The following is a 72,089-nucleotide window of genomic DNA, read 5'->3' as shown; positions in this document are numbered from 1 at the left end:
TCTCTTCCTCTTCCTCTTCCCCTCCTCTTCGTCCTTTTTCTTTTTCTTTTTCTTCTTCTTCTTCCTCCTCCTCCTTTTCTTCCTACACTTCCGCTGTCTTCGCCATTTTCCCTGACATTATTTTCCCGTAGTCTTTTATCCCATGTGTCCGCTCTATGTCCGTAAACGTCTTGGTGTGTGTGTGTGTGTGTGTTTGTTTGAGTGTGTGTGTGTGTGTGTGTGTGTGTGTGTGTGTGTGTTTGAGTGTGTGTGTGGGGGGTGGGGGAGGGAAGGGGGTCAGTCATTTTTCTCAGGTTTCCTAAAAGGTAATTCGCGAACTTTGGCACACTTTTGCGATGACATCATTTGGCCAAGATGCACTTCGAAAACAAATTGAACTCCCATCAAAGAAGAAGAAGAAGAAGAAGACAATAATAATTCATCTGGAGGTGGAAGAAAAACAAGTTGACTCTTCTTCTTCTTCATGACTTCCCTTCCGTAAGCCCTCGAGAAACTTTATGCAATAGGCAACATGGGGTTTTTGCTTCTCTTTGTGACTGAGTACACTTCACCGTCACCGCCACCAACGTCTGTAACGAATTTAGAGGTGGCGCTGGGTTGTTTTGCCGGGGATGGCTTCTAGTATGGTGGTTGCTGACGTACGCAAATCGTCAGGCGATTGTCATCATCGTTAAACCTCCGTCCGCCGAGCGTTTATATCCGGAGGTAAAGCTAAAAGTCATGCTTAATCAACAAAACACAGAGTTATACAAAACAGGAAAATGATATAACGGAAGTATACATTGAGAAGAAAACACGGCAGAAATAGTTTATGAAAAATAAACACACTCAACAACAGCAATGACAATTGGATGTTTACTTAAAACTAATGGAAATCATTTAATCAGAAGAGGAATTCATTACTTTGATTCGGAAGCGAAAAACGAAGAGTTAAAACATAATGAATGAACTATTTAGCTCCTATAACCACTTCAAAACAGAAAAAGAGATATGGGGGGGGGGAGAAAGAGTTTGGTCTTTTCTGATTATTGAGAAGAGTTTGAGGTCATTGAATTTATCTTCTGCAAGCAGTAAAAAAAAAGTCCTTCAAGCTGTGTAACTTTTTTGTCTTGTTTTGGTTCTAGTTTTGGTCCTAGGGACCGTGCGTACAAAGAGTTGAATACGAGAGGACTCTATTGGTACCAAGAAACTAAAATACTGTCTTCCGGAAGTTAAACTCTTTCTCCCTCAGAATTTGACACAATCAAGTCAATTGAGTGTCTAATCTTCGCTAACGGTGACTTCATATGGCTTTTAATTTTATTTTTATCATTATTACCCATCAATATTACAATATCATATACTGTTTACTGTCTTGGCATTATCATTTAGCTAGAAAGTTTTGTAAAGTTGCTCTTATCGCCATGCATGCTTGTGTATGTCGCCTTATGGAGCTAGTGGCGCCATGGTCGCCTGGTTTATGGAACTTGTGTGTGTGTTTGTGTGTGTGTGTGTGTGTGTGTGTGTGTGTGTGTGTGTGTGCATTTACCCATGGTGGAAAACGAGGACACACACACGAACTTTACATTTAAACTGAGGACACACTGAGAACAGAGGACGTCCTCGGTTCGCAGACCATTCCAAACGGTCTGCTTTTGCATGTAGGGGTACATGTTTGTAGGTCCTCGATTAGCATTATTGTAATAATTCCTCGGTTGGATGGTAATTTTATTATGCGAATGAGTCCTCGTTTGACAAGATTCTTACTTACACACAGGTCCTCGGTTATGTGGTAAAATTCTTGTGAGTAAAACAGGTCCTCGGTTTTCACCATAGACGCGTATGTGTGTGTGTGTGTGTGTGTGTGTGTGTGTGCTTTATAACTGACGGTTAACCCTTTTCGTGCCAGAGACCTTAGACAGTGTGTACAACAGTACACTATGGGGTATTATGCACCAATCGGCATTCAGGCATACAAAATAATGAGAGCAGTACTCACCTGTGGCTGCGTTTATCATCTCTCCCCTGTTTAAACGGCTTTCAAAAGCCGTTTCCAAAGCCCTTAAGAGCGGCTTCCAAAATAGTTGCGTTTATCAACTCTTCGCGAACACAATAACTGGTCTGTCACTGCACAGCTGCATTGCGCAATTCGACCCGAGGAGAAGAGGTCATAAGGTGTGCATGGTTTGTCACTGCATTACAAAGCCGTTTCAAAACAGCTTTGCGTTTATCTCGCTTCAAAAGGCTTCCAGAAACAGGTTTCTGGAAACCTGTTTAGGAAACCTGTTTCGGAAAGCACAAATTTGCGGCTTTCGAAAAGGCTTTCCGAAAAGGCTTTCAAAACAGCTTTGCGTTTATCAACTCGTAAAAATTCCTTGAAAGCTGTTTGGAAAACCTGTTTCTGCCGAGAAAAAGAGTTGATAAACGCTACCATCTCAAAAAGAGCTTCTGAATTCGAATAATCGCTCCGGATCAAGACGCGGAGAGATGGCGTCTTTCGGTGGAAGCCGCCCTCTTCAATTTTTTACAAGACTGGGAGCAATTAAAAGAAGGATTTCTCGGATAATACCATTCATGTCACCCAGCGCCTAAACTGACATGACCCGTAAGTGTGGTTGTCACATCTGTGTCATAGCGTGACAGTTTCCAAAGTTCCCTTAATCCAGTGTCCTTCGAAAGCAAATGGAAAAACAGGTATGTCGACCAAATATCTTATGGCTGCGTGACTGTTTACGTCACGCGTCATTGGTGGAAAATAAAAAAGAGAAAAAGTGATGTTTTTGCGCGCTTACGTCTTTCATGCCTCTAGACATGGTCAAAATATGTGATACTGTTTTTCAAAGAAGGTAGGATTAACAGTTGTTTTTCATTTGCTAAGCTTTTAATGCATCACAAAAGATGTTCATGAACTTTTGAAGAAGGAAAAGGAATGCAATTACCAAGGTAGTGTTGTTCTGTACACTTTTCCAACTACATTACTCACGAATTTATCAACAAAATGTCTGCAGTGTCTGCTGGTTTGCACGTCATTTAAGTATGTACCTTTATGCGTACTAGGCTTTTACGGAAATTGAAAAGGTCGTGAAGTCAATACACTCGTTTACAAATACCATGCCTGACCTAAGAGAGCATTAACTTTTACTTCATTAAATGTTCATGTATGATTATGATGCTGTGTCAATATGGTCCTTGGACTGTGCACGGTGTATAGCCAATATGTCGTAAACAATGTTCTTTTATAGAAGACCATTTTATTACTTTTATTATCCCAGAGCAACCAGGCGCTTATGTATACTCCTGACGGGGAGTCCATGGATTTCACATCGTAGGCGTTATTCGAACCCAGAATCTCGTGTTTGATAAGTCCAGAACCGTGACCACGCGACCACAGTCCACACGCTGCATTACAGCTCGACTTTATTTTAGGGCAAGAGCTGCATGAAAGAAAGAAGGTTCTTGATGAAAAGATGTGTTCTATATGTTTATATTATGTTTTGTAGAAGAAAACGATAATTTCACTTCCATCTAAAATTAGCATATAGAACGCTCAGAGTATTGGACCACTAGTCTTTCGGAATAATTCCAAATAAATGCATTTTAAGGGCCACAGATCTTGCCCATGCTACCAACAACAGCTGACACATTACTGTCACGGGCCCATCATGAATTTATTTTTGTAAGTTTCTTTTTATGCTTTTCTGTTCACATTGTTCTAGGGCTAAGTATAAGTGAAGGACATTGTAATGGCGTTATATATATAACATTTAAAAAAAATCATAAAGGGTATTTTTTTTAGTTAACTTATGCGCACTATACAAAACTAATACAATTACAGTGGTAGGCTTACAATGTACAGGTAACATGTGAATAAAATTACGTTTTATTCATTCCCGCATATCCATCAAGTATTCCTGAAGGCATGAAAATTTTAAATATATAAAAAGAGGCATAAGAAACAACTATATATCTATAAGTGCATATTTTTTTTGGTGTACAGTTTAAGACACGTTAGAGAAGGAAAAACCACGGACGCCACCACCTATATAGATTAAAGGACAAGTTCACCTTCATAAACATAAGGATTGAGAGAATGTAGCAATATTAGTTGAACACATCATTGAAAGTTTGAGGAAAATCAGACAATCCGTTCAAAAGTTATGAATTTTTGAAGTTTTTGTGCAGTACCCGCTGGATGAGAAGACTACTGCAGTGTATGAATAACTTAGATGTCACATGCGTACAACAATATAAGGAAAACATAAAGAGAATTTCACAAAATTCCATCTTTTGAAAAAAGTACACATTCCCCTGACTTGTTACCGACAAATGTTATGGGTAATATTATTCCCCCTGCCTTTAGAAAGAGGCAAGTCAAGTGCTCTTTTATTATGCGAAAAAAGTGAAAATATGTTGAATTTTCTTTTACATTTTCTTTATACTGTTGTACGCATATGACTCACAAGCTGTAGTAGTCTCCTCATCCAGCGGTTCCAACACAAAAATTAAAAAAATTCATAACTTCTGCATCGATTGTCCAATTTTCCTCAAACTTTCACTGATGTGTTCTACTAATATTGTTGCATTTACTCAATCCTTATGTTTATGAAGGTGAACTTGTCCTTTAAGCTTTAAATTGACAGAGGCTTACATAGGCTTATATTGAGGAGTTGAAAATCTCCATGTCTTGATCTTGCCCCAAGATGTAGAATGAAGAATGAATTGTTGCGTATTGGTCACGATACAATGTAGGCATGAACCTAGCGTTACCTACAAAATACGTGCCTTAGTGTGTTTGTATGTGTATTTGTGTGTGTGTGTGTGTGTGTGTGCGTGTATCAGACACACAAACACATATTTTATGTTCATGTGTCGATGCAATGGTGTGTGCTTGTGTGTGTGTGTGTGTGTGTATGTGTATGTGTTGTGAAAAACAAGGCACTTGAATGGCATGAGCAGAATGGATCACTATTGCCAAGATAGAACATAAAAACATTTGAATATAATTATCATCAACATCAACGGACATCAACGTCAACATCAACATCAACATCAACATCAGGACATCAACGACATCGACCGCAGCCACCGTCTGGGCCTAGCAACAATGGGACGGGATCCAGGCGATCAGCGCAGAAGACCCCCTGGAAGGAAAATGCCCCGCAATATCATCGTGAAATTCACAAATTATCGGATTCGCGAAAAGGTGTACGGTGCCAGGATGAATCTCCGCAAGTTTGCAGACGAAGCCATCTTCATCAACGAGAACCTGACGAAGGAAAGAGCAGATCTGTTTTGGAGAATCAGGAAAGCAAACAAGAAAAAAGATCACAAAATCTGGACACAGGATGGAACAATCGTCGTGAAAACACCGAGAGGCGTCCGCATCAAGGTGACTCGTAAATCAGATCTAACGAAACTAACTGATTTGAACATTTCATGAACTGTTGTATGACAGGTACATCGTCATTTACTCATTTTTTACTTACCTTTGTAACATCAGTGTAAAGACTCAGAGTGTGTTATTTTGATCGCTAGTGTCAATGGTTATTTCATTTCCATGTGTCAGGTGTGATAAAAGTGTCAAAAACAATCAGAGAGCTCTGAAATGTACGCAATGCCACAAATGGGTTCACATTGAATGTATAGACATATCAAAGTCAAAATATGATGATCTCAAAGAAACATTCCTTGACTGGCTATGTACTAAATGTTTGCTGACTCAGCTACCTTTTATGAATGATATTGATTATCCAGAAAGTACGAGAGAGGGGCCTGAATATGAATGTAATCTGTTAAAAGAAGAGAATGTGAAAGCACGGTTTCCAACAGTAAAAGGACTGAAAGTAGCACATTTAAATATAAGGAGTCTTCGAAATAAGACTGCAGATTTGAATATTTTTTTAACGTGTTGTCCGTTTGAAATAATGTCATTTTCAGAAACATGGTTAGATGGTACAATAAGTTCGAATATGGTTCAGCTTTATGGTTACAAACTTGAAAGGAAAGATCGTGATCAATACGGAGGCGGAGTGTGTTGTTTTATTCGTGAAAATATTCCTTACGTGAGAAGGTATGATTTAGAAAAAGTTGATCTTGAACTTTTATGGATAGAAGTGAAGCCCAGAAACGAGGCTAGTCTCTTTGTTGGGATAGCCTATAGAAAACCTAGTTGCCAAACGTCTTTCTTTGATCTGTTAGAAGAAAGCCTCGATCGTGTGTATTCAATCTCGGATAGAATCATCCTATTGGGAGACTTTAATTGTAACATGTCTACGGTAAATCCACTCTCCAAAAGGCTGGCAGAGCTGAGTGGGCTGGTGGGATTATCTCAGTGTATTCAACAACCCACCAGGGTTACTCCCAACAGCAGTACACTTATAGACTTGATTTTTGTGTCGCAGTCATTAGGGGAACTTCATTGCGGTGTACAATCACTCGGATTAAGTGACCACTCCCTAGTGTATGTAGTAACAAAGTCAAAGACACAACAGTCGAAACCTAAGACCTCGTCTTTTCGTTCTTTTCGATCCTTTAATCAGGATGCCTTTCTGAGAGATTTGGCTGCTGTAAATTGGAATAGATTGTTATCACAAAATGCAGATGTTGATGTGAAATGGTGTAAATTCCATGAAGTGTTTTCAGACATGTGCAATAAACATGCACCCTATGTTACAGTTCGTAAAAAGCAAAAGGGATCGCCATGGATAAATGAGCAATACATCAACATAGCAAGGGAACGTGATTTTAATAAGAGAAAACACAGTGAAACTAAGGAAATGGCATTTTGGGAAAAATATAAATATTACAGAAATAAAGCAAATAATTTGAATAAAAAGTTATAAAGGGTGTATTATCGCGATGCATTATCAGACAGTGGTAATGATATGAGGAAAAGATGGAAAGTGCTTAAAGATTTATTGCCAAATAAGAAAGTATCTGATGAGTCAAATGTATGTATTGATGGTGAACCAACTGATGATTTTCATAGGATTGCAACAGAGTTCAATGTCATGTTCAGTAATGTTAGCAAATTATGTTGTAGTAATAATGACAAGAATGATGAAAATCAGCAACGGCAAAAGTGTTTGAATTATGTAAACAGTGCACGATCTTTTTTTTCTTTTGATGAAATAAGTACAGATTTTGTTCAAAGAGAATTACAGAAGTTAGACTGTACAAAATCTGTTGGGTTGGATGAACTTCATCCTAAACTTTTGAAAATAAGCGCTCATCTGATAGCCTCACCTTTAGCGCATATTTTTAATCAATCGTTAGAAACGGGAGTGTTTCCCCACTCATTTAAGCTTGCTAAAGTTATACCTGTACCAAAAAATGAGTTTGTGAGTGACATACGCAATTATCGTCCTATCTCACTCTTATCCACTGTAGCAAAAATCTTCGAAAAAGCAGTCCACTCGCAACTCCTTAGTTACTTGGATGAAGGCGAGCTGTTGACGGAGCGCCAATCGGGTTTTAGACCCAGTCACTCAACCGCAACATGTTTAACAGAGATTAGTGATTTTTTGTCTGATAACCTTGACAAAGGCAATGTGGTTGGGGCAGTCTTTTTAGACCTAAAAAAGGCCTTCGATGTCATACCCCATGACCTGCTTTTACTGAAATTGTCCTACTTCGGCATAGACAAAACTGAACTAAAGTGGTTTAATTCTTACGTAATAGGGAGAGAGCAATGCGTTTCTTTTAAAGGCAAGAGATCCGAATTTCTCCCCGTTCAAACAGGAGTTCCACAGGGTTCAATACTAGGGCCATTGCTCTTTTGTATGTTCATCAATGATGTTCCTAACTTAAACTTAATAGTACTTCGACTAAAGTATCTCTCTATGCAGACGACACGGCAATATTTCACCCAGGACGTGATGCTTATAAAGTACAGGAACAACTCCAAGCAGACACTATACTCCTCAGTAAATGGTTTTTAGACAATGGTATGATTGTTAATTTAGACAAAACGAAGCTATGTTATTCAGACCTCGCCGAGGAAAACAGAGACATTCTCTTCAAATTTGTATGAATGACAGGCCTTTGGAAACTGTCGCGAGAATCAAACACCTTGGGGTAATCTTTGAACAAACTCTTGACTGGTCTCCCCACATCGATGAAGTAGTCACGAAAATGTCTCGTTCTATTGTATGTATACGAAGAATCAAATCGTGTTTGACACGTAAAATCATGAATCAGTTGTATTTTTCTTTCATACTTCCACATATTGATTACTGTTGTGCTGTATGGGGGTCATTAACAAAGACAAATTTAAATAGAGTGCAACGCTGTCAAAACAAGTATGCTCGTGTAGTATTGAATGGAGGTTATTACATGTCAGCGCAAGCTCTTACTCATGCTCTCAAATGGCAGTCAGTTGAACAAAGAATTCAATATCATTACTGTGTCCTGGTGTACAAATTATTACACAATTTAGCCCCAACGTACATAGCCAAACTTGTGACCAAACGCCCTACTACTTATACCACTCGTTATGCCCTTTCTTGCCAATTACATATACCCAAACCTAGAACTGAATATAAGAAATGCTCCTTCACATATGCTGCAAGCAAATTGTTTAATGAGTTACCCATTTTTATTCAAACAGCCTCCTCATTGCAAACATTTAAGAATCGTGTACGCCAACATCAGTCTCTCATTTGATATAAACCCTTTACACTAGCTACGAATTATTCAGATATTTATTTTCTCTGCTCGTTTTATGTTCTTTCTTATGTGTTTTATGTTCTTTCGAACCGATTGTTCTTTAGCTGTATCATATCTATGTTTGTGTTGTTCTTGTTTTTTTTAATTGTGTGCACATGCAATGTAATGTATATCAACGCAGGGCTCCCTTGTAAAGCAGGCCTTTGTGGCACTGAATGGGACTACCCTGCTTTTAAAGAAGACTTAATAAATAAATAAATAAATAAATAAATAAAATCATCTTATACTAGCATAACGAGGTTTGTCCGCCATCGCTAATGGCGGACAAGCCTCGTTGATGTACCTTTAAGTGTCGCTCGTCATAGAAGCACTTGCCGTGCAAGTATGCAGAAGTTATCTCGACGACACGAAAAAAAAAAGTTACATTATACTTGGCGCGAAGAATCGTTCGCTTGCCAGGCGGAGTTGTGGGGGGGGGGGGGAGGGAAGGGAAGCCCATTTCATTCACGATTTACATTAGAGAAATTCCTATATACATCACTCTCTGGAGTGTGCTCTCCTTTGGGTGCAAACGGATTTATTCATGTTATAGGGGAAGAGAGACTCGGAGAGAAAAAGAGGGTAACATGCCGAATAATAATTATGCGCGCCAAACGCTTCTCTCTCTCCACTCTCCCTCTCTCTCTCTGTCTCTCTCTCTCTCTCTGTCTCTCTCTCTCTCTCTCTCTCTCACACACACACACACACGCATACATAAACACTCACTCACTCTCTGTGGGTGTGTATGTGTGCGTGTATGTGTTGATCCTTTTCCTAAATGCACGTTCACTCGCCAGTGCAGATTGGGAAAGATAATTTGGCCTCATAAAAACCATAAGGCATCCTAGACGAGAGGGAAAGCCCCAACGTTCACGTTCCTTGCATGCGACATGAATTTCGAGGTAATCGTTTGCGGTGACAGAAGAAAGAATTATCGGGTTAGTGGTTTTTTTTTTTTTTATCTTTTTTTTCTCCCCAGGCATCGAGTGTCAAACTGTTGCGGGTGCCATGAGGTGAAGCATAAAAGGAAGGTAATAGAAAAGGTATTTTGCGAAGGAAGCCGGATGATCAATTTATGTTGTTGTTGTTGTTGCTACTTTAATCGCCACTTTTTCTGAGTGAAATTAGTTGTTTTTTTTTTATTATTGTTGTTGTTTACTTTGACTGAAGCGCACTTGTCTTTCATCGAGCGTCAGGGCTGATTTGCAAAATGATGTGCGAAATACTGATGCACTAGATTATCGCGAACCCTATTGATTTCCATGGCTTTCTGCATATTCCGCCATTATTCGGGTATCTTATCATCATTATGCTCGTGCAGTTAAAACGGGGTCATCCCACGAGACCAACACCCGCGAGTCATACAGCCCACCAGTTCGGCATTGAAAAAAGGTCCATGAGTCGTCATACAGCCCATGAATTCGACACTGGGAAAATAAGGCCCATGAGTTCGACACATGGTAAAAACAGCCCACGAGTTCAACATTGCAACACGGGGCTTAATGTGTCGGTCTCGTGGACCTTGTTATTTTTTCTAACTCATGGGCTGTATGACTTGTAGGCTGTATGACTCCTGGGTGTCGGTCTCGTGACCTGCATCCCATCACGAACCCTTGTTCCTACGAGGGGGATTCGCTATATCTTCATTTCGTCACCCAAATCTAGACCGAGTTTATGGGCTGGAGAAGGCAGTTTTTAGTGGTTGATAATGTTTTGACTCCGTAAGTGAAATTGAATTTCTTTTTAAACAACGATATCACAGTGGCTTTTACCAACAATAGCAAAGGTATCCTTGGGTATTCAATATCTACTTTGAATCAAAACGTCACAAATTAAACAACAACTACTACACAACAACAACAACAAAATTATTCAAACTCTTGATTTGCTTTTTTTCTCCTCGAAGTACGGATCGCGACCGCCCGGCACTCGGTCTTACTGAGAATGCTAGCACTTCCGCTGGTAGCGTGTAGAATATTCAGATTACTAAGAGTACTGGACCGCTTTGATACTGTTTCCTTATAAACTCAGGAATATTTTCATTGAGACAACGTGATGTCTCATTTCTAGTCATTTCCGAAAGTGTGTGGTGGTGACAGTAGACATTTTGTCCAGATTAAAGGGACTGTACAGTACTGATTGAGGTGGGGATTCATGTTTTGAACATTCAACGTTTATTTGATAAAAATTGGTTTTCAAATGGCTGTGATATCCAAAAAGGTGATAATAATAAAAGGCGACAGGCCACGCCTTTTATTAGGATCTCTTTGTTTCACCTCGTTTTTGGATATCTCAGCCATTTCAAAAACGATTTTCATCAAATAAACTTTTGATTCCCCCTAGAATTGCTTGCTCTTTGACATCTCATATTAGTGGTTTCTGTATATTTCGCAAACCGTTAAAAGCTAAATCTTCACCTCGACCAGAACTGTACACACCCTTTAAAGACTTACACTCACAGATAAATAGGTTCAACTTTGCACCTTTAACAGTGTCATAGTACAGGGAGCACCTTTACGGGTGCAACTTTGCACCTTTCAGACCAGTGTCACAATGGGAGCACCTTCAAAGGTGCAACTTTGCGCCTTTCTGGTCTGAAAGGTGCAAAGTTGCACCCTTTTAAGGTGCTCCCAGTGTGATACCGGTAAAGGTGCACAGTTGAACCTAAGTTTTTCTCTGAGCGCACTCTGGAAATCTGGAATGGGGATGGAGCAACTGTCTTCGTTAATCATGCCAGGATTAACATTAAACAATAGATTGATTGACCGATTGATTGATTAAGTATGTCCCGAAACCCAGAACTTAGTATATGAAAAAAAAAAATCTTTCCAGTATGCTGATTCAACCTTATGGAATGATGTCCCACTTAGTTTTAGAACTGCAGTATCATCTTTATTTAAGATGAAACGCAGCTTATTTCCACCATTGATCAGTTACAACCACTTATTTATTTGATTACATATACTATGTAATTATGTTTTCTCCAACCACATACTCATCTTTTTTATGATTGCGATCCTTAATTATTATAATGATGAATTTTGGTCAAATATCAATCTTTTTATTACCCCTTTTATCTCACTCTTGATCTGTATTCAGTTTCTAATTATGTATTATCACTTTAACAGTATTTTGGTATGAAACTTTTTATGTATTCTGTATTGTTCTTATGCAGGGCCCCTTTGTAAATCAGTTCCCTTACTGAAATGGCTACCCTGTGAAAATAAAGCGGATTAAATTAATTAGATGAATCGATTGTTGGTTGATTTATTACTTGATTGATTCATTATTGCCCCTTCTTCAAAATTGTAAAACAAGGAAACCCGTAGAATCATACGGACACTAGAAGGCTACAGAAATATACATTGAGTGTTATGAATACGCAGGGCTTCTAGATGTGTATTACTTAATCAATGTTGACTGTTGAAAATGATAAACGCTTTTAAGGGATGAGATGAGAGGGAACGCCGAAGAACGGCACAATGATCAAACGCATGATAGACTGTTTATTATGACACTGTGCATGCTTGATATTAAAAACTTAATTCGTGTGGAGACCGGTTAGTATGTTTGACGAGCCAAAATAATCATTGAATCCAATACATTACATAAACTCTTGGACCGGACCAGACGGTCGTAAAACCTTTACTAGCATCGCAGTTCTTAACGTCTTGTCTTGCATAGCTGCATATGAGACAAAGCTGGATCCTAAATGCGCTAATGAGGCATTACATGAGAGGAACACTTTACGAGTACCAATTCACCACGGTTCTTGCATCAGACACATCCGAAAGAGTGCATTTTGTTTTTTGTTTTTTTCTCTCATGATAGACGCTTTATTGCCGGTTGTTTACCTACATGGAGAGGATATTGAAACTGCGAGAGTGGGTGACAGAAACGGGCAAGCGGAAGCCATGACGTTCAGGGGCATTTTCTCGCTCGGAAACATCGACAAGAGAGTCTGGGAAGAACATAAGAGCAGTGTTTCAAAAATAGAGCGGAAAGGTCGCCGGCGAAGAGCAAGGAGTGTGGGTTTAGCGCAAACTACGTCATTGCGCGTCATACACGCGGAAAAAGCGTCCGTGCGGACGACAAGGGATCACGTTAAGTAGCGAAATATTCATTAGTTTGTTGTTACGTCATTTTACGTCACGGCGCCCAACAAACCCTGGTACGGTTCAGCCTTCAGTGAGAAAGCTCGCATTTTGTGAGATGGAGAGAGAGAGAGAGATGGGGAAAAGGGGAAGAGAGAGGGAGAGAAGGGGAATGTGAGGAGAAAAGAGTGCAGCGTAGCGGGGGCTCCAGTGCAGCGCGAATAAGGTGGTCTGGCAAAATGATGTTGGTGATGTAAAACCATGCAAGGTTGACTCTACGCACAAACACCGAATCCTTTTCACCGGTACGTATATAGGCTCGAAAGGCGAGCGGAAAAACATCCACCCTCTAAATGTCAGAATAGGGGTACTTTAATCATTTTCTCCCTTTTGTTGACTGACAAGCACCCCGGATGCGTGATCCCGAAATAGAAAATTAAGTGATATTATTAGCTCAGACAGTAAGTCAAGCTCCCATGGCCAAAGATCAAGATAGGATAATAAAGACTGAAAAGAAAAAGATTAGCGGGAAACCTGTCTTTGGAGGCAGGAGTGAATTTGAACATGTCATGTACGGAAGTGAGTGTAGGGATCCATGGTCTCTTAAATTTCGCTGTTGCCTTTATTATTATTATTATTATTATTATTATTATTATTATTATTATTATATACAATGAATACAATACAATTAATGCTTGATACGCTCTTCCCACAGGCTCAGAGCGCTTACAAAATTACAAAAATAAAACAAAGATTGTTTAACAGAAGAATGGAATATTGAACAACAACAACAAAAAAACACACAAAAAACACAACATTCTGATCAACCTTATATAGATCCATCATTTAAACTGCATAGCATAAGAAAACACAGGCATATACACAATTCATTTACTCATCTATACATATATATGCATACACATACACATACATATACCTGCACTGTGCAAAGGTATAAGATTGGATTTAGAATAGGTACGTTTTCAGAGCTTTTTTGAAGGGGTTTATGGTTACTGATAATCATTATTCAACAGTTTTCAATTATGATCATGATCATGATTATTATAAATATTCTTGTAATAATAATAATAATTATCATTATTATTATTGTTATCATTATTATTATTATTATTAGTAGTAGTAGTAGTATTATCATTATTACTATTATTATCGTCAGCATACATTTTATATACACATGCATATGCAAACGCATATTTTACAATGGATGATTGTTTATAACAGCCTTTGAAATTGGAAATGAACACACAGTCTCTAGCAGGAATAAAATATGGTACATTCGAGTCATGACAAAGTTTGTAGCAAACCTTTAGCCGTCGAGGATCCATCGTAATTTTCCTTCTTATTACATTTCTACAGACCTTTGAATTATATGTATCTACATTTATCTCATTAGGTTTCTATCTATAACATATTATATATCATGTAATCAGTGAGAAAGACATTTTAATGTCTGTTCGATAGCTTTATGCTCGATATTGATTACTTAACTATATATCACAATCCACATACCTAAAACCTTGGCATTGAGTATCTGTATAGCATCATCGTAAATGTCAAGCGATATTTCGTAATGAACTGAACTTTGATCTAAATTCTGGTATCAGTCGTCGGGTAATAGAAGAGATCATGAAATTTGATAAATACATTAATGTGTGTGTGTGTGTGTGTGTGTGTGTGTGTGTGTGTGTGTGTGTGTGTGTGTGTGTGTGTGTGTGTGTGTGTGTGTGCGTGCGTGTGTGTGTGAGAGAGGAGATCATAAACCTTTACCAGCAGTTGCGTCTCTAATCGCTTGACATTTTATGCATTACATTAAAGAAAAAAGATATATATTATCGGGATGGGATGGAAAGCATGAATGGAATCAAAATAATTACAACTTTAAAAGGATCAAGGACCATGTAGGATGATAATCCATTCTCATCTCCTGATGCGACGACGATACAATGTAGAGAAACCACTTTCCACCCAGGAGCAAATATAGGGTCCCCATTATTGCTGTAGGTACGTACCTGAAGAGAAAGTGCCGCAGGCGACATCACGCACGTGCCCCGTATACGCGTTAAGGATTGGCACGCGCTCCGATGTGTGCGCAGAGTAGAAACATGCACCGTGTCCATTGACGGTGAGTTAACGATCGTCACATTCGGTTTAACTCTTCTATTACCACAGTTTCAAAAACACCAGCTATCACACTAGATTGTTTTGCTCTTTGTTGTGCTAGGGTTAACCACAGCCTAGCTAGAGAAAGTATTTCCCTGATTACAAAATGTCTCTACGGGAGACTACTTAGCATTGCACCCAACCAACCAGCTTTCAAGGTTTCCTGATTGGTATAACAAAAAATATCGTTTGTTCGTTAAGGAATGGCATTTGATAGCTGTTAAGGAGAGTTACTGTTCCACATGTAAAGCCTCTTAACGTGATAGGGTAACTCGTATGTAAGGCCTACTTTGGGTATGAGATTTACACTCAACTCCATATCCATATAGATTATCACGAAAGCGATAAATATCTTGACTGAATCCTGGCTAAACTTGGGTAAAGGATCTCTTAAAGTTTATTTCAACTAATGCACGGTGTACTGTACCATTATTATCCTATCACTATTGTACATTACTTGCTTGATGACAATAACCATGATCATAAAGGCGTCTATGAAAGTAAAGGGAAGAGCTTATACTGGAGGGTTGTTCAAAAGGGTGCACGTCACAAAACCAACACCCACGAGTCATACAGCCCATGAGTCATACAGCCCACGAGTCATAAAGCCAATGAATTCTACACTATAAGCAAACAAGACCCGCGAGACAGACACATTAAGCCCCGTGTTGTAATGTCGAAGTCGCGGACTGTTTTTACCTATAGTGTCGAACTCATGGGCTTTATTTGCCTAGTGTCGAACTTATGGGCTGTATGACTCGTGGGCTGTATGACTCAAGGACCTTTTGTCAATGTCGAACTCGTGAGCTGTATAACTCGTGGGTGTCGGTCTCGTGGGATGACCAAGTTCAGAAGACATAATCGTCGTTTACAGACAACTGTTTATGCTGTATGTCGTAGAGGGCTTCCTACTAGACATACCATCGTGAATCCTACCTCTGTTTTTGATAGTAACTGATGAGCCATTAGCAAACAAAAAACAAAAAGTAACGATAAAACAATAAGAACAAAAAGAAAACAAAAAGAAAACAGCAAACAACAACAACAACAAAGAAAAACAAAAATCAGATCAAACAAAGAATATCATAAATCAACACAAGTTAACATCGCATTTGCATTGGATAGATTCTTTTGACAAGTTCTGTCTCGTATTCCCTGGCAAATTATTTTGCATGTCAATGATCGTGTTCAACTCAGGGCTACTTTATGATATCGGACCAGATATTTAAAGCTAGTTTATCATTGGTAATATTTCCCGATAAATAGTATGACGTCACTGGAAGAGATCATCAGTTCGGCCTGTGTGATTCTGACGATTAACAAAAATGAGAGTCATCTCTAGAAGGGGATAGAATGATTTCGTCACCCGAGGGCGCTCGTCTAAGCTGCTGAGATACCGTCCGTGTGTGACTTCGAAATCGTATTTGTTGGCCCCACGGCCTATGCGGGCGAAAATGGTTCCGGTGGTATCTATCGAATCAGGGCAATTAACCCTGCCGGTTAAATACTAGTTAGTGATAAGGTTAAAGTAAAAATAAGGGTTAGAGTTTGGGTTAGGCTTAGGGTCGGGGAAGGGTCCGGGGTAAATATTGTCCAGGGGGTAATTGCTCTAGAACCGAAATCTATAGCCCGCAAGAGCAACTAAGAATGTGATCACATTATTATCTGCAGTGATATGCCTTCCCTCCGACATTTTATTTCGTATCACGATAGCATCGTGGTGAAATGCAGAAACTATAACCTTAAATAGTAAATTTACCCAAACAATAATGGTCGATATGTGGATCAATAACAGTGTTCATAGAGATTATCAAAACACTCGACGAAAGTTTAAGGAAAATTGGACGATATGACTGCACATGAACCAAAAGTACAAAATTAAATGAAAATGGTGACTTTTACAGGAAATGGTCCGATTTTTATTATACTTAGTACTGTCTTTTTGTTTGCATGTGGTGAAAGGACATGTTTGGAACGAAATGTCCCTTTAACAGTCTAGCAATGGCTATTTCGTCGGGCAAATTGAACACAAAATGAAAGAATTATATTATCGTCTTGATATTGAGAAACTAAAGCATACACGATCATGCATTCATTTGGGCTTAAATACGTTTAAAATCAGCTGCGCATCTGGTGACTTCAAGGAGAATAAAACCCAAATAGATCTATGTGTGTGAATAATGAGGGAATGGAGCAATAATATTAGTAGAACACATCATTTTAATCATTTTAAAGTTGTGAATATTGAAAGTTTTGGTGCTGCCATCGATGGATGTGAAGACTACAATATTTTGTAACGTCATTTATTATGTGTAAAACTATTTTTAAAAATATGAAGAAAATAGAACATAATGATATTATATGTTCTATTTATGTTCACTTTTCTCCCACAATGACAGAACACTTGACTAACATCTTTCAGAAAGCAGGGAATATTTTACCCTTAACATACACAATTCGAGGGAAAGTGTAATTTCATTTCAAAAAAATAATTGTTTTTTTTTTTTGGTGGAATTATCTCTATATTTCCTAGATATCGTTTTCCATACGTGACGTCACAAACAGTGGCACTAGTTTCATCCAGCTATCACGGCAGCACGAAAATTCAAAAATTCATAACTTTTCAAAGAATTTTCCTGAAAATTTGCTGACGTGTTCAATTATTATTGCTGCATTCACTCAATCCATATGAATATTGTATTCCATTCCCTTTAAAGGGAAATTTCACTCGAAGAAACTAAAATAGTAATGTTTAAGCACTAGATCAGACAGATTTTGTGAGAAAAAAAGATGAGTAATCATGCTTACGACATTGTGTGGGAGTCATATAAAATGGGGTCGAGATTAAACATCATTAATGGATATGCACTCACACACACACACACACACCCACACACACACACACACACACACAATTAGTTTATTGTCGGCTGTTTTTTTTATCCCCCTCCCCTCTGTCTCTTTTACGGTCACGAAATATGAATTTTGCGTGGGCGCGCATTTTCCTTTATACATTTTTATATGCCCAACCTGTCACAATCACAAGATGCTAAAATTACTCCTCAATTTATTTTTGACAGTCTTTGTGTTCACGTTATTGTTTTATTTTCATCTTTTGTCCGCTATCCATGTTTGTCGTTAAAATAGTCAGGGCTGAGCACTTACTGTTCGGGCAAAAGAAACAAACAAAAAACCTATAAGCGTTTCATTTTATTGAGGATGTTCCTGATTTCCCACAGCAGATCAACAAGGAAACATCGATTTTTGGTTCACTCCAATCTCGCTTACAACTCACGGGCCCACCGGGACGACTAAATATAACAAGGTTTGCCCATAACCTCCGCTTGCGTGGCATGTTATGAGGGAAAGTGCGAAAGAACAGTAGAGGGGAGTGGAGCGGGGGGGGGGGGGGAAGCAACAACTTCAAGATGTTTGTCACCGTCCCATAGTAACACGTGGGAATTCCCTCTGCGAGTTCACTTTAGTTACCGATGTAATTCTGAGAACAACTTTGTGAATTGGTCTCCGCGCACGCGTACGACGGGGTTTGATAATTACCTCGTTAGCGGATATTTTTCATCGCGGAAACCTCGTCCGCCAACGTGAAAAGGTCAAGTTATTTTGATAACCGCGCATCAAGCCGTAGTACCAGCGCACTGCTTCCCCGGTCACGATGATTGAATTAACTGATTAATCCCGACCTTGCCACGGCCAATTTTGAAAGTTCTTGTAACCACAAAACCTCATTCTTGCACATTCCGCATAGATGACTTGCATGAAAATGCGAAGTATTTTGCGTCTTTCCCCCTGGCCAAAAAGTTTGTAAAATGTAGACCCTGCCAAGAAGTACACAATCTAATCTTCGTTGGCCTGTTGGATTACATAAGTTGGGCACACCTGGACCTCCGTATGGGGTCCAGTACCATTCGTGCGGTGAATAGGTCTACTACTCTAGACTGGTCTAACTCTAGACTTCCGTCTTTCTTATTAAAGATGAGATCGTAAAATGTGGAGTTACGTATAGGCATCCATCGGAAACCTTAGAGCAACTTGACTTACGATACGAGTGGACTTGTCAGTGGGCTGTAGCTACTCCCGAATATTTGCTTCGTGATTCTTGTAATGAGTTGGAAAGAGCAGGGAGGTGAGAGGAACTCACCTCCCTGGAAAGAGTAAGTGTCTGTAGGGTAGAGGAAAAGTTAGATAAGATTACTAGTACTCCAACTACGATCTCGTCCCAAACAAACCACTGGCGTGTGTAGTTTCATTTCCCGCCATTCTGAAGCAGACAGCTCCCGCAGAAAAACAAATTAAGTTGTGTGATGGACAAATTTCCCGCTTGTGCAAGATAATTCCAACATGATTATCATGATCGATGATGCAATTGAGTTAGAAATACATGTACTGCTTAGGACTGGATGATATGTACTCGGGCAACATTAATTGAGACATTTTCATTTCATGTTTCAACCAACATGGGGTATGCTGACTTGTGGTTTTGAGAAGTAAAACCCCAAACAATACAATACCTGTTGACTTATTAGGTATGAAATTCTATAAAAAGAAAAACCACACAAACAAACAATCAAAACCAAATAATATCCAATCACCTAGCAAACAATATTATACCAATCACCAAACAAACATAGTTCAACACCGAATCGTGTTACCAACACTTTGTCTGTTGACAAGCAGAAGGCCGTTATTGCTGCAGAGAAGCTCTAATGCCCTTCTTGTCTTCACCAGACAACCCATCTCTTCTTCCTGGCAAGCAACAAGTCACATTTTATGCATTCCACATATTGCATCAACATTCCAATACAACCACCACCCCTGTAACAATCCTTGAACAAAATTCATCATAAATCATGTACAGTTTTGGTTGCAAACCAATACATTTGTTTTTAATAAAAAAAGGAGTGAATTTCAATCAAGAAAAAAAGTTCATTTACAACAAAATTCCTTTCAATAACAAGCCATTTTTTTTTTGTTTCTTTTTTTGATAGAGTGGAAATGATTAACAATTTCTTGGGATCACAACTATTAGACATACATACATACATTGTACAAATATACAACTTAAGGGACTACATATGTACAATGTATCTTTCTTTGCAATTCTACATGTACCAGTTTGCATTCCCCGCAACACAAGATCACACATTTTTCTTGCATTGCCCCCAAGCAATGTACTCGGTATTTCACAAAATTGTAGCAAAAATCAGTAAACAAGCTTCCCCTCCATATTAAAGCTCTTAAAATTCACCAGGGAAATGCACTTCCTGTAACTGTTCATTTAAGTTCCTCAGGGGTGGGGATATGAGTAAACACCCCCCCCCCCCTAACAACAACAGTTCTTTGAGACATCTGTAGAATCACCCTATGTCTGTCCGAGTGTGTACATGTAAAAATCCATATCCAATTGTATCCATTTTGGTTGGTCTATATTCATATTGTGCATTTATAAAGAAGTCTCACTTAGACCTCAATTAGCCAGAAATGAGTTTAGAGACCAGCATATCTACAAGAACATTGCATGCAGTCCCATGTAAACTAATTTTAGGATTATTTCCATGAATGTTTTCCCAAATAAGCTTTGTACGGAGAATCAATATCATCTTCCACGAATGCAATTAATGTTGACCTACATCTATCCAATGTAGGGCGCTACAGCAAGAGCACAGGATCTTTAAGAACTTGAGTCCATGCTACTTCACACTCATTAACATCAAACAAGATTACTGAAAGATGCTTTTAAAAATCCACAATAGCGAGAAAATTGTGAATTAAATTCGTCTAAAGTATTAGGCTTATCCACTGATGCAACATTTTGTCATAGTCTGAGCAGTACAGCGCCATCTAGTGGTTACTTGTGTCTCATTTTATAAAAGATGTTAGGATCATAGCAATTCTTGCTAGAATGGCAACTTCTCCTAGCAACAGCCAATCAGGAAGCTGGATTCTTGTCTGTTACCATGGCACTTGATATTGCATCATTGCATCAAGAGTTGATATCATAGCAACTTTTTTTTGAATGAAATGTAGCTCTGGAGTTTATTGGCTCAATACCAAAGGTGGCAATTTTAACCCCAGTTTCAAAAAGTTGCTGCCAATTTAATGCTGAGTCACTCACATACTTAGAAAGATTGACTTAAAGCAGTTCTTTTTTTCTTAACCACAGAAAAGACAAAGCAAATCTCAAGACTTTCAACTTTTCTTTTCTTGTTAAACCTACTCACTTAAAAAGTCATTTACAGTCCTATTCAGAAATATTAAGTCTTTGTATGATGAACTGTACATATCCATAGCATTTCCATGAAGCATTATCCGATGACAATACACTTTCTTGCCACTTGTGTAGGGGCATCGGGGAACCTAAAGTCTGACTAATTCCCCAATTTCAAAGTATTGTTATTCCATAGGAAAATAATGCTTTCTTTAACAATTTTTAAATCCTAATGTCGAATACATACAAAACCGAACATTGAAAAATTTCATTATATCAGTAATTCGTCAGACTTCAGCTTAGTTCAAAAGGTGCAAATCATTTGACATGTTTTGGATGATTTGGCAGAATTCATGAAACGCTACACTCTCCATGTAATGTGATAAATCCTATATAAACTTTAATGATCTAGAATAGCAAATCCACCACAAAAATAACTTTGTGTGATGCAAATATAACGTCATCTGCTTTACAGTGGATTTCTCCTTTGCTTGTTGATGAAAACTTTGGTGTGTTGATTCTCACTTGCCAACAAAGCAGCCTGCTGTTTAAACACGTGGCCGTAAATGGCCAAAGGAATGGCTGCAAACCCAAGAACCAAACACAAACCTAATCCGGTCCAAGGGTCAGCAAATTTGTCTCTGATTTTGCAGCAATCATAACATGGCATGTTCCGACACTTGATGCACGTGTCCGACACTTCTTTCACTTTCAATAGGTGGTCACTGCTGGACTGCTGCATTTAGTTTTTTCATCTTTTTTGTTTTTTTGGGGGATAAAAATCTAATAGAAATCCTCCTCTGCCATTTTCTTGCTGCCTTGCTGGTTCTTGATCTGGTCTTGACTTCGGTACATAGTTGCCACCTGTGAATGAGTACAGGAAATTTGTGTTGAATGACGGTGAGATGCAGGGCCTGCAAATTTTTTTTCCACTATTCTGGACTGATGTGCATTAAAAGAGAACTACGGATGATTTTCAGACTTTTACATTTGAACAACTATAAATTGGATCTACAGGGTACAGGTTTCAGAATTACAGTGATTGGGATTAGGAATAATTCTTTTTTCTTCAAAATTTATGACAAATCACAATAATCAAGGATGATGACATAGCAGCTTCAATGTAAGAATGAATGAGTGGGGGCTCAAGGAGGCAGAACAAAAGAAGAAAGCACGCATAAATTCTACACAGGCGACCTGGTTAAGCAACAGTATTGTAATGGAATTACAAAGCTACATTTCTGAAATATGTGAGCCTCTTCCTCATGCATTCTTACGATGACGCTGCTATGTCATCATCCTTGTTCAGTGTAATTTGTTTTTTAAGTTTTAATTTCACAAATCTAAACACGGAGCTCTCCATTTATGTACCAAATGATGTGAAATTATGAAAATCGCCTTTATGAATCTTGCCAAAAAAGATTATTTCTTGAACAATGGGAAAGTCATTTGAATTGATTTCCTTATTTACCATCACATACATTTCCCTCCTTGTCCGACCCACCAACTTTGTACATTTGAGAACTACAGGAAATACAGGTAACTTTGCCTATATCGACCTTGCACAAGTCAAAAAATTTGATGTAAGTCCAAGAAAATTTTTTATACCAGATGGATAAAAACATGCGTTAATTCTATTGTGTCAACTGAAATTCAAGTAAGTCGTTCACGGATTTTTCTGATCCCTTTGGATTCAACTTTAGCAATGTTGACTTAGGCTACTGGCAGACAGGAAAAGCTGTTACAAAAAAAAAAAAAAAAAATGATGCCATATGGTATGTTTAAGCCATTGCCCGTGCCGAGTCCATTGAGCTTTACGAGTCTAGCAGGAAATGAGTTAATCTCACCTGTGATGCATTGGTTGCTTCCTCCGGCTTCTTGTCGTCCCGAACTCGAACGAACCTCGGGAATCGCAGCGATATCCCCTTGGCCGGATCAACCTGCAGTTGGCGACAAACACACACAAAAAATTTTATTTTGAAAAATACCTTACGGCTCTTTTGGGAAAGTGGTGTCTGTGTTACGAGGAGAGGACAAGGGGGAAATCACAAGAGGCAAACAAGTAGGCACCACGGCAGAAGCAGAGGGTATGAAATAAAATTTTGCTTACATTTGCTGGCTATTGCATAAAATGATCATGAAAGGGGGAAACATGAAAATATAGAAAAAAACAACCAAACACATCAGTAACAGTGTTGTCTGCTGATGTTGTTGAGTGTTTACTGTAAAGTGCCACTTCCCTGGTGAGTATTGGGAGTCTTATGATGTTGTTTTTTGGTTGTGTGCTTACTACTTCTGTCTCGGCGGATAGATTGATAAGAATGAAAGATGGCTGACGAAAATTTTGATGTCAGCCTTTCTCATATGCACTGTGAGTATCAATGGCAAATGAAGGAAGGCTGTATATTGTGTGTAGGTGAGAGAGCATCAGTGGTTGGCTACTCACGATTCCTATAGCTGCCTTGTGGACGGGTGAGACCGACAAGTCGGCAGCTTTGATCTCCCACACCTGCACAGCATCGAACCAGTGGTCCGGGGCCAGGGTGGAGTCGAAGTTGTAGTACGGGCGGGGCTTCTCCACGACGTGCTCCCGGAAGAACTTGGTGTGCTGCTCCAGTTCCTCTTCCTTGAAACCGGTGCCAATCTGAGGTGAGTAAAGGGTAATGATGGAGATTGATCAGAAGTGGTTCTACCAGCTGGTGAAAACTTGATGCTTTTCTATCATAACATCAGCGACATCCTCCTTGATGTTATCAACTATGATTCTGTGCCGTAGGAATGAGATGGAATGAGATGCTTACAATATTGTTTTTAATCTAAAATGAATCAAACTGATACCATTATTTTTTTTCGAGACAATCTTGTTGGCTTTTACTTTCAGAAATATTTGCCCACACCGATTATTTCACTTTTCCTCTGCTGATGCTGGTAACTCTTGGGTGATGGCCCCTCAACAAAACATCAAATCATCAACTTTAATCATTATTTCATTTCTTTTTGAGCTCCGAGCTATTATTCTTGCATGAGAGTCATTCCTGCCTTGTTGTAACACATACATGACACATACAGGTATACCTTTTTCTTTTTTTTTCCACCAAGCTGTCGTCGTGGTATATAACCTGGGCACCACTTAATCCCCCACCATCATCCCTTCATCCTCCATTTTCTTTGCATCCTCTGTTTTTAACTTCATTCTCTTCTTCCTCCTCATCCTCCTCTTAATCCTCGTATCTTCCTTTTACCTATCCCCCTGTTCCATTGCCTTCTCATCCTCCTCCTTTTCCTCCTTCTAGTCCTTACCCCTCCTCTTTTCTTTTTCCTTCTCCTCCTCCTCTTTCTATTCTTCCTGCTCCCCTCCCCTCCTCCTTTGCCTCCAACTCCATCTTACCTTGCAGATGGACTGAAACTCCTCATTCTCGTCATCATAGCAGGCCAGCAGGAATCCGCCATAGGACCCCGCCCGTTTACCGCGCCCCTGGTAGCCCCCAATGACCACCACATCCAGCGTGTCTCCAACACCCTCCAGGTAGTCCTTCTTCAGCTGTAAATTTCCAGACATTGAAACAATGGATGATTGAAAATGTTACTTTCTTATGATATTACCTGGGAAATGCGCCAAAGCAATACCTGTTTCCAAAGTACAATCGGTACAGAACATGAAACAAAATTGAACTAAAATTGGTGCCAAACTTTTGATCTCAATACAAGATATTAACAGTTTAACACAAATTTCAGTTGAATTTCCAATACAGATGAGCTTCTACTCCAATATGAAACAAAGTTGCTTTGGGGGGAAGATAAAACCGCCATAGAAAATGGCATCAAAATGTTGAGCTTGCACATCCGTAAGGCACAGATCATCTCAAGTATCATGCTTGACTATATACTAATAGAAATAAAAAAATATACATGGGATACTAACCTTGAGCCAGTTGTGAGACCGTCTTGCAATTTCATACGTGGCATCAACATCAAGTGTCTTCACCATCAAGCCTTCGCAGTTACCTGAAAAAGGTGAACAAAAAACAAAACAAAACATGCATTGATCAATGTTAGTACACCTTAAACACGATTACACTTCAGTAAGATACATTTCTGAGATGTGACGACTATGCAAAGGAATCTTAATGACCAATGATCACCATTAATTTTGTATACCTTTAAATGATGACATCTATTTAGTCAAATCCTTTCCTGTGGTGATGAATTACTGACATTCATAGATTGTCAACCATTCACAAGGTGCACACCTTAAAACAAAGATGACAGTATTGAGCAACATACATCCCCACAATTTGTTAAAATTTGTGGCTGCTTCATGCAACAACTTTAAAAATGTGAGCAGTGCACATAAACCTTGCGTACAATCTCCTTCAGAAAATTATCTCTAAATCTTGGCATCATTATTATTATTATTTTTTTTTTTAACCTTTCAATTACAATGCTGAGAAGTATGGGTGGGAGATGTATGAATAGATACACTCTGCTAATTTTCAACCAGAAGGTACAGATGATAATGCCAGCAGTATATATAAATATGGGTTTAAATTAAAAACATGAGATGTGCAGTTTTCTGGCTCAAATGTGCACAGGATTTCATCAAACATATTAAAATGTCCTGATCACAGAGAAAAGACTTAGCAACAATAGACATGCATTTTTAAGCAAAAGAGTTACCTCCATCAGCAAATCTTCTGTTAATTGCTTTATCCAGTGATTTTGTGATTCTGGGATCTTCTGCTTATATATATATATATATATATATATATATATATATATATATATATATATATATATATCAAAGTTTTCATTATATATATATATATATACATATATATATATATATATATATATATATATATATATATATATATATATATATATGTCAAGAAAAATTTCTCCTCTATATGTATATTTAAAAAAATAATTAATTAGCAGTGAAATTCATTTTGTACAAGATGCCAAAAAACCTATATAACATAAAAACTTTTCAATGCACCTTTGACCGACTCATCAAGGAATTCTCCAATATCCTCTGTATTGGATGAGATCATAGACTTGGCAAAGACAAACTCTCCCTCCACCTCCTGGAAGTTTGACCTCAGGAGGTCACGGCGCTCCCTCAAAGGTTTTCTGACCAGCGACTGAAAAACAAATGCACAAACAGATGTGAAAGAAATTAGGCTGCTATTTCAGGAAAAATTTTTGTCAGACATTATCATCTCGTTTCTTTTTCATCTCTTACAGAATCTGGAAGAATTGGCCGCTCTGCATCACTTAATGACTTGAACAGTTGTAAAAGTGGAAATTTTTGCACATTTCATATAACAAGAAACCAGCACGAAAATAGAAACACACAAATATTTTTTTTGTATGTTATATGTTTCTCTGACAAATGACTTGATACCATAGAATTAAAACACACGAAATTCATCTTATTCTGCCAAGCACAAAGAATTACTCGTGCCAAATATGACCACTTTTACAGTAGTAGCATGAGTCTCTTTATCTAGAGATAGAATATGTTTTCTGCAAATTTTCTGCAAAAGCTGGATAAAAATTTGTTTGGCTGGCGAGCTCACCTCTCCGTTGAGGTACAGCAGGTCAAAGGCGAAGACGCAGACCTGGACCTTGATGTCGCCAGCGTCCGCATCCTTCCGCTTCCTGGTGCTAAGGACCTGGAACGGCAGGATCTGGTTCTTCTCCTTGTCCCAGGCCACCGCCTCTGAGTCCAGGATGCAGGATTTCACTCCCTCCTTCAGGGCAGACGGTAATCTGGGGGTGAGGAAATTTTCCGGAGTTTTTGATGATTATTTTTGACATATTTCAGTCATTTCATTTCTTCATCAGCTGTTATTCCACACAAGTCAGTGATATGGTAAAAACATATAGAGTATAACATACAGAATGTTCAAACTTTTAAACAAAACTTTTATACAAGTTGAGATAACAACATATTCAAATTTCTATGACTAAGATTAGGTGACCGTGCAACTTGTCTTCAATAGGCAAATTAAGGACAAAAAAATAACACGCAAAATGCATAAAGTTATTATCACTTACAAGTGAAGGACTTATAAAAGTTAAGGTAATAGCATATTTTATCTCTATGTCTCAATTTAGTGACTCTACAACTTGTCTTAAATAAACTATGCCAAGGGGTCATGATGATAAGTAATGAATCAACTTTGTTTTTAAACACAGTACAAAATACCAAGTTCAGAGACAGCTGTGCACATCTAGTGTTTGCAAGATGACCTAAAAATCAACTGCATTTGTAAACATTATATATAAAATATCACGATCAAAGACAGCATTGTACATTCATTTCTCACAGAATACGCAGCCCCACAGTTCAGCCTGGAAACAGTTACACAACCAAAAGTATCAATTATCAAGACAGCTCTACACAATATCTAGTCAAATGATCATGCCACTCCAACACTCTGTCCCATTTTGCCCTCTTTTCTAACCAGGAAAATAAAAATAAAAAACATTCACCTTGAAATGATGTCTGGATACTTCGATGTGTTGTTCTCCTGGTTGCGGCTGTAGATGTGAATCTTCCCCGACTCTAGGACATGGATCTGGGGAAATGTTTTTGAATGACAAAAAGTAACATTCATAAGAAAGCATATGGCAAAGACAAAAACAAAACAAAAAAAAAACATGCAAACGTGCAAACATAGGACATATTCTTCATAAAATTATATCATGATATCATATGGTATCAAATGGTTGCCCAACTCTGCAGGTCGCACTACTCACTAATGCACAGCAAACGAAAAAAGAAAAAATACAAACCATTTTTTTCTGAAGACACAGAATAGCTCGAAAAAGAAGAAATTGTAATGAGTATGTGGAAATCAATTTTGGAAAAGCACACTTTTCACTCCAAAACCAGGTCCTCATTTAGACAAAAAAAAAATTATATAGGCCTACTACACATGGTAAAAACACAGAAATTGGCAGCACTGCTATCACGCTCAGTGTTCTGCAATAAGCAGACTTCCTCACCGAGTAATCACCACAGGCACGGCTAGGTGTCAAGTTGGGACAGAATTGCTCTTCAAGCTTTCTTTGCAGTCATATGAGAGTTTTAAATCCACCTTACTGTAGTAGTCAGGACATATTGAAATTCACCACTCATCTAACAGGCAGTTCATTAAATTCATGTCAATAAGTAACCCGTTCCATACTGAATTCTTGAATTCCCATAAACTTAAAACAGGCCACAAGGTTCCCATGGGGAACGGGTGAAGTTTTCCCATGACCCCATCAAACATTACCTGGGCCCTCTCGCCATCGTACTTGTACTCGCAGGTGAAGGCCATGTCTTGGAACCGGTCCAGGACCTCCGACACGCCCTTGGTAGGGTGCGCCAGCATGGGCTTGAGGGGGATGGCTGGGGTGAGGCGGCAGTGGTCCGGAAGGGCCTCCACCCCGTGGGAGAGGAGGGCAGGAATGAGTGCATCATAAGTTGGCATCTCGCTGTTAAAGAGGGAAGGAGAAAGCAACATATGGTAGGTAATACAAGAATGACTATATAGGAAAGGGACCTGCTTCTGTAAAGCTTGTTAACAGTCATTGGACGATACAATACTGGAGGTTACTATGGCAGCAGCTAAGTGACAACACATCAGTAATGAGCACTTTGGTTGTCACCATGGTAACTGCAATGATTGTTAACTGACAATACTGTAAAAGTGGAAATTTTCATTTTGTATGACCAGAAACTAGCTACAAAATAAAAGCCTAGTTCTACATAACACTAATGTTTGGATTCCATAGAACAAAAAAAAATAGGTGAATTTCATCTAAAACGGCCAAGCACGAGAAATTACTTGTGTGAAAATGTCCACTTCTACAGTAATTTAAAATTCCTATTTGACTCAAGGCCAAGTTTACTATGTGTTTAAAATCCGTTCAAAGTTCCCTCACCAAAGCTGTCCTTGCCACTCCCTGTGTTGGCCTTAGTTTAAACCTCACAGAGCAAAAACAAGTAAACATATGAGATTTTTTTTTTTTTTTACAACTTGACATTAAATTCTCTGAATTAACTGAAGATTCTTCCCACAAACTCACCAGTAGGCCGTCTTGACCAACATGGCTGCCCTCTCCATCTCCTTCTTAATGCTGTCGGACATTTTGGTCTTCAGGGTAATTCCATCTGAGTAGACAAGGGTCAAGGGGTCAAGGGGTCATAGGGGTGAGGGGAGGAGGGAGGGAGAGGATGCAGATGTGTCATAAAGATTTTAAGAAATTCAAATATTGAGAAAAACTGGACAAGAATCAAGAATGAAAGACAATTAAAATTGCAGTTGGTCGTCTGGAAAGGTGTGCCATGGGAATCTTTGCACAGATGTACTGCTCTCAGGACCAGGATGTATAGGACTTGCGCAGAATTCTGTATTTCTTTTGTACATACACATTTTTAGTGTTTGTAGGAAAGAGACAAATTCCTTTCTTGGGGATAATGTGTTGTCAAATTTTGACATAACGTATTCACGGAGAAAATAGGCCCTCTAGAGAAACTGTGTTATCGAAGAAATTTCAGCACTTCACCAGTAAGAGTGTTTATGCCTGAGTGACGTCAATGGCATTTGATGAAGGCAACTAGACTGAAGTACTGATGTCAATTCTAAATATCTTCCAAATATTCAAGTGGTCACAGCATTCTTCATATCAACTTGATTCTTCTCAATTTTCACAGCTCTCAAACTCCTGTTACAATGCTTCCATGAAATATAATCTTCTTGGACACACATTCTCTTACCCTAACCCCCTTAAAAAAAAAATGAAGTAAAACAAAAACACTTGACCCAATAAACATCCTTACATATTCCACAGGTTTGGGGAAATATTCATGCAGATTATCTATCAATGCTATGTGGTTATGTTTTTCCTTTCATGTTTTCTCAACAAATAAAAACTTTTCTGACAATTCCTCTTTTTTTTTCAGGTGTGCACTTCACCATAAAAAGCAAAATAAAGAATTGAACATGGCAACGCCTGTCAGTATAAATGAACCAATGTGAAGAAATACAATTGAAATATTTTCACCACCAGAGTCCAGTCATAATCTTGAAGCATTAACTTGTGCTGTTGCCATGCTTTTTAATTACATCATACATGGATCTATGATCTAACAACACAGATAATTCATTCTGTACTGATCTGAGGACTGGATTGAAGGGTTTAGTGTGCATGAGAATATATTGGTTTAGAACACGGGCATTACAACAATAATCAGTTTTCAATTTGTATTACCCCAGAGCTACCAAGTCTCACGCATTCTGCTTGAGACTCAAGCATTTAGGGTCCGTCTCACGATCTCACGCATGGCACCCATTTTTCTCACGCATTGGGTGAAATCTGCAACTTGGGCCTATTAATAGTGAGCATAGCTCAAAGGATTAAAGTGATAGTTGCAATTGAAGGTATATTTCCCTTTTGTCTTTCAAAATTTATAAGTAAAAAATACCTGGTAGTCATGTATTATATGCACCTGATCGCACCATTAAGAGCTAAAAATTGAAAAAATTCCCTACTAACCCCTCCCACACCCTCGCTCCGGCGCGTGCATGCGCACACCGAGACGTTGAGTCATGAAAATCTCACTCATAAAAATTTTTTGAACTTGGCATCCCTGTTACCCAGTGCTTCTCAACTGATAATTTGCTAGGGTGCAATACACCTTTATTATTTCAAAACAAACTCTTCAAGTGGCATTTTGGAATTTGTACCTTTCTCTGGCCTGGCCAAGACAGCGGCATGACCAATGGCAACCAGGACAGACTGCTCCGCTAGACCGATGCGAAGTTTCCCTCCAAGTGATCTGCAGAGGGAAAAAAATTAATTCAATTTTTTATTTTTAGTCACCAAACACTCTTTTTCTTCATCCCCTTCTTCCTTCTCCACATTGATTGTTACATTCAAATGAAAATATCCATTAAAAAAAAAAATCATGCATACTTACATCATTTGAGTTGGAAGTTTTCTACAAATATCTGCGCATAAGTTGTCATCTCAATTCTCCTGCACTGTTTTATACTTAATTTGTTTTCACTATCATGCAAGCTATCTACACAAAGGAACATACCACAGATTGAAGTTTGGGGAACTTCCTGAAGTTCCTGTAATCATACTCAATTCACTATTATATATGTTGTCTGGTTTTTTTTAATGATAAAGCCTATACTTTTAGTCATCAAATAAAGTCATATAACATCCACAGAAATCCATGGTGGATCAAAGTGATGATGCATAACAAATCATCACAATACATATGCATATCTATGGCCAAGCAGGACAGAATATCAGATGCTTGATCAGCCACTGAAGGGTCGTGACCTTTGACACACTGACCTTATCAGATATCTTGCTTCACAATGCCTGCATGCCACCAGAAGTCCTTTGATGAGGTCGATCTTACGAGACATACTCTGAAACAAGACAAAGCGGGAAATCACTTATTGCTGGAGAAAACAATTGAGGCAGTACAGAGGAAACCTGCAACTTATACTAAAGTTTCATTTGGATTTAATTCATAGGGCCATCAAGAAGAAATTTGAAACTTGTAAGCAATACAACCATGGGAGTATGCATGGTTCCTCTGAAATATAAATGCTTCAAGTCCCAGTCAAAATACTCAGTAACGGGCTTAGTTCACACTCCTTCCTAACATCATGGGCATGTTTATCAAGGGTCATGTCTTTGATTAAAAATGGCAAGCCTATCAAAGAAAGAGATAAAAATACAGAAAGTACAACTAAACAGTCATGAGGAAGGACGGTGTTAATTTTGTGCCGAGCTACTGGTCTTTTGGCTCTAAGATGATAACGTCACTATTAAGGTACCGCTCCTAAAGCAACCATTGAACAAGGACTATATGTCATCCAGTCCAATGCTGAAGTCATCAAACATACAGTCAACAGACAAGTTTTTTGTTTGTTTGCTTTTTTTTTTTGGGGGGGGGGGGGGGGGTTGCGACTGATTAATCAATTGTCCTTCATCATTGCAAATACACACTGATTTTTTCAGTGTTTTTGAGGAATAGACATGATAAAATATCATGGGCCTATATACTTGAATGGGATTTGAACCCATGTCCAGATTGCTAGACAGGCATCATATCCATCAAACTACACAGCTTGCTTCCATTAGCCAGTAATTGATTCTTATCCCTTATGGCAGCAGATACTCTGTATTTAATCAAATTAATGATTGTTGGATTGTTTTGTTTTTCTTCTTATGTACAACACATTGAGGGGCTCATTGACTCACAGCATTTCCACTCATGTTGGCGATGTCCTTCAGCTTGCCGAAGACCTTGGCGACGGTGAGTTTGGGAGGGGCAAACATGGTGCGCTGGTTACTTCTGCTGTTCTGCAGGAGGCAATGGAGCAAATAGAAAGAAATATGTTAGGTCCTTGTAGCACTGTAATCATTCGCACACTTCATATCATCGTCACATCATCCCTCATTGATGCGATCTTCTCTCGGAAGTTTTACCTTTTTCAAGCACTATTCAATATAAACACCAGAAGATCTGTAAATCACATACTTAATTCACCAGAGCAATTCATCCTTGCGTACTTAAATTCAAAAGTGAATTTGCCTCTAAAAAAAAATAGCGTGATGATTCTATTCGTTGCTTAAATCATAATATCATATTTTTGATGTGTAATGACAATATAGGTTTCTTGAGTAATGGCTCTGCCAATAACATATCTCATGATTTGAGGCATTAAAACTAGGGATTCAAGAACCCAAACAAAGTCTGCCATAGATCGAATCGTAGTGAGAATTTCATGGCATTTTATCGGAAAATAAACAGACAGGATTATAAAGACAGAGAACTTCTGTCACCAACTTCAATTTTACATTTTGTTAAAAGCATTAAAGAAAGAGAAACCATCAATCTGGTGAGGTTTACCTCTGCCACGAGGCCGAGATCCCCTTTGTCAGCTGTGTCAGATTTTATCTTCTCTAAACTCCTTCCTGTATCGGAGAAAGACAAAATATATCATCTTCTGCAATGACAGCACACAGTACAGAGGATGACTCCATGTTCAAGCACTCATGCAGGACAATCTCAAGTGCCACTTTTACTGTGATATCTATGTTTTCAATAATGATCCCCTATCGAACATTTGCTGATGGGGGTGATATTGTTGTTATGTACTCTTGAAATCTAGGTTGTTGAATACATGCAACTCAACTACCCAATTATGAAATTACACTATCAAAAACTAAAGATTCCTACTGGGATATGGCTATGCTCATCATAATTGTCCCGTAAACGCAATGAAATGACTGGATATTTGTTATCTTCAGGGCCCCATTTCATAAAGAGTTATTTGATGACAACTCTTTGCTGGAATGACTATTGTCATGGTAATGACAAGAATACAGCTTCCTGATTGGCTGTTTGCTCTGGAAAGTTGTCATTCCAGCAAGAGTTGTCATCCTAACATCTTTTATGAAATGGGGCCCAGGAAAAGGGGAAAAAAATACCGGCAAATGGTAATGACTTTTTTTAACACAGAAAGAGATCAATCACAAGAGATATGTAACTTTAATGACAGTGGAATAGGTCTTGGCAAAGTCCTTCTATAACATCATCTCTCAATACTTCTTGCACTACCTACCACTATTTGAAGCATTACAAAAATGGGGCAAGTTTCACAAAGAAAAAAACAAAAACAAAAACAAAGTTGGTAAACTGCCAACATCATGTTAAAACATGTATGGACAATTGATAACAAATTGATAAATTATCAAGAGGAAAATAAAGATGCACTCCTTGGGGCTCTCGTACCAGTTGCCTGGGCGATGGCCTTCATCAGCAGCGTCTCCCCGATGCCCAGCTCCTGACCCTCGTAGGCTGGCGCCAGCTTGTTGAGGCAGAGGTAGATGCACATCTTGAGGTCGTCGGGGGTCAGCAGCATCACCGAGGAGAGAAAGTCGGTGAGAATCTCGATGGTCTTCAGCCGGCCACTCGTCTCCTCGATGATGGAGAAGGTGCGGGCAAGCGCCATGTACGGAACCCTGGGGAGGGTCATGGAGAGTGCTTTGAGTACATGTAGCAATAAACAAGGACAGTCTTCCAGTCCTCAATTTTCTCCCCTCCCACCACCTTATATCCGGAGATTTTGTCTGTTGAATTTGCACTTACACACAGGTTTTGAATTGAAATTAAATTCAAATTTTGCATGTACTGCCTGAAGGTTGGGAACCTGGTAATACCATTAACATCTTTGATCAGCAGGCAACTATCCTATCTCTGTCTACTTATCTAATCATTTATCTTTCTTTGGAGGGGGTGCATTTGTAAACCAAAGTGATGTCTGACAAGAAGACTTCTACTGCTTTCCCCTATTTGAATGCATCATCAGCAATTGGCAGTTATTTTGTAATACTTTCTGTAATAGCTGACCAAAAAACAAAATGAAACAATTATCATACTAATTACAAAGAGGGCAGTGACAACGATTACGGAGGGTGATGATGGTGATGATAAGTATGATGATGAGAAAAACAAGATATATTGCTGCTGCCACTGCTGAAGGTAACAGTAAAATCTGATAATGATGATTGTGATATTGATAAAAAAATGATGATGATGATGAAGATGATGATGATGATGATGGTGATGGTGATGATGATGATGATGATTGTGATGATGATGAAGACAACGACGATGATGAAGTGATGATTGATGATGATGATAAAGCAGATGATGATGATAATGCAGATGATGAGGATGATTATGACTAAGATGATGATGATGTTGGTGGAGATGATGATGATGATGATGATGATGATGATCTTGTTGAAGATATATGCTGCTGATGATGGTGATGACTCACTTCTCTCCTTTCTTCCAGCAAGCATCATCGATGGGGTGGTATCTGGTTGCTCCAGGACGATAGGCCAGTTCTCCATCAGTCTTTGAGTCTGACCTACAGAAGGCATCAAATGCAGAAAAAGCTAATGCATATCCAAAGCCATTAAAAAAAATGACTTCCATGCTATTGGATATTTTGCTTAGTTTGGCACTTATATCAATGGATCCATCAAAGAGCAAGACTTATTTGAGAAAAAAAAAATTATTCAGTGAAGCAGTTCTTCAGGTCAAACAGATTTGGGGAAAAAAACAACTAACAAACTTCTTCTCATAGACCAAGTACTACTTAACAAAAATGCAAGCTCTTAGGATCATAATTTCCTCCTTTAAGGTTTGTACTTTCTGTGTTCACTAATATGTCTATTTTCCAAAAAGTCAGAAGTGACATCCTCTACAAAACAAAACAAAAAATTGAGTGGTTTTTAAAAGTTTTCGTACCCTAGAAATGTGATAATTGTAAAATCTCCTCCAGATTGAAAACACTTAAATATTTGTCAATTTTCTACAACCGCATCTGCAAGAATGAGTATTGCAACACAATGTGATTCAATTTGACTACGGATATAAGAAACGCCAAACTTCCTAAAGCTGGTCACAATCTACGTCTGTTGCTAATGTAAGATGAAGGACAGAATGATACGATATCAAATTGTTGGTTAGATAATAACTTCACACTCACTTTTTGCTACCCCACATCAGCATGGTGGTCTTCTTCGCTGGTGTTTTGTCCTCTTGCTTCACGGCAACCTCCTCCTTTTTAACCGGTTTCTCATCCTTCCCATCCTCCCTCGATTTCGTCTCCTCCTCTTTGGGCTCTTCGTCGACCTTCTTTTCTGGTTTCAAGACTTGCTTTGGTGATTTTGTGCTCTTGCTCCCCTTTGCTGACTTCTTTGTTGATTTTGGTGTCTGCTTGTTTTTTCTCTGCGAAGGCGACTTCTTTTCCTTGTGTGTCGATGACTTTTTGGCGACTGAAGAATCTTCTCTTGGAGGGGACTTTGCTTCCTAACCAACAAGGAAAACAGCACCAACAAACTTACCTAGCAACATCATGCAGTCATAATGCTTTGAAATTGACCGTAGAAATTACTTGCGAATAATGACTAAGATTGCTCAAATCAAAATCATATTGCATGTTGGGCAACTTGTACCACAGAAATTATGCAATTCATTCAACATCTATCTTATCATACAATGTCCTGGTGGTTAACTTTTTCAGTCCATTATCATATCATCTCATACACTTAGCAATCAATTGTTGCTGTTGTTTTTTGTTTTAGTTTTCGTAGGATACAAGATGGCATTCAGCTTGCCAAATCTACAGTTAGTCTAGCAATCAATCTCCTATGGAATAAATACAAGGCATTATTCCATTGCTCAAGTCTGTCATAATCATACATTAAAAGTTTCACGATCCCACAGATATCATTGTTGTTAAAACTATAATACTGCCATACCTTTCAAATGGGATAGAATTCAAGATTCTAAGTGAAGTTTGGAAACAAGTCAACTACCATCATATAACTATGCCCAGTTATCATTCAAGCCACATGTGCTATTCATCTTTACAGACGACTTTATCTATTTTGGAAAGAGCCATTATAAAAATTAAAGAGGACATTGCCATTTCTTCATCATTGTCTAAAAAACAAGAATATTTCTAAAAGTTATTGGATAGCCCCCAAACAGAATCATCAGATATCCTATTCTCCTCAGCTTCTAATAAGATGGCAGGTTGTTTGAAACACGAGATGGAATAATATTGTGCAAATGTAGGATCAGCCTAAGCAGGCATCCTTTGTATAATTGCATCTATGATAACAATGTAACTGCTTTGATAGGCATGTCACCCCTCTGCTTCCTACCTTTTTCTCCTTGGATACCGCCGGCTCCACAACTTCCATTCTATCTTCCTCTTCCTCCTTCTCTTCTTTCACTTTGTTGGTTTCATCTTTCACCACCACCTCTTCCTCCATTTTCTCCTCCTCCTCCTCATCTTTCTTGTCACTCCTCTTCTCTTGCTTCGTCTCTGTCTTTTCTTCCATCTTCTTTTCCGTTGGGTCGGTCTCCTCTTTCTTGACAGAAACAGGCGAGGTCGCCAAGGGTTGCCTTCTCCTCATGTGCTTACGAGCTGAATGAATAAAGAAGCAAAATAGAAAAAAAAATCTCTCATAAATTCTATGAACAAATAAATAAATCTTCAAATAATCTGTGGATCAAGTGCTCATATCATAGCAGTTTATTGATGATCAGGTATCATAGCCTTCATATCTAAAACCTAAAAGCCATCGTGAATGAACTCAGCAGACAATCTAGAATAATGGTCTAGCATTGCAAGAAGTACCAAAGGCAATTCCTTTTGAGCTTATTGGAGGACTCATACATACTTTTTTGATTTGATAGATTTTTGTCCTAAACATGTCATGATTTGATGACATCAGTTTCTTTCTGCACATTTTTGTTTCGTAACATGTAGCGTACAAATAATATCTCATTTGTGACACTAATGAGTTTGAAAATAATTTGCTGAGGTTGTTCAATCTGCATATCATTTTTCAGCCTTGCCTACAGCTTTATAGCAAAGCTAGTGAAATATATACAAGTGATTACAATTGCTTAGCAATATGCACTTAGCCTGGAATAACATTATATGTAATTCATTATTTATTTTCAAATTCATTATTCATTATTTAAATTCTTATTTCTAAATTTATAGACAATAAAAAGTGATGCCTGTCAACATGAGTAAGAAACAATGACTAAACCCTCTGACTACCAATGGAATGCATTTCCAGAGTTAAGCTATCAGACAATGAGGATTGGAGGAAGCAATGGGTTAAACTTCACAGCTGTATCGACTCACCAGTCTTCCTCAGGGGCATTCCATTCTTGGAGACGGGAGACACCTCTGTCTCAGAATTCTCTGTCTGGCTGGTCTGTGGTGACGAAGGTTCCTCCTTGACCTTTGAACTTTCGATCTTCGGCTGCAGATGGTGTTATTAAATGCACATCATTGTATAAACAGAAAACTCATGATTGTGCTTCTGCTTACCGATACCATGAGAAAACAAATTCACACAACACTACAAGAATCAGAAATGATGAAACAATTGTCTTTCTGTATGAATGTAAAAATGGATATTATTTTCACAAAGAGAGATGTTATCAATAATCAAAAAGTTATTCTGCTTTTCATCTTTATTTGAGACTGAAATATGAAAATGTAAAGACAAACTACAACAAGACTGTGAATCTGATCTGCAGGAGTGAGCAAAGCAAGATGCCAAGCTTATCACTTTCTCTTGAGCCATCGCGAGAGAACAATTGTGGGCCGAATACGCAAAGCTAAAACAGCATTGTGGCACATTCACTGATCTGGCTCGAACTCACATCATTCTATCATTTCACCTTGTTAAGCCTAGAAATCATCTGGAGGTATCCTATAAACTTGTATCTGTTGATACTGATATCATATTCTAACCAAATGTAAGACAATTATGTCATGTAACCTATATAACACTCCCTGTAAGAGGTGTATACAGAAACAGCACCTCACAAAATAGAAACCCACACCAAGTTCCTACGCCCTGGGAAATCTTAATGAAACTAAAATCTTTTAATAGCACACTTAAGCCATAAGTTTTATTCAAAAACTGTGACTAAAAAAAGTGGAAAAGAAGTAAGTTGGGTTTTGGTTTTGTCTTTCTGACCTGCAGCTGGTCACATCATTCCTATTTCTTTGATATGGTACACCTTTGTGAATACCTCCTTAAAGGGGAAGGCTAGTAACTGATCAGTGGGAATCAGTGGAAATGCTGGGAGATGATTGTTCCAATCCTTATGGGATTCATTCAAGAGTTCATTGTATATCTATTGTTGTGTGAAAATGATTTGCTTCAGAACGGTCTCATATTCAAGTAATGTGCAGATTAATGCTCCGTCACTGACCAGGGACGCTAACCTGGAAGCATTACTTGAATATGAGACCATTCTGAAGCAAATCATTTTCACAAAACAATAGATATACAATGAACTCTTGAATGAATCCCATAAGGATTGGAACAATCATCTCCCAGCATTTCCACTGATTCCCACTGATCAGTTACTAGCATTCCCCTTTAATATACCATTGACTTTGTGTGCAAATAGATTGCTAATAGACTTAGACGGGTAAAATACCTCAGGGACGACTTTCTCGTCCGATGGAATTTTTCCATTGGTTTCGACCGTAGTCTTCTTCGACGAGGGAGAGGTGGAAGGGGCGGCGTCGTTCTCGTCCTCGCTGTCGCTGTCCAGAATCCGCCTGGCTTTCTTCCTCACTGGCTCTCCTCCGTCAGCATCAGACGGCGGCGACCCATTCCTGGCCTGCAGCGGGGGCCGCGAACTCTCTAACTTACTGCTGACCACATCATAGAAATTAAAGGAGAAATAACAAATGAAAGCAAGGGAGCAAGGGAACTCAAGTCACTCTACACTTCACCAGAACAAATCAAAATTCATTCTTATCAGAGTCTTTGCAAATGATGTTACTAGCCATTGTAATTTTCAATATTTTCAGTCTATAGAATACAGAGCACAAAATCAACATGGTAATACAAAAATAATGCAATCAATAATATTTATGATATGACAATTTATACATGACATTATTAACAACTGCACAACGACATTTATTCAAACAATTAAGGTATGTTTAAATATCATAAGGAAAGACAAGAAATAAGCGCACAGATGTAATCCAGCATTAATCCGTCAGAGGATGCCATAGCAGAGGTGAACAGACTTTCACAATATCGTAGCCATACCTTGGTGAAGTTTTAGTCACGATCTTTTCAGCAGCCGGGGGCTTTGGCTTTGGTGAAGTGAAAAAAGAGCTGCAAAAGGAGAGAATTTAAGAAACAATTTGATTTTGAAGAAAACAGAAGCTTTAAAGTTAAGTTAATAAGTAAATTGAGTAAAATAAGCCAAGAGTTACGGACATGGTGTACTGTCTGGTCTACATACAATGTAGTGTCACTGTAGTGTAGGGTCTGTAGGGTAGGGTCACCTGTATTCTGTTACCGGTACTGTACCTAAAGCAATGATCAAAATTAACTTAACAAAATTGACTTAACAGTTAGCAATCACTGTATAAAGACTAATAATATTAATAGATATTGAAGTCTGTCAGTGTCGTGTCTGTAGAGTGAGAAACTTAAAAAAAAAAATTAAGAATACCGCAAAGGAGTGTAGATCTACACCAGATGACAGACATACAGGCAGGTCTAGATCTGTTACCATGACTGATGAGGGATCACACGATTATTAAGTCCATAAGAAGTAGAATCTAGCTTTGTGTTATCAATTTATTAAGTAGTGTCTAACTTAACCTTATTTAGAAATCTTCTAAAAATCTGCAGCCAGCAGGGTAAGTAGGTTCTACTACCTGGTACACGTTTTATTTGACGTAGACTAGATGTACAGTAGATGATTACCAGTTAAGCAATCTGTATAAAAACAAGCACAACTTAACTGAACAGCATCTAACTTACCCCTAACTCTTGTTATAGCGTTCTAACTGATTCACATATATATGCACCAGCTATTACTGTTGTACAAAAACATGAAATTGATAGGTCTATGCCTTATTGATGCAGCAGATCTATTTTAGAACTATAAATTGGCATACACTCACCAGACTTCTATGCTGTAATCATGACTTCAAGTAAAATGACAGCAGCAACAGCAGAGAATTATTTAGGCTATCACTAGATATCAATTAATCATGACTAACCAGTTAGACTCTATGCCATGATACGCCATATAGTCTAACTTTAGACACATATATGCACATCTAGGGGTGCGTTCGAGCGCTCTAAAGCGAACCAAAGCGAACTGAACCAAAGCATACCGTACCGAACTGTGCCAGTTTTGGAGCGTTCGAGCGCTCTGTGGAGAAAGCGTACCTCACGAGTTTATGTTTAGAAAGGTCACGCTTGCTTGTTGTAGCAAGAATGTCATTCACCTGGTGCTTGAACTACTTACAGCTGTCCCAAACAAAGATAATGATGTCTTTGCATTGTGACGTATGTGCATGATACACGCATGCTTTACAACGAACTTTTGGTATGCTTTGGTACGCTTTTGGAGCACATCAAGAAGTGGTCCACTTTTGGCTCGGTACAGTACGGTACGGTATACTTTAGGAGCGTTCGAACGCTCCTCTGGCGCGGGTACGGTACGGTATCGTTCGCTTTAGGCTGCGTTCACATAGAAGTATTCGGTATTCGGGCACCGAGTACACCATCACCCGCACCGTCAACTCACCATCCCATGCAGTGAGGATTTCTCCCTCCTACATCCCAGCAAATCTTATTCTTATTAACAATTTCTAAACTGCATCAGAATGTCAGTCTACATGCTTATTTTTGCTAAAGGGCAAATCCAGACCAAAATTGTCATTATTTCATAAACGAGAGACGGTATACGCTGCAAGAAAATCGAACAAGCTCGATTCCCACTTTGCTATACCGGTACTATTCGCAGCTATTCGGTACTTTCGAATATGTTCTAGTGCCCTCTTATGTGAACCGGTGTGAGGAAATCCTATCGTTCGATTCAAGCTATTCCCGTGCCCTCGAAAACGAGCCCCAAATACCCGAATAGTATACTTCTATGTGAACGCAGCCTAAGGAGAGCGCTTGAACGCATCCTAAGGGTTAGGAGTCTAACTGTATAAAGCCTGGGTCTGTAACGTTAGTAGGCCTGGGCCTTGACCAAAAAATCGGTCTGTATCTGTCCGTCAGGGAATGTTCCGCGGAGACTACGTCTGGCTTCACGGATCCCCTCCGTATACAGACCGAAGTCAATGATTGCGGCTCCTGTGTGGAGCAGTCGCGCACAGATCAAACGTTACGATAAACCAAATTTCAGACAGCTTTTTTACATTCAAACAAGTTTGACATGACATGACACATTATGCAGCAATATTTGGGATAAATTTCTCACATTGTGCAATCGAAATACTCACATAAACTCGGTTATAACGCAGGAATTTTATCGATATCGGAACATCGCAGTTCGCAAGCTGTAAGTCGCCATTTTGAATCTGTAAGCCAATCACATGCGAGGTACCATGGTACGTGTTTTAGTAAAACAAACACGTAGAAACTACCTCGCATGTGATTGGCTAATAGATTCATAGTGTATGTTTCTGCAGTTTGAACATGACGACCCGACAGGCTGTGTTTTACGTTGCAAATTCTACTAAAATGTTGGATTATTCATTAATCTGGTGAGTGTAATGTATTCTTAAAAAGCTAATTTCACTATACAAGCTTAAATCTGCCGACCTAGGGCCGTGAATTAGACGCAATCGAGAAGGGCGAGGTACCTCACCCAATTTTCCATGGAGACAGTGGTTAAGAACATCCACACAGCAATGGGTACTGCAACCTTCCAGCTGTCTACGGAGGACAGCGTTAATGGCAAAATATAAAAAGAGTCCTCCGGACAGACGGATCTTTCTGTCTTCTTCTTCTGTAATCTTCAAAGGGCTATGAAATGCAGCCTATCACGAAGATGAATACAACTTGTGTGCACGATGAGAGGAGGGGTGTGGGCTTAGTCACAGGATGTGATTTTGAGGTGGGTCATTAAGAGCTCCTTGAACTGCTCAGGTGAGACTGCACAAACTACAGAGCTTGGAAGTTTGTTCCACTCAGGTATGGATCTCTGGGCAAATGCAAATTTGTCAGTGTTGCCCCTGTCTAGCCCGGGCCCTGTTTTATCAAAAGATAAAATCGATTTTAAATTTCCTTAACACACAGGCTGCCATAGACTTATGATAGAAACCAACTTTATAATCAATTTTAACTCTTCATAAAACAGAGCCCAGGTCTACTACTAAAATTTACTAGCTGTAAATTTACGGTCTGTACCAGTGTACGCTGTAGCGTAGATGATCTACCGATAAACTTTACGTAACTTACGTGATAGATCGCTGCCCAGGCATGTTTAGATATGGTGGGAAATCAGTAACCGGATAGACAATGTTCAGACAAGTAAGGCACTCCCGTTGATGTCAGACAGTCATAACGTAGATCTACACTCGGAAATGACGAGAATATGCACAATGGAATACTGGGTTACCGAGGTTATCAATACAGTTTTACTAAAAAAAAAAAAAGCTAGTAATAGTAGTATTGACGTTCTTGTACACAGTGCCAGTGGAGTGCACTCATAATCGTGCACACACAAAACAATCTCGGCGGCGCGCCGATTTCCTATTTTCCCGCGATAAATTCGCTGCTTCCTTGAGAGAGCGGGTGTACGTAGGTGCTGTTCTCGCTGAAGTTGGTTTTGCGAAAAGCTGGTGGCGCTGGACTATTAGTACTGAAGGGCTCACACCCATAAATATTTCCCCATAGGGATGTGTGTTAAAAATCAAATTTCAAAAAATTCTGTAAAATAGCTGGGAGAAATGAGGTGTTTCAGCTTCACTAACCTGGATAAGTTAGATGTACCCTTTCATCCATCAAATTCTCAGGGTGGATAATTCAGTTCCAATTCTGTCCAGGGGTCCGAAAAGCCAGACTACGAGTTCTTGTCACTCAAAAAATCACCCATTTTCCGTACACGTACCCAAGGAAATATAGTCCCCTCAAATTCCACCAGAAAAGCTTTCATCTTCTAACCAAAATGCAATTTGTAGAGGAATTCATACTCAATATCTACAGCTATTCAGTTTTTTTTGCCAAACTACATAATTGATTTTTAATTAATTTTTTTCTTCATTTATTTTGGTATCTTTGGTACGAATTTGTGAAGGGGTCTCGGACATGCCATTGTATTTACGGGTGTGAGCCCTGAAGGCTCTGTTATCTGAAAATTGTAGTGAAATTTTAGTTTAAACAAGAGCGAGCTATAAGGTATGAAAAGATCTTTCAGATCGTGGAAAACCCGGGCATCAATCCTGGTACATCTCTCATGCAAAACGAGCGCTCTACCATCTGAGATTTGAGCTACTCTTTTAGCTCCCCTAAAGGCTGGTCGCCATTGTTATTGTTGACTTGCTTTCTTCAACTTATTGCATTATTATTTTTTTTTTTTTGTCGAAAAAAGAAGAAGAAACAAACGTGGTCACGGGAAACTGGAGCGTTATGGCAACACATGAAAACGTCTAAAGTAGAGCCTGTTTGTATGGTCATCTTGACGGATTAGATGCCAGTTGATATACATGGTTATATGGAATTAGAATCCGTGAATACAATTCACGTGGTATATACCTACTGACATCACATAAATACATTAAATGATGATCTAAAGAGACCCCAAGCTGGCTATTCATGTGATAAGACCAGACGAGGAGATGATCAATACAGCTTCTTGAGCATAGTATATCATAGTGACCTTCAAACCCGTTGCATTTCTTGGTGTAATACAAAATTCGCTGCATCTGATGGCAACAAAGCAAACGTTTATGTGTATATTAGGCATGCATACTCGGTGTACACTCGATGCCTTGAGGATTAAAGGTGGGCCGAAGCTACGTATACTAGTATTCGATCCTATGCCACTTCTGAAGACGATAGGGAAAGTCCAAGACAGCATGCTGGCAGCAGAAACAGCAGCTATAAAACCCCTCCAATCACCTTTAAACAATATTAAAGGCAGTTTAAAATATTTTCTTCTCTGTATGTGTCCCGCGAGATACTATACAGTTTTAAAGTTATATGATGAACTATCAAAAGTAGAGCAATATACAGTGACAACAAGGAATTAAAAGAATAAAAACTTTCACCTTGGAGAGCCCGGGGATCGATCCCGGTACCTCTCGTATGCAAAACGAGCGCTCTACCATTTGAGCTAGCCCCCCTCAAGATTCTTGTACATGTAAAAGTAAATACTTATAGCTAACTTGCTTTCTTGAATGATTTCCTTCAGTAGTCACGGTTTCTTGACAACCTCTGTGCCACCTGAGTTAGTTGAAAGGACGAATCTGCTGCTGTCTTATCCCATTTCACTATTGGCTATTCTCACGGAGCAGTATAGCTCCATGGGCTATTTTAGCTTGTAACGGTTTCTGAACAGTGTGTTGTATAGGAAACAAAGGTCGCTGTATCTGGTGGCATCAAAATAAAGGATTGTTCAGTATGTAAATTTGGTGTCTTGAAGATTAATGCAGAGAGGCCCTTACGAAAAAGTCCTGTGGTACCCCTGTGGTAATTACCACAGGACGGTACCACAGGACAGTACCACAGGAAAGTACCACAGGACAGTACCACAGACAGTACCACAGGAATTGTCCTGTGGTATTTTGGGACATACCACAGGACAGTACCACAGGAATTCCTGTGGTATTTTGGGACGTACCACAGGGCAGTACCACAGGAAAGTACCACAGGACCGGTACCACAGAACAGTACCACAGGACAGTACCACAGGAATTCCTGTGGTATTTTGGGACGTACCACAGGGCAGTACCACAGGAAATCCTGTGGTATTTTGGGACGTACCACAGGGCAGTACCACAGGACTAGTACCACAGAACAGTACCACAGGAACTGTCCTGTGGTATTTTGGGACAGTACCACAGGACAGTACCACAGGTCGATCATTACCACACAGCATTACCACAGGGCAGTACCACACAGCATTTCCATGGTACCACAGGAGAGTATCACACAGGATAGATCAAAAAAAAAAACTGGGAGAATTTTAGTCACATATCATGGAATACTCCTGATGGGTGAGTGATGGATTTCAGGACAAACATGGCCCTACTTAATAACCTGTCCTACTCCTAACATATAACCTCAAACGAGAGTCTAATGGCCAAGTGCCAATCTAGTCCTATAATAGATCTATATAGTCATATTCTATTCCTAGGTAGCCATCGACCGTATCAGTACATATATATATGGCCGTCTATCCGTAAAGCATTAAGGCATGGTTACTAACTCGATTATACTTTATTATCAAGATATGAAATTACACTTTCATAACAATATCAGTGATATTGAAAATAACATAACATAATTAGACAATCTTTCATAAAGTTCAAAGTAAGTTCCATCATTAATACTTTGACTTTTTAAGTCATATATGTATTTTCAAAAATCTAGAGTGCTTTTTATGAATATTCATGAGCTATGTAAAAATTTGTACCACAGGAGTACCACAGGAGTACCACAGGAGTACCACAGTAGTACCGTACCACAGAAGTCCTTATGAAATTTCTCGCGCTTTACATCAGCACTTTCACTAAATAGGTAATACTGTAGGAGTATAGGACAGGATAAGTATATGGCAAATCAATTGCTATAATTCACAGCATAACTCATCTATCAATTAATTGAGGAATATCAATATGTGCTTTTCTGTTTGTATTTTTATAATAAATTTCAGTAGATTCTGCCTTACAATTTTCCTGTGTGGTACTCCTGTGTGGTACTGCTGTTTGATATTCTCCTGATGTGATAGTCCTCTGGTATAAAATGTTTTAAAAAAAAAGAATATCCTGTAGCATTTTTCTGTGGTACTTACGAATTCAATTTGCTGTGTGGTACTTCTGTGTGGAATAGCACCATATTATGATTTTCCTGTGGGATTTTGGACAGTTCCTGTGGTACTCTCCTGTAGTATACATAGAAAATTACCACAGGAATTCCTGTCGTACTGTCCTGTGGTACGTCCCAAAATTCCACAGGACAATTCGTGTGGTACTGTCCTGTGGTACGTCCCAAAATACCACAGGACAAGTCATGTGGTACTGTCCTGTGGTACTATCCTGTGGTACTTTCCTGTGGTACTGTCCTGTGGTACTGCCCTGTGGTACTGTCCTGTGGTACGTCCCAAAATACCACAGGACAAGTCGTGTGGTACTGTCCTGTGGTACTATCCTGTGGTACTGTCCTGTGGTACTGCCCTGTGGTACTGTCCTGTGGTATGTCCCAAAATACCACAGGACAATTCCTGTGGTACTGTCCTGTGGTATGTCCCAAAATACCACAGGACAAGTCGTGTGGTACTGTCCTGTGGTACTATCCTGTGGTACTATCCTGAGGTACTGCCCTGTGGTACGTCCCAAAATACCACAGGACAAGTCGTGTGGTACTGTCATGTGGTACTGTCCTGTGGTACGTCCCAAAATACCACAGGACAAGTCGTGAGGTACTGTCCTGTGGTAATATCCTGTGGTACTGTCCTGTGGTACGTCCCAAAATACCACAGGACAATTCCTGTGGTACTGTCCTGTGGTATGTCCCAAAATTCCACAGGACAAGTCGTGTGGTATTGTCCTGTGGTACTATCCTGTGGTACTTTCCTGTGGTACTGCCCTGTGGTACTGTCCTGTGGTATGTCCCAAAATACCACAGGACAAGTCGTGTGGTACTGTCCTGTGGTACTATCCTGTGGTACTATCCTGTGGTACTGTCCTGTGGTACTGTCCTGTGGTATGTCCCAAAATACCACAGGACAAGTCGTGTGGTACTATCCGGTGGTACTTTCCTGTGGTACTGCCCTGTGGTATGTCCGAAAATACCACAGGACAATTCCTGTGGTACTGTCCTGTGGTATGTCCCAAAATACCACAGGACAAGCCGTGTGGTACTGTCCTGTGGTACTGTCCTGTGGTACTTTCCTGTGGTACTGCCCTGTGGTACGTCCCAAAATACCACAGGACAAGTCGTGTGGTACTGTCCTGTGGTACTATCCTGTGGTACTTTCCTGTGGTACTGTCCTGTGGTACTGCCCTGTGGTACGTCCCAAAATACCACAGGACAATTTAAGTCGTGTGGTACTGTCCTGTGGTACTATCCTGTGGTACTTTCATGTGGTACTGCTCTGTGATACTGCTCTGTAGTACTGTCCTGTGGTACTGCCCTGTGGAACTGTCCTGTGGTACGTCCCAAAATACCACAGGACAAGTCATGAGGTACTGTCCTGTGGTACTGTCCTGTGGTATGTCCCAAAATACCACAGGACAATTCCTGTGGTACTTTCCTGTGGTACTGTCCTGTGGAACTGCCCTGTGGTACTGTCCTGTGGTTCGTCCTAATACCACAGAACAAGTCGTGTGGTACTGTCCTGTGGTACTTTCCTGTTGTACTCTCCTGTGGTACTTTCCTGTGGTACGTCCCAAAATACCACAGGACAATTCATGCGGTACTGTCCTGTGGTACTGTCGTGTGGTATACGTCCCAAAATACCACAGGACAATTTGTGTGTATACTGTCTTGTGGTACTGTCCTGTGGTACTTTCCTGTGGTAATGTCCTGTGGTACTGCCCTGTGGTACATCCCAGAGTACCACACGAGCCTGTGACACAGTACCACACAGTTCCTGTGTTAACATATATTTGTGTGGTACATTGTGTGGTACCAACCAGTACCACAGGGAGTACCACATGAGCCTGTAAAACAGTACCACACAGTTCCTGTGGTAACATTTATTTATGTGGTACATTGTGTGGTACTGACAAGTACTACAGGGAGTACCCTACAAGCCTGTGGTACAGTACCACACAGTTCCTGTGGTAACATTACAAGTGTGTGGTACATTGTGTGGTACCGACAAGTACCACAGGGAGTACCACAGGACTTTTTTGTTAGGGGGAAGCAAGATAGTTTCCTTTGCCATTTCCGAAGATTATAGGGGAACCTCCAATACAACATGCTGGAGACAGTAAGAGCAGCTTCTGTTCATCCTCTCTGATCACTTAAAAAGAATTTAGATGACATTTTGAAATAATTTTCCTCGTAGTTATCCAATCAGATGTATTATCTGAAAATTGTAGTGAAATTTTAGTTTAAACAAGAGCGAGCTATAAGGTATGAAAAGACCTTGATCGTGGAAAACCCTGGCATCAATCCTGGTACATCTCTCATGCAAAACGAGCGCTCTACCATCTGAGAATTGAGCTACTCTTTTAGCTCCCCTAAAGGCTGGTCGCCATTGTTATTGTTGACTTGCTTTCTTCAACTTATTGCATTATTGTCATTTTTTTGTCGAAAAAAGAAGAAGAAACAAACGTGGTCACGGGAAACTGGAGCGTTATGGCAACACATGAAAACGTCTTAAGTAGAGCCTGTTTGGTCATCTTGACGGATTAGATGCCAGTTGATATACATGGTTATATGGAATTAGAATCCGTGAATACAATTCACGTGGTATATACCTACTGACATCACATAAATACACTAAATGATGATCTAAAGAGACCCCAAGCTGGCTATTCATGTGATAAGACCAGACGAGGAGATGATCAATACAGCTTCTTGAGCATATATATCATAGTGACCTTCGAACTAAACCCGTTGCATTTCTTGGTGTAATACAAAATTCGCTGCATCTGATGGCAACAAAGCAAACGTTTATGTGTATATTAGGCATGCATACTCGGCGTACACTCGATGCCTTGAGGATTAAAGGTGGGCCGAAGCTACGTATATTCGATCCTATGCCACTTCTGAAGACGATAGGAAAAGTCCAAGACAGCATGCTGGCAGCAGAAACAGCAGCTATAAAACCCCTCCAATCACCTTTAAACGATATTAAAGGCAGTTTAAAATATTTTCTTCTCATGTGTCCCGCGAGATACTATACAGTTTTAAAGTTATATGATGAACTATCAAAAGTAGAGCAATATAAAGTGACAACAAGGAATTAAAAGAATAAAAACTTTCACCTTGGAGAGCCCGGGGATCGATCCCGGTACCTCTCGTATGCAAAACGAGCGCTCTACCATCTAGCCCCCCTCAAGATTCTTACATGTAAAAGTAAATACTTATAGCTAACTTGCTTTCTTGAATAATTTCCTTCAGTAGTCACGGTTTCTTGACAACCTCTGTGCCACCTGAGTTAGTTGAAAGGACGAAATCTGCTGCTGTCTTATCCCATTTCACTATTGGCTATTCTCACGGAGCAGTATAGCTCCAGGGGCTATGTTAGCTTGTAACGGTTTCTGAACAGTGTGTTGTATAGGAAACAAAGGTCGCTGTATCTGATGGCATCAAAATAAAGGATTGTTCACTATGTAAATTTGATGTCTTGAAGATTAATGCAGAGAGGAAGCAAGATAGTTTCCTTTGCCATTTCCGAAGATTATAGGGGAACCTCCAATACAACATGCTGGAGACAGTAAGAGCAGCTTCTGTTCATCCTCTCTGATCACTTAAAAAGAATTTAGATGACATTTTGAAATAATTTTCCTCGTAGTTATCCAATCAGATGTATTTTCTGAAAATTGTAGTGAAATTTTAGTTTAAACAAGAGCGAGCTATAAGGTATGAAAAGACCTTGATCGTGGAAAACCCTGGCATCAATCCTGGTACATCTCTCATGCAAAACGAGCGCTCTACCATCTGAGAATTGAGCTACTCTTTTAGCTCCCCTAAAGGCTGGTCGCCATTGTTATTGTTGACTTGCTTTCTTCAACTTATTGCATTATTATTATTTTTTTTTGTCGAAAAAAGAAGAAGAAACAAACGTGGTCACGGGAAACTGGAGCGTTATGGCAACACATGAAAACGTCTTAAGTAGAGCCTGTTTGGTCATCTTGACGGATTAGATGCCAGTTGATATACATGGTTATATGGAATTAGAATCCGTGAATACAATTCACGTGGTATATACCTACTGACATCACATAAATACATTAATGATGATCTAAAGAGACCCCAAGCTGGCTATTCATGTGATAAGACCAGACGAGGAGATGATCAATACAGCTTCTTGAGCATATCATAGTGACCTTCGAACTAAACCCGTTGCATTTCTTGGTGTAATACAAAATTCGCTGCATCTGATGGCAACAAAGCAAACGTTTATGTGTATATTAGGCATGCATACTCGGTGTACACTCGATGCCTTGAGGATTAAAGGTGGGCCGAAGCTACGTATATTCGATCCTATGCCACTTCTGAAGACGATAGGAAAAGTCCAAGGCAGCATGCTGGCAGCAGAAACAGCAGCTATAAAACCCCTCCAATCACCTTTAAACAATATTAAAGGCAGTTTAAAATATTTTCTTCTCTGTATGTGTCCCGCGAGATACTATACAGTTTTAAAGTTATATGATGAACTATCAAAAGTAGAGCAATATAAAGTGACAACAAGGAATTAAAAGAATAAAAACTTTCACCTTGGAGAGCCCGGGGATCGATCCCGGTACCTCTCGTATGCAAAACGAGCGCTCTACCATCTAGCCCCCCTCAAGATTCTTACATGTAAAAGTAAATACTTATAGCTAACTTGCTTTCTTGAATAATTTCCTTCAGTAGTCACGGTTTCTTGACAACCTCTGTGCCACCTGAGTTAGTTGAAAGGACGAAATCTGCTGCTGTCTTATCCCATTTCACTATTGGCTATTCTCACGGAGCAGTATAGCTCCAGGGGCTATGTTAGCTTGTAACGGTTTCTGAACAGTGTGTTGTATAGGAAACAAAGGTCGCTGTATCTGATGGCATCAAAATAAAGGATTGTTCACTATGTAAATTTGATGTCTTGAAGATTAATGCAGAGAGGAAGCAAGATAGTTTCCTTTGCCATTTCCGAAGATTATAGGGGAACCTCCAATACAACATGCTGGAGACAGTAAGAGCAGCTTCTGTTCATCCTCTCTGATCACTTAAAAAGAATTTAGATGACATTTTGAAATAATTTTCCTCGTAGTTATCCAATCAGATGTATTTTCTGAAAATTGTAGTGAAATTTTAGTTTAAACAAGAGCGAGCTATAAGGTATGAAAAGACCTTGATCGTGGAAAACCCTGGCATCAATCCTGGTACATCTCTCATGCAAAACGAGCGCTCTACCATCTGAGAATTGAGCTACTCTTTTAGCTCCCCTAAAGGATGGTCGCCATTGTTATTGTTGACTTGCTTTCTTCAACTTATTGCATTATTATCTTTTTTTTGTCGAAAAAAGAAGAAGAAACAAACGTGGTCACGGGAAACTGGAGCGTTATGGCAACACATGAAAACGTCTTAGTAGAGCCTGTTTGGTCATCTTGACGGATTAGATGCCAGTTGATATACATGGTTATATGGAATTAGAATCCGTGAATACAATTCACGTGGTATATACCTACTGACATCACATAAATACACTAAATGATGATCTAAAGAGACCCCAAGCTGGCTATTCATGTGATAAGACCAGACGAGGAGATGATCAATACAGCTTCTTGAGCATATATCATAGTGACCTTCAAACTAAACCCGTTGCATTTCTTGGTGTAATACAAAATTCGCTGCATCTGATGGCAACAAAGCAAACGTTTATGTGTATATTAGGCATGCATACTCGGCGTACACTCGATGCCTTGAGGATTAAAGGTGGGCCGAAGCTACGTATATTCGATCCTATGCCACTTCTGAAGACGATAGGAAAAGTCCAAGACAGCATGCTGGCAGCAGAAACAGCAGCTATAAAACCACCTTTAAACAATATTAAAGGCAGTTTAAAATATTTTCTTCTCATGTGTCCCGCGAGATACTATACAGTTTTAAAGTTATATGATGAACTATCAAAAGTAGAGCAATATAAAGTGACAACAAGGAATTAAAAGAATAAAAACTTTCACCTTGGAGAGCCCGGGGATCGATCCCGGTACCTCTCGTATGCAAAACGAGCGCTCTACCATTTGAGCTAGCCCCCCTCAAGATTCTTACATGTAAAAGTAAATACTTATAGCTAACTTGCTTTCTTGAATGATTTCCTTCAGTAGTCACGGTTTCTTGACAACCTCTGTGCCACCTGAGTTAGTTGAAAGGACGAAATCTGCTGCTGTCTTATCCCATTTCACTATTGGCTATTCTCACGGAGCAGTATAGCTCCAGGGGCTATGTTAGCTTGTAACGGTTTCTGAACAGTGTGTTGTATAGGAAACAAAGGTCGCTGTATCTGATGGCATCAAAATAAAGGATTGTTCAGTATGTAAATTTGATGCCTTGAAGATTAATGCAGAGAGGAAGCAAGATAGTTTCCTTTGCCATTTCCGAAGATTATAGGGGAACCTCCAATACAACATGCTGGAGACAGTAAGAGCAGCTTCTGTTCATCCTCTCTGATCACTTAAAAAGAATTTAGATGACATTTTGAAATAATTTTCCTCGTAGTTATCCAATCAGATGTATTTTCTGAAAATTGTAGTGAAATTTTAGTTTAAACAAGAGCGAGCTATAAGGTATGAAAAGACCTTGATCGTGGAAAACCCTGGCATCAATCCTGGTACATCTCTCATGCAAAACGAGCGCTCTACCATCTGAGAATTGAGCTACTCTTTTAGCTCCCCTAAAGGATGGTCGCCATTGTTATTGTTGACATGCTTTCTTCAACTTATTGCATTATTATCATTTTTTTGTCGAAAAAAGAAGAAGAAACAAACGTGGTCACGGGAAACTGGAGCGTTATGGCAACACATGAAAACGTCTTAAGTAGAGCCTGTTTGGTCATCTTGACGGATTAGATACCAGTTGATATACATGGTTATATGGAATTAGAATCCGTGAATACAATTCACGTGGTATATACCTACTGACATCACATAAATACACTAAATGATGATCTAAAGAGACCCCAAGCTGGCTATTCATGTGATAAGACCAGACGAGGAGATGATCAATACAGCTTCTTGAGCATATATCATAGTGACCTTCAAACTAAACCCGTTGCATTTCTTGGTGTAATACAAAATTCGCTGCATCTGATGGCAACAAAGCAAACGTTTATGTGTATATTAGGCATGCATACTCGGCGTACACTCGATGCCTTGAGGATTAAAGGTGGGCCGAAGCTACGTATATTCGATCCTATGCCACTTCTGAAGACGATAGGAAAAGTCCAAGACAGCATGCTGGCAGCAGAAACAGCAGCTATAAAACCCCTCCAATCACCTTTAAACAATATTAAAGGCAGTTTAAAATATTTTCTTCTCATGTGTCCCGCGAGATACTATACAGTTTTAAAGTTATATGATGAACTATCAAAAGTAGAGCAATATAAAGTGACAACAAGGAATTAAAAGAATAAAAACTTTCACCTTGGAGAGCCCGGGGACCGATCCCGGTACCTCTCGTATGCAAAACGAGCGCTCTACCATTTGAGCTAGCCCCCCTCAAGATTCTTACATGTAAAAGTAAATACTTATAGCAAACTTGCTTTCTTGAATGATTTCCTTCAGTAGTCACGGTTTCTTGACAACCTCTGTGCCACCTGAGTTAGTTGAAAGGACGAAATCTGCTGCTGTCTTATCCCATTTCACTATTGGCTATTCTCACGGAGCAGTATAGCTCCAGGGGCTATGTTAGCTTGTAACGGTTTCTGAACAGTGTGTTGTATAGGAAACAAAGGTCGCTGTATCTGATGGCATCAAAATAAAGGATTGTTCACTATGTAAATTTGATGTCTTGAAGATTAATGCAGAGAGGAAGCAAGATAGTTTCCTTTGCCATTTCCGAAGATTATAGGGGAACCTCCAATACAACATGCTGGAGACAGTAAGAGCAGCTTCTGTTCATCCTCTCTGATCACTTAAAAAGAATTTAGATGACATTTTGAAATAATTTTCCTCGTAGTTATCCAATCAGATGTATTTTCTGAAAATTGTAGTGAAATTTTAGTTTAAACAAGAGCGAGCTATAAGGTATGAAAAGACCTTGATCGTGGAAAACCCTGGCATCAATCCTGGTACATCTCTCATGCAAAACGAGCGCTCTACCATCTGAGATTTGAGCTACTCTTTTAGCTCCCCTAAAGGCTGGTCGCCATTGTTATTGTTGACTTGCTTTCTTCAATTTATTGCATTATTATTTTTTTTGTCGAAAAAAGAAGAAGAAACAAACGTGGTCACGGGAAACTGGAGCGTTATGGCAACACATGAAAACGTCTTAAGTAGAGCCTGTTTGCGTGGTCATCTTGACGGATTAGATGCCAGTTGATATACATGGTTATATGGAATTAGAATCCGTGAATACAATTCACGTGGTATATACCTACTGACATCACATAAATACACTAAATGATGATCTAAAGAGACCCCAAGCTGGCTATTCATGTGATAAGACCAGACGAGGAGATGATCAATACAGCTTCTTGAGCATTATCATAGTGACCTTCAAACTAAACCCGTTGCATTTCTTGGTGTAATACAAAATTCGCTGCATCTGATGGCAACAAAGCAAACGTTTATGTGTATATTAGGCATGCATACTCGGCGTACACTCGATGCCTTGAGGATTAAAGGTGGGCCGAAGCTACGTATATTCGATCCTATGCCACTTCTGAAGACGATAGGAAAAGTCCAAGACAGCATGCTGGCAGCAGAAACAGCAGCTATAAAACCCCTCCAATCACCTTTAAACAATATTAAAGGCAGTTTAAAATATTTTCTTCTCATGTGTCCCGCGAGATACTATACAGTTTTAAAGTTATATGATGAACTATCAAAAGTAGAGCAATATAAAGTGACAACAAGGAATTAAAAGAATAAAAACTTTCACCTTGGAGAGCCCGGGGATCGATCCCGGTACCTCTCGTATGCAAAACGAGCGCTCTACCATTTGAGCTAGCCCCCCTCAAGATTCTTACATGTAAAAGTAAATACTTATAGCTAACTTGCTTTCTTGAATGATTTCCTTCAGTAGTCACGGTTTCTTGACAACCTCTGTGCCACCTGAGTTAGTTGAAAGGACGAAATCTGCTGCTGTCTTATCCCATTTCACTATTGGCTATTCTCACGGAGCAGTATAGCTCCAGGGGCTATGTTAGCTTGTAACGGTTTCTGAACAGTGTGTTGTATAGGAAACAAAGGTCGCTGTATCTGATGGCATCAAAATAAAGGATTGTTCACTATGTAAATTTGATGTCTTGAAGATTAATGCAGAGAGGAAGCAAGATAGTTTCCTTTGCCATTTCCGAAGATTATAGGGGAACCTCCAATACAACATGCTGGAGACAGTAAGAGCAGCTTCTGTTCATCCTCTCTGATCACTTAAAAAGAATTTAGATGACATTTTGAAATAATTTTCCTCGTAGTTATCCAATCAGATGTATTTTCTGAAAATTGTAGTGAAATTTTAGTTTAAACAAGAGCGAGCTATAAGGTATGAAAAGACCTTGATCGTGGAAAACCCTGGCATCAATCCTGGTACATCTCTCATGCAAAACGAGCGCTCTACCATCTGAGATTTGAGCTACTCTTTTAGCTCCCCTAAAGGCTGGTCGCCATTGTTATTGTTGACTTGCTTTCTTCAATTTATTGCATTATTATTTTTTTTTTTTGTCGAAAAAAGAAGAAGAAACAAACGTGGTCACGGGAAACTGGAGCGTTATGGCAACACATGAAAACGTCTTAAGTAGAGCCTGTTTGGTCATCTTGACGGATTAGATGCCAGTTGATATACATGGTTATATGGAATTAGAATCCGTGAATACAATTCACGTGGTATATACCTACTGACATCACATAAATACATTAAATGATGATCTAAAGAGACCCCAAGCTGGCTATTCATGTGATAAGACCAGACCCGTTGCATTTCTTGGTGTAATACAAAATTCGCTGCATCTGATGGCAACAAAGCAAACGTTTATGTGTATATTAGGCAGCATACTCGGTGTACACTCGATGCCTTGAGGATTAAAGGTGGGCCGAAGCTACGTATATTCGATCCTATGCCACTTCTGAAGACGATAGGAAAAGTCCAAGACAGCATGCTGGCAGCAGAAACAGCAGCTATAAAACCCCTCCAATCACCTTTAAACAATATTAAAGGCAGTTTAAAATATTTTCTTCTCATGTGTCCCGCGAGATACTATACAGTTTTAAAGTTATATGATGAACTATCAAAAGTAGAGCAATATAAAGTGACAACAAGGAATTAAAAGAATAAAAACTTTCACCTTGGAGAGCCCGGGGATCGATCCCGGTACCTCTCGTATGCAAAACGAGCGCTCTACCATTTGAGCTAGCCCCCCTCAAGATTCTTACATGTAAAAGTAAATACTTATAGCTAACTTGCTTTCTTGAATGATTTCCTTCAGTAGTCACGGTTTCTTGACAACCTCTGTGCCACCTGAGTTAGTTGAAAGGACGAAATCTGCTGCTGTCTTATCCCATTTTATTTTCACTATTGGCTATTCACACGGAGCAGTATAGCTCCAGGGGCTATGTTAGCTTGTAACGGTTTCTGAACAGTGTGTTGTATAGGAAACAAATAGTCCATGGGCCAGGCCGGATATTGGTACCATCTGAGGTGGCAATACCTTTTTGGTGTCATTTTGTTTGTCGGGCATAACCATGCATATCAAGCTATGATAGCATTTCCAAATGAGTAGCTTAGTCATAGTAAATGAATTTTAAACCAATTTGGTCTCGTTGTTATATCCCTGTACTTCTGAATCGAGACCAACCGCTATACAAAGAAGAGCACTGTCTTCTCTATGTTCACAGGTATTCTGTTGTAAACGCGGTGCGCTTAGTCTTTATTGAAGGCAGCGAAGGGAATATCCAAAGGTTATGATGTCCACAGCGCTTAGTCTTTATTCAAGACTGCAAAGGGAATATCCAACGCTTATAATACAGTGTATATCCGTTTATCTAAAAACAACAACAACAACAAAGCAATTTCTAGTGAATTCTAGCGTATTTTTCAATTATTTATCATTTTCCGGTGAAAACGCTACAGTGAAAACGCTAATACCACGCCAATGTCGCTTTGTTTCCATCCAACAATGAAAGATTATGCAAAAACAATGTACCGGTACACTACAATACATTATGATTAATAATGTTGTAAATGAACAGAGTGATTTTTGTTTAAAACTGACGTATTTGTTGAGAGGGTGGTATAAAAACAGTATAGATAATCCCTTTTATTAGGAATGATTATGATTAACGGTACATTGTTCTAGATAACGACTAAGCGCACCGCGTGACAGCTGTGGACATCATAACCCTTAGGATATTCCCTTCGCTGCCTTGAATAAAGACTAAGCGCACCGCGTTTGCAACAGAACTGTCCTGTGGACATGCAGAAGGCAGTGCTCGTATTTGTATAGCGGTTAGTTTCGATTCAGAAGTATAGGGATATAAAAACGAGACCAAATTGGTTAAAAATTCATTTATTATGACTAAGCTACTCATTTGGAAATGCTATCATAGCTTGATAAGCATATCTATGTCCGACAAACAAGATGACACCAAAAAGGTTTTGCCACCTCGGATGGTACCAACAACCCATTTTTCGGCTCTTGGCCCATGGACTAAAAGGTCGCTGTATCTGATGGCATCAAAATGAAGGATTGTTCAGTATGTAAATTTGATGTCTTGAAGATTAATGCAGAGAGGAAGCAAGATAGTTTCCTTTGCCATTTCCGAAGATTATAGGGGAACCTCCATAACTTCCATAATTTTCCTCGTCCAATCAGATGTATTATGATTACTTGTACTAGCGATAGCAGAGCCTTAGAATACAAGGCTCTGAGTACTAGAAGTATTTACTGTATGTTGACAGCATTCTGTAATTTCGATGGGCCCTGCCTCTGATAATTCTCGGTGTTTTTCTCTTTTTTTCGGTAGGGGGCCTAAACATAATGACGGAATGATCTCATCGGTATGACTGATGTATACAGTTGTCATCTACCAATTAAAGTAAATTTGGTATAACCTCATTTGAATAACAATAGAAATAGGGCCATTTCTTTGGCTGTCCAATAGGCCTATTTTTTATTATTTTTGGGAAATGTAAAAATAATGTGGGAACATAGTGAAATCCAGTGCTCCGAATGCTATTATTACAAACAAATGGCTTGGGATAAATATTGATGACTAATACCTGAGTTGGGATTAAGTCTACGGGAAGAGCCTTTAAAATAAATATTGAACTTTTGGTAACGCAAAATAGAATGAGATGAAACTGGAAATATATGATTTTAAGTATGACAATTTTAAAGGTATCAATGCCTGAGCCTGGTGCCACCACCACCAATACATCATTTCGTGAGAAATTGGCCTTACTGAAAGAGAAGGGAAAAAATAGGCGTATCAATTTGCTGACATCTGTAGGCTTAGTGTACGTGGCCGTGGAACGTTAGGTCCCACATGTACGAGTATCTTCGGTTTGGCGTCAGATTAATTTGTAGTTGATCATCATCATGTACTCAGTACTATAGCCAGTTGCATTCTGTCTCTAATGATAGATTACAGAGGTGGATGCGGGGGGGGGGGGGGGAGGGGGAGCGCACCGGGAACCCCCTTTTTGTTTTGCAAAAACAAAAGAAATTAAAAAAATGAAAGGGGGGGGGGGTGTGCGCGCCCTCTCTTTACGGAATTCCTGGATCCGCCCATGGATTATACTGTGGGTCAACGCCTTACATTAACTACTGTAAGGGTATAATTATATTATAGTGTTCATCTATTAGATATCATACTTCTATATAGATCTTAGATATGCCAGATTATATTGTGATAATTTGATTCACGGAGAAAATTCCTATGCTGATATTGCCATGTCCTGTGAGGATCTGGTGCTACTTCCTGGGTTAACTGGCTGACAAGGAAACAAAATAATAGAAAATAAAAAATAAAAGGTTTTATAAACCCCAAAACATTGTTTTTAATAAAAAGGTTAAAGGTTTAACATTGTTTTTAATAAAAGGTTTTATAAACCCCAAAACATTGTTTTTAATTCCTGTATAGAAACAGATGTGCTTGATATTGTAAGTAGCCTAAAGAGGAAAAAGAGTCCTGGGTATGATGGAATTAGCAATGATTTGCTAAAAGGAATTATACAATATATAGTAAGACCCCTTACTCACATTTATAATTTGTCCATCGTTTATGGTATTGTGCCCGAAAAATGAAAATCGCAAAAGTTGTTCCTATTTTTAAAAAAGGGAATTGTACAGAAATAGGTACCTATCGACCTATATCTTTACTTACAGTTTTTTCTAAAATTCTTGAAAAACTTGTATACTCTAGACTTATTGCATTTCTTAAATCATGTAATATTTTTTCTACTTCTCAATTTGGTTTTCGTGAAAGGCACACAACATCTCCTGCTATCTTGTGTTTAGTAGAGAAAATAGCATCTGCCCTAGATAATCATCTTCATACTATTGGTATATATTTAGACTATTCCAAAGCGTTTGACACTGTCAATCATGATATCTTGTCGCATAAGCTATATTACTATGGTATATAAGAGGATCAGCACTTGAATGGTTTAAAAGTTATCTTAGAAACAGACAACAGTTTGTACAACTAAATGGTATTGGTTCTAGAATGCAGTCTGTCACCTGTGTTATGGAGTACCCCAAGGGTCTCTTCTAGGACCGCTGTTATTTATTCTCTTATGTAAATGACTTTCCAAAATCATCAAATGTCTTTTCTTTTTTGTTATTTGCAGATGACACTAGTATTTTTTGCTCTAACAAAGACCTGCGTGTCCTGTTGGAGACAGTAAATATGGAATCAGATACATGGATTAACTAATGGATTCATGCCAATAAGTTATCCTTGAATCTGCTTAAAACAAAATACATGTTATTCAGTAATAGAGACACCTTAATGCCTGGTCCTGTAATTTTTGATAATGTTCAGATTGAAAGAGTTATATCAACCAAATTTCTTGGCATCCATATTGATGACAATTAAGTTGAATTGGAAAATGCATACAACTCACCTTTGTAACCTTCTCTCTAGAAATGTAGGTATGATGAACAAACTAAAGTCTTTTCTTCCAAATAGCATTTTGGCCATGCTATATTCATCTTTGATTTTGCCTTACTTAAACTATGGTGTATTAGCTTGGGGTGCTACAGCCAAAACTCGCTTAGAAAAAATTTTGCTTCTTCAAAAGAGAGCTGTTAGGATTATGTCAGCAGCAAATGCACATGCTCCTACTGATACGCTGTTTTATGGGAATAATGTTTTGAAAATACAAGATATTTATCTATTGTATTTGGCATCCCTCATGTATCAGATCAATAATGGTAATGTGCCCCACGCAATAGCGTCCATGTTTGTTAAGAATGATAGAATACACAATTATTGTACAAGACAGGCTGCTTTATATCATTTCACATCAGTCAGAACCCAACTCAGAAATAACACTGTCGCATTGGCAGGCCCAAAATACTGGAACTCTCTGCAATCCTCTTTTAGACAGGCCATTAGCCTCTCTGGATTTAAACGTAAGATGAAATCTTATCTTCTTGACAGATACAATGAATCCTGATGGTTTTTTTTTTTTTGTATTACTGTAGTTCAGATGAAATAACTTGCATAGTTATAAATATACATTTTTGTGCATAATGTGAGTCTGTTTTATGAATAGCAATTGGGACCTTTTTCAAATTGTTGTTTACTGAGGTCCCACTGTACAAAAGATTTGTGTGACATACAACTTGTGTCAAATATTTTGACCTTCTGTGTATTGAAATTTGAACCTGTATATTTTTTTTTTATTTTTTACACTGAAATTTGTCAGAGGGAATACATACATGTGTTTCCACTGTTGATAAAGTTCCATAAATTGTAATCTTTGAATAGGGCTGAGTGTTAAATTCACATCTTTATGAATAATCAGATATATGTAGGCTTTTTGATATAATCTGCTTTATTGGTTGACATTTTTTTCATTGATTAATGCTGAGCTACATCTTAGTTAAGCACTGGATATCTTGTAAGTCATTGCCATTATTTCACCCTCTTTACTCTTGTCCCTGTAACTGTGTGTTCAAGTCCAAGTTATTTTTTTTCTTCCCATTATCCAATCCCGTATTCTGTTTTAAATATTTTTTTTCTTTTAACATCCGTTAGTGTGCTTTCTCCCCCCCCCCACAATTATCATTTCATTTTCGCATATTGTATGTATATATTGTACATAGTTTTTCAGGCTGAATTTTCCAGTCTTGTGTATCTGGTGTTTTTTTTTTTTTTTTTTGTATTTGTAAATAGGAGTTTCTGCAATTTACAAGCTTTGCTTCTCAGCAGGACTCCTATCTTTTCCACCTCATGTATGGTAGGTGTCCAACCTACCGACCGGGTCCATAACGACCGGCCGCGCATTATAATGGCATTGCGCGTACAGAAAGAAAATGTACGCATGGGACTACGCGCAACGGTGTTCGATTCTTCACTGGGCTACGCTACCGAGTAAAATGTGGCGAAAACAACTAAGTATTCCTTCTAAATTACCGAAATTTAGCAAAATCGAATAAGGTTTAGCGTGTAACTACATAATAACTAGGCCTACCTTTGCTGACTCGTTGTTAGATGTAGAGTATATCCTTCCGTAATAAATTTGACGATTTTGACCGCAAAATTGTCACCGCCGCTTGTACGATCGTGCACACACGTTACACATATACATGGCGTACATGACATAAACATTTTGTCGCCCGCTACGACCGTACGAGTTGATACAGAAACGAGAAATGAATGTGAAACAACAAACCGACTCATCTAATTTATTTCAATTACGATGAAAAGTTTCCTAATGAAAATCAAGTCAAATTCATCAAACAGTCCTTCAAAAGTAATATCGAAGGATTCAAAATATATTCAAATATTATTGGGGAAAAAATGACGGCTAGAAAAAAAACAGCGGCCTGTCGAAAAAACGCATTTAAGTGCCCTTTATACGCATTGTCAGGGTGGTCGGTTGAAATGAGCAGGGCAACTGAGTGCGGAAAAAATGACACCCCACGCGTTCGAAGCCGCCATCTAAGAGCGCGTACCTCAGATCGCATTTTCAGTGCGCGCTTGTGAATCCGGAGTATTTTCTCCACACGTGAGTAAAATTTCAGTCAAATTGTGAGATTTTTCACGTTTCTAGTGATAGAAAAACGTTAGGTGTCCGGTATTATGAACACCCAACCATACTAGTATATGTTAACTCTTTTTAGCTATCTGTCATGTTTGTGTAATCATTGATTTCTTGTCTTCACCCAATACTGAGGTATTACAATTTCTGTACTTTGTTTTCTTGGTGGAATTGAACAAATAAATTGAATTGAATTGAATTGAATTGAATTATAAGTCAATGATCCTTAAAGGTAGGGGATACCTTTTACAGACCTCCCAAAATGCAGCAAAACATTAAATATGAACCTCAGGGGACTTGCTTAGGCCACTGCTTTGAAATTTGGAAGTCAACAGTTATCTAAAATTTGAATAATGCACAAAACTCAACTACTCAGTAGTTCTGTGTTTCAGCCACACTTAAGCCTTTTTGTTGCAGTCTTCTGTATTTGTTATCTATAAACACAAATCTAAAAGTACAAGAGCTGGGGGCGTTTCATCAACGAGTTCGTCGGAGTTTTCACCGACAAATTTGCTATCAGCCAATCAGACGCAAGGATTTACACTGACAACTGTTAAAAGCTAATGAAATCCTTGCGTCTGATTGGCTGACAGCAAATTTGTCGGTGAAAACTCCGACGAACTCGTTGATGAAACGCCCCCCAGATGTAATAACATATAGAGTGTGTAGCAAGAATGTATATGAAATGTTTGTCAGTTTTGATGAACATTCTTCACAAAATATACATGATGAACACTCATGCAGTGCATGGGTCTGCAAAGCTAGCCTAGTAATGTACTGGAATTTACGGTGAGCCCCGAAAAAAATTCAATTCAAAATCTAACGGATAAAAAATGTACTAAATGTTACCTTCCACTTTCAATACTTTATGGGAGTTTCTAAAATGATACTCTCTTCAACATACCACTGTATTTATGCAACTCTTCATTTAAGGCATGCAAATGGGATTCCCTACCTTTAAAAATGAGTCCCTAGAAATTCCCGGATCTTTACCGGAAATTTAATTATATGTTTTTTGTGTCCTTTTGAGTTATTGATTGCAAATTGACAAACCAACACAGATGATCACATTTTTTATAACCTCCCTCCTGTTGGCGGAGCTGAGAAAAAGACTGCATAAATGGTGATGAACCTGTTTACCTGTAGGCCTGCTCATCAATCCGAAAGCATCACTGTTGCACGTGTGTGTGCGTGGGTTTCAGGTTGGATCCGATGGGTGTATGAATTGGCGCGCTCAGTGCAAGCGTCTTGCGCGGCGGAACGCGCGCGGCGCGCAATCCGGGTATTCCCCTTGGACTATTTATATAGAGCGGTCCGAAGCCAACAGGTAACTTATAAGGTGGTAACCAGCCTCGCCAGCTCTCCCACCTCCGTGGTACCACTCCTATGGGAAAGAGAGATGAGGAGACTTTTAGGTCCGGATGAAGCGGGGGTGAAGATGAGGAGGAGGAGGAGGCCGAGGAAAAATTAAATGTCAGAGACAAGAGAGGGCGACAAACAATAATCTTCCTTCTCTAATGTTTCCAAAACACGCTCCAGTACCAGCAGCTCAGGCAGACTCATGTAGGCCTATGCAATCTATGCATTGCCTCCCTTCCCATAATTATTCAAAAGCTGATACAGTAAACAAAACAGAAAAGTTCAAACAATTATTCACTTATCATGAATCATGAAGAATCATCGTCCTTATCCTCCCCACTACTTATAATTAATCAGATAATCAAATTCTACAATCTATAGCTTGTTTACAATAAAATACACAATGAGTAACTACGTTAAAGAGATTGATAGACAAAAAGAAAAGGACAACGGGTCAGGCAGGCAGGTAGATGTATACAAATTTATTCCCTATTCCTTATCATTATTAGCTAGAGGATCCGGGTTTTGTCTTTCTTCGCAAACATTTATTGCATACTTTATTCAAGTGAATGTTTGTTTAGATTTACTTCAGTCATTTTTCATTACTACCATTTTTTTTTTTTAACTGAGTAGGCATACATCAACGATCGCTACCATTCTTCTATTATTTACATCTCTTAATATGTGTCTGTATATCTTTGCAACTTTTTAAAGACGGAAAGAAATGAAACGCAAACCAAGCCGAATCTAAGCAAATCATGAAAATATCCTATGTAAATATCATGAGCTCTTCAAAACAGGCAGAAATCAGTCAAATAGAAGGTAGGCCCTACTTCTATATATTTCATTTTTCTTGTTTTTCGCTTCAACTATTGCGAAGCTTTGTACTTCCTTATCCCTCTAAAGGATTCTTATTTTCTATTCTATAAATGGACCATATTTCCGTAGATAAACTCTTCCAAAATTATACAGGCCCAATGTAAAGAGAAAATAGTAATACATTGTACATGTAACAGCAATTGCTTTATGCTGACATGTTCACATGGTTTACTCGCGATGTTCTCTATTTATGAGCAAGATGAAACGTTTTAGATTCTTATCCCAATATTTCAAAAGGAATTGCAAGATAGCAAGAATCATTTTTCATTTCTCGTAATCATATCTCAGTAAACAAAGGTGCTCGAGAACATAGGAACTTTCAGAATGCATGCTTACTTTATGCTTACTAGTTACATTATTGCCATGAGTGTGACGAAATCAAATTAAGTCTTTGAAAGAGTGTTATGACATGGTTACTGAATTGTAGACCTTGAACTGGTAGATTTGTAGGGTATACTCAGGGAGTATTTCCCACCTCCCTGGTATATTATACATGTACTGTACTTCATTCATACTACTGCTGGTACACTATGTGCGTATTCGTTGTGTAAAGTCAAGGAGGTACTATAGGCAAGCTTGCCTAGTACAGTACCTCCTTGGTATTAAAGTCGATACTTTCAGCGGTTTCTTCATGGCGTAAATAGTCAAGTCTGACTGAAAAACGCCAATAAACTCAACAACAACAACAACAACGGTTTCTTCATTCATACACCGGCTGTGTAGCGAGAGAGCGTTCGATCGTGTGTGTGTGTGTGTGTGTGTACTAGTTGTAGTACATGTACTAGTACATGTACCTCCTTGCTAGTACCCAGCACTGCTAGTACTAGTATACGGCGGGCCGCCGGGTCAGCGGTGTGTTGGTATTAAAGCGCCCAGCAGGTTAGCGGAGGAAGCACAACACGCAGGCGGACTGAGTACCAGTGGTATGAGTGGTGTGTACTAGTAACAGATCAAATCGGCAGAATTCTGCCGTGGACTTGGGGACGTTTACTTCTCTACCTTCGCAGATCATCTGTGGATTCTACTAGTGATTACGCTCTATTTGGAATTATACAGACTGTCTTTCCAGAAGGATTTAATGGATTTTTAACTCTTGAGTTTCCCTTTTTTCGTGTGTCGGACGAGATTATCGCATCACGATGTGGCAATTAGTGGAACATTATTATTCCCAAAATTACTCGGCGATGTGGCTCGCCAATTTTTTCCACAGTTGGCCGCACATATCCTACAACGGGTTGAAGAGACAGAATCCGACGTTTGATCCCAGTAACGACGCATATGTACAGGTGATATTTCCCACATTGTCGAATGCCAATTTCTTCACCTCTTTCTCAGTCAGAATGTTGTTCATGATTCTATAAGGTTATCAAAATGACAGTTTCAGAAGCAAAGATGCTACATTACCTCGCTGTAGGTTCAAGTAACACAGCCTACTTGCACTTGTGTACAGGATTTGGGAACCATTTGGTGGGATTTAGATTACTGAATACTGTATAGAATATTTTTCCCTTTTCCCTGGACAAAACTTAGTCGAAGTTTTGGCTGAAGTTTTCTTTCTGGTTTATGTGTAACATTTAACTAAACATTTCATGTAGGGCCTATATTAACCTTATGCAAAGTATTGCATTAAAAAAAAAAATGTATGTTTAGTTACCGGTACCCGGAATATACTGTTTCTTATTAATTCTATAAATTTCTATGAAAGTTGAATGTGTGGTACAAGTTGATGGATGCAACCTTTGCCTGCGCTTGCTTCCCCTTCCCCCTTTTTTTACATTATAAGTAAAATGTTAAGTCTCACTTTATTTATCATCTGTTACAACAAAATTCTGCTTCAGGTGTGCCATTGGACAAGAAAGAAAGACAAGACGTGTGGTACAATTTTACAGTGCCATCTGTAGCTCCATGCGTGTTTTGTGTGTGTGTGTGTGTGTGTGTGTGTGTGTGTGTGTGTGTGTGATGACAATTGAGAGATATGTAGCTGCTTTATGAATTAAATCCAGCTTTAATGTTACCAAAACTGACTATTAATTGCTCCGTGTGTTCATGCCACTTTTTTAAATTTAGGATTTACCTTGACATTAATCATTTTATCATTTCTTGCCCCAAAACAAAAAATGACTTCTGAGTTCTGACCCTATTATTCTTCTCTTATGGTCCCCAAAAACTTAGCAGTTTAACACAATATAGGCCTACTCATTGTCCTTATTCCAAGGATATAATTATTTTCAAGGCAGCAGGATAGTTTGGCTGACAAGAGTGACCAAGGATTACAAATTGTAAGCTAACTCTTTTTAGGTTAAAGAAAGTGAAGGAAGGGAAAAAGTTCTAATTTCAGTTTCACACTGGTAAACTTGTTTGAAAAGAAGAAGAAGAAGAAAACAATACCACCCCACTTACAATATTGTATACTCACTCTTGTTGGAAAGGAAAGGAAGTACAATTTATATCAACCAAGTTAACACTGACAGGAAGTAATTTACAAAGTAGCATGAGTGTCCTGGAAAAAAACAAACAAGCAAAAATATCAAAACAATAAGCGCAGTGAACTCCTCGGGATACAGAAAATAAGATAAAGTGAACTTACAATGTTTTAGGGGTTTCTGATCCAACACGTTGCCAACAGTTGAAAGTGAAAGAGAGCTGTGCAGTATATTGTGCAGATTAAAAGGAGCAAAGCGGATGTGAAACTTGTTTGTTTTTCAATATGAAATTGTGTGATTTGGTCCATACTTTGTATTGCATTTTGTATAAAGTCTGTATATTAGATTACAAAATTTGGTAGTCAGTTCGAATCTCTAAAAAGGCTGTATTCTATAATTGGTAGAGTTGGCAAGTATGCATTTGATTTTGTGGCATTATTTACCTACAGATTATTATTATTTTTGGTATACAGTATGTAGTGTTCATGTAATGCTGAAAAAAAAAAGATCCCCTAATAATAGATTAATGATAGAGTCGGGTGGGGGGGGGGGAACAACTGGAAGTCTTTCTCTGATTTGAGCTTTTGCCCCCCTTGCACACTCATAGTCACTAGTGCTTGAGGTCACCCTGTATGAAATGATAATAACGAATGACAATTAATATGATCTCTTGTAATTGGGCCTCAGGGTAGCCTGTTCAGTATCAGCATCGCTTTTCAGGAAGGCCCAGCCATCAGTTTTTACCCCCATCATTGCCAGGGTCTATTTTTACACCAGGGACAAGAAGGAATATGCTGGACATGACATGATATGCTCTGAAACTGAGGCATAGACCTGAATTTGGGGGTCTCCTCAGTTTTAATTGAGTTATTGCAGGAGCCTTACATATTTTTTAAGCTGGGGCATTTCAGAGTGTGGTTTAGTTCTGCCCTTCTCAACCGATGGTCCACACAACTCTCACAGGTGGGATGGGATGTGGGCCAAAAATGAAATAAAAAGATTCGTATTCAACCTTACTTAGCCTCGATAAAATGTGTAAGCCAAACTGGGCCTCCTATTGAAAAAGGCTCAGATTTAGAAGCATGGGGATTAGTTGATAATGCTTTGAACCTGTTCTCCTTCTTTCACTCACTCTGTGTGTCAGATGAACCTTCCTCCTCCTCGTCTTTATCTTCTTGTTCTTCTTGTTCTTCCTTCCTTCCTTCCTTTCTTCTTCTTTTCCTTCATGTAAAGTACAATTCATCTTCTGGTGTATTTGAAACTTTTGGCTGGCCAGTATAGTAGTGCTCATAGTGTGTCAAAAAAAGTAACCAAGAAAATAAAGAAAAGCAAGTAAAAACAACCCAGTCCCTTTATTACTATTAGCAGAGTTGGCTGTATACACCTTGTTGTAGAACTGATTGAGAGTAGCACAGCCCACCATCTCCTAGGGCAAGGATTTGCTAAGAGGCCTACATTTTGTGTAAGGTGGAGTCTACCTTGAAAGAAGGGATGTTCGAGAGCCAGGGTTCTTGCACTGGTAATCGTATGATCTTGTGACTGTGTTCTCTTAAATGTTGCAACTGGTGTAGCATCATAAGTTAGTGGAATTTCTACCTGGTTGTTGATTAAAGCATCTGTGTAGCTTATACTTCTTGATAAATATCCCCTTCTACCAGTACATGTACCACCTGCACTGGTCATACCAGCTTTTTTTTTTTCAAGATCTAGATTCAATTCATGGAACATTATGGCGAATCCAGTAACTTGGTGCCCTTATTTTTAGGCTAAACAGCAAAGCTGTCATTGACAAGTCAAATAACCAACTAATAACACAATGTTCAGTCCTTGGAGCTTCAGTTACCATTTAACCTCCCCAACAGTTGATTGCCTGATTACCTACAGTCATCCTAGTTTTTATCGAACACATGTTGTTGATGTTGGATGATATTCTTGAGGCACCTACTGTGCATAAATTTCCAGTGTATTTATTATACAAATTACTCCTCTTTTATAAATGAGTATGTTTAATAACAAAATGAAGATTCCAGCACCGTGGTGGCTAGATATACAGTTGAACCTCTCTTATCCAGCCTCCCTTTATCCGGATCTCTCTATTATATGGACGCAATCTCGCCGTTATTTTTTTTTTTATATAATTACGGGAGGAAAGGGGGATTCCCATCTCCTTGACAACTACCCAAACACACATGAATTACATATTACTTCCAACATGATTAACATGTACATTACATCAAATTTCCTTCCAAATTGCTAATACCTTCAGACATTTCAACATCCCCAAACATCCCCAAATGTAACAATGAAAAGGTTGCAGTACAATATACACATTACTACATGTGGTACTACAATGGGCTACATCAGTACATTTGTATGTTATATGTACATGTATATGCATTGAGTCTCCCGTATCCGGCCAAATCCCTTATCCGGATGAGCCCCGGTCCCGACTTGTCCGGATACGAGAGGTTCAACTGTACTTTATTTGTTTGGCCTTAAATACATTTTGATATACAAATGATGCACAGGATAGAGTGCGTTAGGTAACGCCACGAAATAATCCTGTGCATCATTTGTTTTATAAAATGGGTCGAAAATTCGAAAACTAACATCATTTTTCAGCGTTTTTCACGTACCTTTGTGGGTCAAGACGTCCGAAGATGTTCGTCCTAAACTTTTACGCACGTCGCACTCGCGGAAGTCCCGCACATACAGTATAAGTATAATGGGGGGTTGGGTTTCCGGACACCCGCATGAAAACTTACTTATTTTACATAGAATATGCACCCTTTACCTTAAAGACTTGATATAGACTCCTCATATAGGCCTACTAGACAACATACTCTGAAAACGGCGTGAGAATTAACCTGCTAAATCGTTGGATTTGCTCTTCAAAGTGACTCCATGTACGCGTCCGGTCCCATAACGCTTGGTCTACTGTACTGTACAAAGTGTACGTATACGTACGTACGCCACATAATGTTAAAATGCACAAATAAAGGGAAGACAGGCCGGCCGGCCGGCCGGCAGCCCGAACTAGAAGTTGTTTACAGGATTGACAGCGCGTACGCGTATGCGTGCAATTCATCGAAGGAGCCGCCGTGCGCACAGACGATCGGCAATCTACCATAGGATTACAGGCAGTGCAGTTGTACTGAAGTAAAGGAAGGAGGTGTGTCTCATTTCAGCGCTTCCTATTGGCTACATTCTTGAACCCATTTTATAATACATAATGAAAGAAAACTGTCAATCCTGATGATTTCAATATGAAGGGAGTCGCCTGTATTGATAATTGTGGAGAGAAAAAGTTACACTGTAGGCTAGTTTACCATAAAGAATTAACAAAGAGTTGTATGAAGAGACAATAAACACCCAATAGGACAGTTGTACATGTACGCAGTACATATTGTTACAAACAATCATTTTTGTTTGGGTCAATCACACACACACACACACACACACACACACACTTACAACTTGTAAGACTCTTAATCATTCAATAACATGATATTTTGTAAATAAAATAGATTTACTACGTAAACATTGCCTTTACATGTATCACACAATTTAGAATAAAAGACAAAATTGTATTATGTAGGACTTACCTACATGTACTCTGGTACTGTGGCATATGGTTCCAGGAGCAGCATGTGGGAACAGTATTCCCTACCCTTTTTTTTTTCTTTTGCTGTTTTGTTTAATAGGAAGTAGGGCTACGTGTTTCTAATTAACCGTCGGTCCTCGGTTCATCTGGCAGATAAACCAGTGTTGCACTTTATAGGTAAACTCTTTAAGCTGTCTAGCAATATTGAGAAATGGTGTCATCAAAATAGTTGATGTGGCTTTGTTGATGAAAAGGGGATGTTAAAGTTGCCCACTTACAGAAGGAATGAAAGAAAGAAAGAAAGAGAAAAAAACCCTCTCCTTCATTGCAGTGTACAGTGAGCCATTGGATATAATGCACTGTACACAAGCTTTTAGCTCCTAACTGGCTCTCCATAATACTTTTCAATTTTCAAAAAAGAGCCCCCATACAATGGGTTCTGCCCTCCCCTCCCAGACTCTTTCATGGAGAAAATCCTATCGATGAACGGGGGCTTAGGTTCCCCCCTCTTGCTCTGCTATTGTGTCGGGGACGTTATTCATGGTGAAGGCATGTAGGGTCAGGTGAAGTACAAGGAAATTTGTGCTCTTACTTGAAGGAGAGTACAACCAAACTAAATGATTGTACTTAAACTGCAAAAACTCTTGAGATATATCCAAGTGCAGTACTGTGAAAAAGGTGTGTGTCATCAACTTTTGAAGTGAGCAGGTCTTCAGAAAAAAAGAAAAGAAAAAAATTGTAAAAATTGCATGGGAATAGATCTAGTGACAATTGATATTGAATACACAATAGTCCCAAATCATACCTCTGACACTCCCCATGCAGAAATAATAATGATAAGAATAAAAGTGTAATTAAGATGATGGAAAGCAAAAAAAAAAAAAAACAACAACAACAACAAACAAACAAACAAA

At 39.0% G+C, this 72,089-nt stretch overlaps 1 protein-coding gene and 4 non-coding genes across 5 annotated transcripts; all 5 read right to left on the bottom strand.

The window, feature by feature from the left end:
• Nucleotides 1-21,601: 21,601 nt before the first annotated feature.
• LOC139710357 (DNA ligase 1-like) lies at nucleotides 21,602-40,897 on the bottom strand. Its single transcript, XM_071622281.1, has 22 exons — nucleotides 40,869-40,897; nucleotides 39,901-39,969; nucleotides 39,275-39,491; nucleotides 37,959-38,079; nucleotides 36,961-37,226; nucleotides 35,778-36,100; nucleotides 35,061-35,153; nucleotides 34,010-34,239; nucleotides 33,125-33,189; nucleotides 32,473-32,574; nucleotides 31,555-31,631; nucleotides 30,933-31,024; nucleotides 29,272-29,356; nucleotides 28,476-28,677; nucleotides 27,688-27,773; nucleotides 26,769-26,961; nucleotides 26,186-26,330; nucleotides 25,109-25,191; nucleotides 24,575-24,727; nucleotides 23,633-23,830; nucleotides 23,034-23,126; nucleotides 21,602-22,050 (listed from the first exon to the last, which is right to left on the bottom strand). The coding sequence occupies exons 1-22, from the start codon at nucleotides 40,895-40,897 to the stop codon at nucleotides 21,970-21,972; spliced, it is 3,003 nt and encodes a 1,000-aa protein (XP_071478382.1). The 3' UTR covers nucleotides 21,602-21,969.
• Nucleotides 40,898-44,878: 3,981 nt separating this feature from the next.
• On the bottom strand, nucleotides 44,879-44,951 carry Trnaa-ugc (transfer RNA alanine (anticodon UGC)). Its single transcript has one exon. It is a non-coding gene; the product is annotated as a tRNA-Ala (tRNA).
• Nucleotides 44,952-52,666: 7,715 nt separating this feature from the next.
• Nucleotides 52,667-52,739, bottom strand: Trnaa-ugc (transfer RNA alanine (anticodon UGC)). The gene has a single exon. It is a non-coding gene; the product is annotated as a tRNA-Ala (tRNA).
• A 2,844-nt stretch (nucleotides 52,740-55,583) lies between these two features.
• On the bottom strand, nucleotides 55,584-55,656 carry Trnaa-ugc (transfer RNA alanine (anticodon UGC)). The gene has a single exon. It is a non-coding gene; the product is annotated as a tRNA-Ala (tRNA).
• Nucleotides 55,657-56,985: 1,329 nt separating this feature from the next.
• Nucleotides 56,986-57,058, bottom strand: Trnaa-ugc (transfer RNA alanine (anticodon UGC)). The gene has a single exon. It is a non-coding gene; the product is annotated as a tRNA-Ala (tRNA).
• Between the last annotated feature and the right edge of the window lie 15,031 nt (nucleotides 57,059-72,089).

Source organism: Diadema antillarum, unplaced genomic scaffold (assembly GCF_040938485.1).
Source record: "Diadema antillarum isolate AM-2024a unplaced genomic scaffold, OU_Dant_1.0 seq00001523_RagTag, whole genome shotgun sequence".
Classification (NCBI taxonomy): Eukaryota; Metazoa; Echinodermata; class Echinoidea; order Diadematoida; family Diadematidae; genus Diadema; species Diadema antillarum.
The sequence above is the reverse complement of the archived record's forward strand: the minus strand, read 5'-3'. Positions and strand labels throughout refer to the sequence as shown.

Excerpts from the sequence above, each read along its gene's own strand:
- LOC139710357 (XM_071622281.1), bottom strand. The coding sequence starts at position 40,897 with ATGGCGTATCATGGCATAGAGTCTAACTG. Across the intron at positions 32,575-33,124 it reads ATCTCGGCCTCGTGGCAGAG|AACAGCAGAAGTAACCAGCG; the intron begins GTAAACCTCACC and ends TGCCTCCTGCAG. Across the intron at positions 29,357-30,932 it reads CTTGGCCAGGCCAGAGAAAG|ATGGAATTACCCTGAAGACC; the intron begins GTACAAATTCCA and ends TTGTCTACTCAG.